This window comes from Staurois parvus, unplaced genomic scaffold (genome assembly GCF_062004578.1).
Source record: "Staurois parvus isolate SC_StPar_1 unplaced genomic scaffold, SC_StPar_1.0 ptg001293l, whole genome shotgun sequence".
NCBI lineage: Eukaryota > Metazoa > Chordata > Amphibia > Anura > Ranidae > Staurois > Staurois parvus.
The window spans coordinates 19081-82282 of NW_028319089.1; the positions used below are offsets into that span (position 1 = coordinate 19081).

Consider the following 63202-nt stretch of genomic DNA (forward strand, 5'->3'; position numbering starts at 1 on the left):
TTAACAATTATGTAAACCAAGGCATTATTTTCAATGGATTTTCATTCGTAAACCGAAAATTACCTTAACCAAGGCGTTGGTACACGGAGGTACGCCTGTATTAGTATTGCAATCCTTTGTATTGGGATACATAGAACCAACATACATCTGAATTGGTAACATAGCACAACATTTGTGTCACATGGGAGATATCTGGCGAGTTACACTGACCTTGCCCAGGGACTTGGGGTGGATTCACACCACAGAAATACAGGCGGGATTAGCGTTCAACAGCTCCATGGATTAGTGGTTAGCACTACTGCCTCACAACGCTAGGGTTGTTGGTTTGAATCTCAACCACGGCAATGAATTTGCATGATCTCCGTGTGACTACCCTAACATACATGTGCTGGTGGCAGCATCTTTGCTTTCTGTCTAAATGATCCCTAGAATGTGAATTAGAATGAGGCCTTGTCTGTTCAATCACCTTTAAAGTTGTACCTTATGTGAATGTCAATCGATGGGATGAGATAAGGGCCTGGGCTAATGATTGATTGGATAATACTGGTTTGCACTCCACCTCCTTTTGGGAAAGTTTGTCAAACCATGAGAAGAGTGAGCGAGAGAGAGAAAAGGATTAAAAAAAAAAAACGGCATGGAGTCCCCCACCACCCCCAAATCCATAGCAGACCCTTATCTGAGCATGCAGATACCGCATGCCTTCAAAGATATATTTCCTTTGTTGAATTGCCTGCTTGGTTCACACTAGATGTGATTTAAAATTGTGCTTTTTGTTAGCAATTTCACTGTTTTTTCTGTAGATTTACCAATGAGTTATTGCGTTTTCAATTGTTTTGCATTGTGATTTTGATTGTAGTCTATATGTGAAATCGCTACAAAATGCTGAAAAAGTTAGACAAGAACTACTTTGAAATTATGCTGCAGCAAATCGCTTACGTTAAGACACTCACATCCACATTCATTAGATCCGATATCAGGTACAATTTCAATTCCCAAATCGCACCTGAAATCGTGCACCCTGGATGCGACTTGGCATGCGATTTGCATGGCATGCGACTTGCAAATCGTATGCCAAGTTGCACCCTATTGTCTGTTATTAGAGCAATCACATGGGTGAGTTTCCGACACTGATTTCTAAAGTAGTACATGACACAAAGTAGTGTCAGATGTCTTGCAAATCGCAAAGAAATCGGCATCTTCACTGTACGTCGCACAATTTCTAAATCGGCTTTGATGTGACTGGGGTGTAAGGCCTTTTTATGTTTAATTTCCTGAGTGTTTTCCGATTTATGGGAAATGCCGCATACTAGCAAAAGTGAATTGACATTTTCAGTATTGCATGCGAGATGTGGTCATGTGACTGCCTTAACTCATGCGATGATCTGGAGTGAATTGTGCCCCTAGGGCCAAGAAATATTGCCAATAGGGTTCCCTTTCACATCCCTGTTCAATGTTCTGTTGTATGCTGCACAGGTACACGTCACTGTGGCTTTCTTTCTGACTCTGATTTGTGGGGCCTGTATACCAAGGGTTAAAGCAGGTGGGAAGAGAATTCATCAGGTGCAAACACTTTCTCTGACCCAATGAATGACAGTGGTGGGTGTGGCCTACCTTATATAAAGAGATGCAGTAGTGGCTGATTTTTTGCCTTGTACAGGCCACTTTATTTTCTGCAAGTCCTTGTCTGTGGTGGTTTGGGGGAGGAAGAGATATTGTGGTGAATTGCACCAGGCCACACTCACGCTGTGTTTTGATGTGGGCTGTAAATGTTTTGCATGTTCTTCCTTCTAAGGTGTGTTTGTGTTATTGTACAATGATTGTGTTTATTATCTTTGTATTGTAATCCTAACACATGTCCATTGCTCTGCTCTTCCAAGTTTGCTTTATTTAGACTGAAATGCAGTTTTCAGACAAACATGATGAGAAATGTATGTGTGGGGGATTTGGGGAGGTGGGAGGTGTTTTTATTTTGGCACGTATGTATTTTTTATATTGATATTTTGATCTGCAGCTTGTTTTGTGGATAAGCCCAAGTGATTTATATTAACTGTTTGTTTCCTGCTGTAACCTGTGAAAGCACAGTTCATTAGAAGTATAATCTTTTAGATTGTATGCTCTTATGAGCAGGACCGTTCTATTTTAGCAACATCAATCCTGCTTTTTTTTTTCCACCAAAATATTGAATGTACCTACTTGTTGTTGCTGTCCAAATAAATGTGGAATGTGTATTTGATCAATAAACATTTGGACTATGTATTTTTTGGGAGGATTATTTCATGTTCTAGTTGAATGTAGCACAGTGGCTAAATGGTTAGCACTTCCACCTGGCAGTAGTAGGGTTGTTAGTTCGAATCCCAACCATGGCACCTCCTGCCTGGAGTTTGCATGTTCTCCCTGTGCCTGTGTGTTTCCTCCGGGTACTCTGGTTTCCTCCCACAGTCTAAAGACATGCTGGTAGGTTAATTGGATCCTGTCAAAATTGGCCCTAGTATATGTATGAATGTAAGTTAGGGCCCTTGGATAGTACGCCCCTTGAGGGTAGGGACTGATGAGTGGTTACCACATATATATGTAAAGCGTTGCGTAAATTGACAGCGCTATATAAGTATTTGGAATAAATGAATATACTAGCACCCATAACACTTATTTTTGCTAGCTATATAATATGCCCAAATCTTCCTTGTTAGAGCGCACATATGCAAGTATGTCCAAACTAACAAACCAAATGCCCCCTATTGCACCACAAGACCATGTTATGTACCAATGAATAGGTCGTGTTCAATGTGCAGCTAGCTATTCTTCTTCTACAATCCTCTTACAGTAATAAATTGGGCCCCCAATCTGTTAACTTTGGGCTTTTATCGGCAAATATACATTCACCAATGTCATATACACAGTATAGCTGCAAGCATACATTCACCAATGTCATATACACAGTATAGCTGCAAACATACATTCACCAATGTCATATACACAGTAGAACTGGAAGCATACATTCACCAATGTCATATACACAGTATAGTGCAAGCATACATTCATCAATGCCAAATCCACAATAGAACTGCAAACATATATTTGCAAATGTCATATACACAATGGAGCCGCATGTAAAATTGCTATGGTGCACAAATAAACGCCAAAACTGCTGTTGGAGGAGGCGCTAGAGCAGCTGTCATACCGGAAATACGTCATGACGTTGGCGGAAGGGCGTTTGCACACACCCGGAAGTGGTAGTGGGGAGTGTTAGTGGATGGGAGTGTAGTTAGGAGAGTTTAGTGATAATTTGCAAGTCTATTTTTTAGTTTTGTGAATCGCTCTTTTGTGGAATTCCAGACCACATCTGGACATGGCGAGATCGCTGTTCTCCACCAAGGAGCTGATCCTCATTTGCTGGGGAAACATTACTAATCATTGTATTTTCAGTTGAAAACATGTCCAATTCCTAGATCCATTGAGGTACATAGCAGAGGTTCAAGGTTCTTCCTAACTATACAGGTGGCAGAGACACAAGCATACAACCAGGGCCACTGTTAGATATCACGGGGCCCCGTACAGCATACCTGACAGCCCCCCACCGCCAGAGAAAATATCCAAATTATATTTATGGTAAAAATACACTAAAAACATTATTAATTGACATCCCAACCATATTCCTGTGAAATCTAAATGATAAAACTGTACTGAGTTCATAAATAAAGCTGTGTGTGTAATTGAGGTCTTGGGGCTCATTCACATGGGTGCTGTGGCCTGTAGAGTGGGAATCAGTGGTTGGTTTTTGTGGCTATCGCTGTTTGCAGGCAACCTATGTTACACTATGGAAATACAGCAGGTCCTAATTTGACAAGCATATGGGTGCAGTGAGCATTCAGGGCCAGTTCCCCACGCCTTCACACCTGTCAGATGACAACCTGTGTTCATACAGCTGCTGTGTCCCCATAGTGTAACAGGTGGCTCCAGCCACATGAACAACCCCCTCATTCATGCTGTACAGGACAGAGAACCTGTGTGAATGGGGCATTTTTTACTTTTTTTCCTAAGCTCATTAATTTCAATGGGCTGCCTAATGTCTGGGAACATGCAAAAATACTGCAGGCATATTATTGTAAAAGTGTGTTGCACCTAACCGCACAGTAGTGTGGTGCCATTTGTTTTGGTGGCTGTGAATGCATCTGTGTTTACTAGACATGTGGAGGTGCAATTAAGTTTTCATCATGGTTCCTGCGCACATCTACAGAGGGCAGCATTTCTTTGCTGTGCTGGACAATGCGTGCTCTTGCATGCGTTTCTGCACCACAAATGGTGTGAACAAGTCCTAAGGGCCAGTTCACACTATAGAAACAGTCTAGATGTGTTCCAGATGCATTTTTGCATGCACTTTTTTGATGCATGTTTAGCATGTTCCAGAGCATTTTGGATGTGTTTTTGATGTGTTCTACTGCCTTTTGGATGCGTTTTTTGTGTGTTCCAGTGCATTTTGGATGCGTTTTTGACGTGTTCCAGTGCATTTTTTTATGCATTCCAGTTATTTTTTCCTCTCTCTTTTTCTAAAATTTAATTAGGGACATGTGCGTTTTAGTGTGTTCTAGGGCGTTTTACCGCGTTCCAGTACAGTTCTATGCATAAACAATGCAGCCTGTTTGACTTTTTTGGCAGCACCTGCAACGCACTGGAACTGCACACGCTTATGTGAACTATGACACTGACAACCATATAACCTTCTTTCTGTGCGTTTTGGATGCAAAAAAAGCAACTGAAACACATGTAATGTGAACTGGCCCTAAAGGTTATTATAGGTCAGGGAACGGGACTGGCCAGGAATTGTGAATTCAATCAGACTAGAGGTGAGATACAATCAGCAATCGTATAATAATGTGAGATCTGAGCTGTAGGTGATAGGAAATGAGACACATTAACAAGATCAGTAAATAGTTAAATAAAAAGAGTGGGGCGGGGATACATAGATTTGCAGATGTAACAGGTGATGAGAGGGTGGGGTGGGGGAGGGGAACAGGTGATGACAGGGGGGGTGGGGGAGGGGGACCGGTGATGACAGGGGGGGTGGGGGAGGAGGTCAAGTTGTATAAGGAGAGAGGTTTAAGGGCTCATTCACACTTGACTTTATTTCTCACTCTTGCCATACGCCCCTATAGCGTTTGTCAGGTGTTTGGGAAGCGTTTTTTACACTCCTCAAATGCTCCCGAAACGCCCTATGTGCGGTTTTGAGGCATTTGATAAGCATTTACCAAGCGTTAAAACTGCACCACAAATGCCTGTAATGAAGGTAAATGGTATTGACGCTCCGAAAATGCCTTGCAACCACTCCGCAAACGTCTGCCAGGCATTTGAGGAGCGGCCCGATAGACTTGAATGGGAGGCTTAAACTCCTCCTGACTCGACAAGAGGCGCAAGTTTTGCCGTGATGCAATGCTAACGCTTCAGTGTGAACAGCACTGTGTGCTGCCATGTGCAGAATTTTCATAGGCGTTTGAGAAGCGTAAAAAACGCTTCCCAAACGCATGTCTGATGCCTGCTGACAAAGCTAGTGTGAACGCAGCCTTAGAGAAAATAAAGTTGTAATGAAATATAAACAGAAGGAAAATGGAAAATTTCAAACTTGTCAGAAAAAAAGGACGCAGGTAAGATTCACTCCCTCTCCACTTTCTAGTCAGTAGCCAAAATCTTAATTAATTGATCTATATTCCTGGCCCTGACAGAACCCTGGAAATTGATCTCCATATTTTGGGCATTCACAAATGTCAAGGAGCTTACAAACTAATGCAATTTTTGCACCGTTATTGGGTTAATTGGTCAGCCATTTAATCGGGGTTTTGGCACATTTTTTTTTCTATTGATAAAGTTGGGAAGAAGAAGAAGAATTCCAGTCTGCTATTATATTTTACATGAAAAGTCTTGTGGTTGCAACAATGTATCTTTGTATCCGAATAAAAACATCTTTATCCGAAATGGATACAATGTTGCAACCACAATACTTTTCATGTAAAATATAATAGCGGAGCTCTCTGCAAGGGACAGAAGTAAAAATGCCGGCCGTAGACGGGACGAAAATCAGACGATTTTTTTGCTGTTGGTGGTAACGTCGGCCGATTGAACGACCAATTTTTTGTTTTTCTAAAAAAATGGCTGTTTTTTTACATATACTATGGCCAATTAACCTAACAGCATGTCTTTGGAGTGTTGGCAGAAACACACCCATGCAGAGAAAGCATGCAAACTGAGATACAGCCATGACTGGGATTAGAACCCATGACCCAAGTGCTGTAAGTTCTGAGCTCTAACCACTAAACCATTGAGGGAGACAGAGTTTGAGCTATAACATAGAATAGTTACATTGTTTAAAAATAATGATAAAGCGAGCGCTGGTCAAATTATATAGACTACTAAAATGGTATTACACAAGATAAATATAAATCTAGGTATAGATATGAAGGTAGCAGCCAGCACTCAGGGTATTGGCAACAGTCCCAGAATAGAAATATGTTACAGTCATAGTGTAGTGCTATAAAGGCATGTTATCAATCAACGCATTTAAAATCCAAAAAGTGCAAATAAGTGCAATAATGTATTTTAGGTACTTTTATAGTGCTGTCAATGTACCCCGTGCTTTACATATATATTGTACATTCACATCCGTCCCTAACCCTAAAGGAGTGTACAATCTAAGGTCCCTAACTCACATTCATACACTAGGGCCAATTTGGACAGGAATCAATACACCTACCAGCATGTCTTTGGACTGTGGGAGGAAATTGAAGTACTCGGAGGAAAGCCACGCAACCACAGGGAGAACATACAAACTCCATGCAAGAGGTGCCATGGTCAGGAATTGAACCCATGACCCATTTACTGCAAGGCAGATGTGCTAACCATTATAAGTCACTGTGCTGCCCATTAATGATGATGTAAATGGTGCTAAAAAAAGTTCATATAATCATTCCTGAATAATGGAATGTCCTTCGTGTGAGAGTACCAACTCAGAGAGTGCCTATGAATGGCACGTGTGGTTTATCCGTGATGAACAGTAGTGCATGAACTCGTGAAAGGTAAACCACCCTTGGGACGTGTGTATTACACTATTAAGTACCTTTCTGGCTCCTGTGTCTGAGCTAATTCCTCCCCTTACCATTTTGGCACCCACCCTGATGGATGGATGGAGCTGGATGACTAACCCATAGCTGCCAGCATACCGCTGCACCCCCAGATGTGTGATGTGTATAACCCATGCGCATTAATACCTTAACATAGAATAGTTACATGATTAAAGAGAAGGAAGCTATATCATTATATTGGGAACTTAGAACTAGACATTCCCAATTATTTGAGATATAAGTGTGAAAATGTTTAACATTTGAAAATAGAATGTATGATCATTTTGGAGAAACAGGAAAAAAAAAAAAAAAAAAAATTATAATATAGGTGTAATTTTTATTCTAAGTATTCTCTTATGCAAACAGGAAAACGCCAAAGGTAGGAAGCCTGCGCTTGTGCGCCATCTAGCGAACATATATAGTATTGCACCTAAAAATGTGCCAGACAGGATTCCACATTTACTAATGGTAAAGTAGATGTTCGTCAATGAGATTGCTAGACGCCTCTTAGAAGACTGACAGGTCTTGATTGATTTAATTGAGTCTGCCTGAATGTTCAGAGTCTGCTGGTAGACTCAAGTCTTAGTAAATCAGGGCCAAAGCATCTACTTCATATATCCAATGGGTTTCTCTCTTTGACACCTCATTCAACAGATCAGTACCCCTCCAATGATAATTAATTTTTTCAATTCCATAAAAGATCAATAAACTGGGATCACTATTATGTTTCAGTTTTGAAGTGCCTCGAAATGCTGTGCTTATCAAAATCTTTTTTAATATTATTAATATGTTCTTCTACTCACCGTTCTTACCACAGATTGGAAGTGACACGGACATTCCAACACATAAACCACACGTGAGGAGTCATAAGAAATCAGAGATTTAATACTGTATTCTTTCTTAGTTCATGCTGATCTAAAATTTCTCCTGACAGTCTAAGTTTCTTAACATTATATATATCTTGTTTAGCCAAATTAGTTAACAAACATGGATGTTTGTTTAAACCCCCTTCCAGTCCGGACACTTCCCCCCCCTTCCAGTCCGGACACTTCCCCCCCCTTCCAGTCCGGACACTTTCCCCCCCTTCCAGTCCGGACACTTTCCCCCCCTTCCAGTCCGGACACTTTCCCCCCCTTCCAGTCCGGACACTTTCCCCCCCTTCCATTCCGGACACTTTCCCCCCCTTCCATTCCAGACACTTTTACCCCCTTCCATTCCAGGGCAATTTTCAGCTTTCAGCGCTATCACACTTTGAATGACAATTGCGCAGTCACTGTACCCATATGAATTTTTTACCTTTTTTTGACAGATAAAGCTTTATTTTGGTGGTATTTATTCACCACTGGGATTTTAATTTTTTTTGCAATGTAAATAAAAATGTCCAAAAATTTTGAAAAAAAAAGGGTTTTTTTAAATAAAATTTTGCAAATAAATAATATTTCATCATAAATCTTGGCCAAAATTTATTCCGTTATCTTTTTAGTAAAAAAAAAAAAAATCCAAATTAGTTTATAACCAAAATTATAATTTTTAAAAAATTTTTTTACATTTTTATTTTATTTTTTATATACGGTCACCCTAGCAGTACAGTGTCACCATGGTGACACTGTACTACTTGTGGGGGGTGATGATTGCTTTTACACCCATGATGTGATTGGTCACAAGCTATTCACATGGTACAAGGCTGTTGTGAATAGCCCTGTACCATGTGACCTCTGTGATCATTCACAGATTTCACACGTAGTAAGCAATGATGTCACAAGTGACATCCTGCTTACTACTTTGCATGTGATCACTGATTGGCAAGCGGGCATCGAGTCAACTGGCCTAATAGGATCATCATGCTGGGTAGAGGCATCAGGCTGAATGCCGGCGTCCGGCCGAGTAGAGGCTTCAGGCCGAGTAGAGGCTTCAGGCCGAGTAGAGGCATCAGGCCGCGTACAGGCATCAGGCCGCGTACAGGCATCAGGCCGCGTACAGGCATCAGGCCGAGTAGAGGCTTCAGGCCGAGTAGAGGCTTCAGGCCGAGTAGAGGCTTCAGGCCGAGTAGAGGCTTCAGGCAGAAGAGAGGGCATCAGGCTGCGTACAGGCATCAGGCCGAGTAGAGGCTTCAGGCCGAGTAGAGGCTTCAGGCCGAGTAGAGGCTTCAGGCCGAAGAGAGGCATCAGGCAGAAGAGAGGCATCAGGCTGCGTACAGGCATCAGGCTGCGTACAGGCATCAGGCTGAGTAGAGGCTTCAGGCTGAGTAGAGGCTTCAGGCTGAGTAGAGGCTTCAGGCTGAGTAGAGGCTTCAGGCTGAGTAGAGGCTTCAGGCTGAGTAGAGGCTTCAGGCTGAACCACGGAAGGCAGGTTCACCGGTTTTGATACTGGCAGGATGGTATTGGTTGGAAAGAATTTTCGCTTTTTTCTGGTTTTAACTACTGGAGCACTGCAAGTAAATGCAGGTCTGCAAACAAATGGAGCAGCTGGAGACAGAGAAGAGCTGGAGGATGGAACAGGAGAGGGAGCAGTTGCTACAGAGGGCTTTTTTACAGGGTTAAAGGCAGGATAGGTGCAGCGAGTGGGAACAGGGTACTGACATGCGGTAGATAGCAGGGCAGGAGGAGCTGTTGGGAATGCAGGAATAGAGCTTTGAGGAGATAGATTAGAAGCAGGACTGGGTCTTTGTAAGCTGACTGAGGCTGGGTGCAACAAGTCTGTCCATGTCTGCAGTATGGATTGAACAAAGCTGAGCTTACACAAAGCCTGTCTGGTCAATGACTGCACTGCGTTTATACAATCTCTTAGTGTCTGTGGTGAACATGCAGAATAACGCTCCAGAAAGTAACCCACATCATCCTCTAATAACCACACCAGGGACTCTACCTGGTCGGCACTAAATGGTGGCAAAAATTCATCCCTGCATTCAGGGGTACCAGATGAAACCAACTCTGCACAAACCTCAATCAATGGCTGCACCTCAGAGAAATCTGTGCCCTGATCTACTAGAACATGAGCGAGCCGTATACATTCTAGCAGTTCATCCCGGGTATACTCCTTCAGAGTCTGATAAGCATACTCCCTGTCATCAAACACTAGCAGATATAAATACACAACCTCATCAAGATCCATCCTTCCCAGCAACAAGCCAAGATGGCTTCCCTGTGCAGCCACTTCTGGTCAGGATTGGCCTTGGTGCAATGTCAGGGCTCCCAGGTGTGACCAGAGGTGTGTGACTGACGCAGGGAAACGCAGACCTCAGATATGTTATAAACAAGATAATTTATTAACACTAACCATACAAACATAAACGCAGTGCAATACTAAACATAATACAGTGCAAACAAACCAACCAACCACCCACAGATAACAGTACATACAAAGCAAGCGTCGTCAGGCAGGCCGGGTCAATATCAATCGGGCAGGTAGGTACAGGGGGAGCAAGCGGAGATGGGTCGGGGTCACAGGCCAGGTTCAGCAGGTAGCTAGCAGCGTAGTACAGAGGGTCAGGCAGAGGGATGGTCAGGGTCACAAGCCAGGGATCAGAACAGGTAGCAAGCAGCGTGGTACAGAGGGTCAGGCAGAGGGATGGTCAGGAGCGAGCCGGGATCAGAGCAGGAGAAGTCAGCAGCGGTTCAGATCAGGCAGGGTCAGCAAAGGAACAGAAACAGGATGCAGGACAGATACAGGGCCCAAGACAAACACAACACCAAGGCAGAGTCTGCAGGTCTGGCCATCCCTTAAATACACCAGTATCATCAGTTCCAGGTGTTAGCTGGCTGAAAGGTTGAGTCTCTGATTGCTGGGAGCACCCGCTGGCCAGCCCTGGTACTGCAGATCAAAAGGCAGGTGAGTCCCACCATTGCTGGCCAGTCCATTCCTGACACTATGTTTATCCTGTGTACATGTACCTCCGGGTCTGGCCGTTTATGAGCAGCTGAACCTTTGTTAGTAAGTTCTTTTTTGATTGCTTATTGACCTTAATAAATGTTATCACACTATTTGAGGCCTTTTTCCACGGGCTCTTTATTTCTGGGGAGCCTGTAATCCAGAAGGTCCTGGTGCTGTGCCTAGCAAGAACACATCTGCAAGTGACATCCCTGGATCCGTGATACAGCTCCTCCTGGAACCGATGACATCTAGTGGTCACCCTATAGATGACACCCTCCTTATCCATTAATACAGTGGCTGGATACAGCTTCCATCTGGACAGATGACATCTAGTGGTCACCCTATAGATGACACCGCCTTGTTCCAGTGATACAGTGGCTGAGTACCAGGGACAGGTCTTAAATGTCCCATGCGCTTTAACATACGCTATCTGGTTAGTGCATTACTTGGCTATTTTCTGATATTCACTATTTCTGGCTCCTCACATGTTGGAGACTGTATGCATATTCAGCACATCTGATGAACTTACGCAGTCATTTTACTGATCCACAATCATATGTGATCTAACATTGTGTAATCATTGTTTTAATTAGCGCTGCACTTTTATGCTTTAGCACTACACAAGCCCGGCTTTCTTAAATGAAGTGTTTTTGGCCGTGTGTAGCAATCCGAGTGTCAGCTAATGGGTAGTAACGCCAAACCACAAAATAACAAAATGTTTTTCACAGCCCAACTTCAGAGTCTATGATGTGTCCAGGACTCCAGCACGGGATTTGTTGTACATCGAAGATCCCGATCAGGTTTGTTCCATAAATATTACAGATTCATTTAATAAAACACTTGTTCCATCTTCTCCATAAACTGGGTGTATCTCCTGAAAATGAACACACGTGTTATTTGCAAAATGTTGCATTTTGGTTCAATAGATTTCAATGTAGATGCTGTAGAAATTTACATAGTGCGTTTTTCGTTTTTGATGCATTTTTTATGCATTTGGTGTTTTTAATCTGCTCAGCAACAAGTTGGTCAAACCCCCCCCCCCCCCCCCCCCCGTGCTGGGAACCACCACGGCCGGAGTCGTAACTGATGGACGGACGGCCATCTTTGAAGCATTCACACCATTCAAATGTCTTACTGCGGCTGAGGGTCTCATCACCGTACTGCGCTTGAAGTCTCGGCAGGATTTAAGCCTTCGTTCACAAGAAAATTCATCACCACACTAACTAACATGCACGCACTAACACTGTTGTCTGCCATCTTGTTTAATGGTCTCTGGTCTTTTTTTTCTAGGATTATAATAACTGTCTTATGAATTTAAAGTGTTACTGAACCCCAGACCCTGCGTTCACTATATACCCTCTACCCGGACCCTGCGTTCGCTATATCCGCTCTCCCCGGACCCTGCGTTCACTGGTTAAAGCTTGTAGGAGGAGTTTTCATTTTGCTCTAGGAGGATGCAGAACCCCTGACCTCTGTGCGGACAGTGCTGATTGGACCTGTGCTGACCACATGCACTCTCAAGAAAAAAAAAATCTCTCTAGAAATACACACCAATCTGAGCATGTGCAGAGTGACTCCATATGATATGTCTTGTCAGTCGTAACTGATGGATGGACGGCCATCTTTGAAGCATTCACACCATTCAAATGTCTTACTGCGGCTGAGGGTCTCATCACCGTACTGCGCTTGAAGTCTCGGCAGGATTTAAGCCTTCGTTCACAAGAAACTTCATCACCACACTAACTAACATGCACCCACTAACACTGTTGTCTGCCATCTTGTTTAATGGTCTCTGGTCTTTTTTTTCTAGGATTATAATAACTGTCTTATGATTTTAAAGTGTTACTGAACCCCGGACCCTGCGTTCATTATATACCCTCTACCCGGACCCTGCGTTCGCTATATCCCCTCTACCCGGACCCCGCAGTCGCTATATCCGCTCTCCCTGGACCCCGCATTCACTATATCCCCTCTACCCGGACCCCGCAGTCGCTATATCCGGTCTCCCCGGACCCCGCATTCACTATATTCGCTGTCCCCGGACCCTGCATTCACTACACCCGCTCTCCCCAAACTCAGCATTCACTATATCCGCTCTCCCCGGACCCCGCATTCACTATATCCGCTCTCCCCGGACCCCGCATTCACTATATCCGGTCTCCCTGGACCCCGCATTCACTATATCCGCTCTCCCCGGACCCCGCATTCACTATATCCGGTCTCCCCGGACCCCGCATTCACTATATCCGCTCTCCCCGGACCCCGCATTCACTATATCCGCTCTCCCCGGACCCCGCATTCACTATATCCGCTCTCCCCGGACCCCGCATTCACTATATCCGCTCTCCCCGGACCCCGCAGTCACTATATCCGGTCTCCCCAGACCCCGCAGTCACTATATCCGCTCTCCCCGAACCCCGCAGTCACTATATCCGGTCTCCCCGGACCCCGCAGTCACTATATCCGGTCTCCCCGGACCCCGCAGTCACTATATCCGGTCTCCCCGAACCCCGCAGTCACTATATCCGGTCTCCCCGAACCCCGCAGTCACTATATCCGGTCTCCCCGAACCCCGCAGTCACTATATCCGCTCTCCCCGGACCCCGCATTCACTATATCCGCTCTCCCCGGACCCCGCATTCACTATATCCGCTCTCCCCGGACCCCGCATTCACTATATCCGCCCTCCCCGGACCCCGAATTCACTATATACGCCCTCCCCGGACCCCGCATTCACTATATACGCCCTCCCCGGACCCCGCATTCACTATATACGCCCTCCCCGGACCCCGCATTCACTATATCTGCTCTCCCCGGACCCCGCATTCACTATATCCGCTCTACCCGGACCCCGCATTCACTATATCCGCTCTCCCTGGACCCTGCATTCACTATATCCGCCCTCCCTAGACCCCGCATTCACTATATCTGGTCTCCCTGGACACTGCATTCCCTATATCTGCTCTCCCCGGACCCCGCATTCACTATATCCGGTCTCCCACAGTACACAGAACATGGAAATGCAATTATTTTAGTAACTATAAACTGCTAAATACCTTTTCTCATCAGGAGTCAGAGCAGTCGTGCAACTTCTATCAATGTCCAGGAAAGCACTGGTTAAAGCTTGTAGGAGGAGTTTTCATTTTGCTCTAGGAGGATGCAGAACACCTGACCTCTGTGCGGACAGTGCTGATTGGACCTGTGCTGACCACATGCACTCTCCCAAGAAAAAAAAAAATCTCTCTAGAAATACACACCAATCTGAGCATGTGCAGAGTGACTCCATATGATATGTCTTATCAGGAGATAAGAGGGAGACACTGGTAGAAGGGGAGGATCTAACAAGACAGGATCAAACAGCGTTTTTACACAATGCACAACCCCTTAAAGTTCCACAGTGAGTATAACAAGCATGCTTTACTGCATCTACAGACTGATTGGACTGTTGTGGGTTCAGTAACACTTTAATCCCATCATGTGGGTTTGGCGCAGTATTGCGTATTTATATTTGTGTATAGTAACCTTTTACTGGAGGCTTTATATCTACCGTTTTGAGCCTGCCGTGATCATTTACTAAATACTGCTGAAAGTTTAGTGAATGGAGACTTTTGTGGCGCTGAACAGAATGCCTCACCAGATCGAATTTATCAGAGTGGATTTCTCATTCTGCTCAACCTTAACAAAACAGCTGCCTTTAACCCCTTCATGATCGGGTCAGAACAAAACTCAACACCCAGACCCAATTTTGCAACTTTGACACGTGTTAGTATAACTGTACATATCATCACGGCTACATAAACTGGCTATACATGAATCGAAACTCAGGCGGTCCAGTACGGCCCGGACGACTTTCAATCCATGTGTGGGGGCAGTGGTTGTACAGAAGTCAATCAACTTCTCTATAGCCACCCTGTCATGTGTTTCATGATTGATCAGTGTTGCCGGGTACAGCCAGCAGCACTGATCATGATATTCTGATGATGGGGAATTCTCCCTGCTGTCAGAATACAAAGGCAAAGCAAGAATGATTCGCCCCTCCACATCAAATTGTGGGTGGAGGAATTGTTTGTTTTTGTAACCACTTCAATACCCCAACACTTTTACCCCCTTCCTGTCCAGGCCAATTTTTAGCTATCAGCGCTCTCACACTTTGAATGACAATCGCGCGGTCATGCAACACTGTACCCCTAAGAAATGGGTTTTTAATGCGTTTTTCTTCATTTATATAAAACATTTGCAAATAGATCATCTTTCTTCATATATTTAGGCCAAAATGTATTCTGCTACATTTGCAGAACATAACCCAAGTCTGCAGGAAAGTTATAGGATCTACAAACTATGGGATATATATCTGAAAATCGATCATTCCTGATGTCCTGACAGACAATCTTGAGGCCCAAAAATGCCAGGACAGTACAAATCCCCCCCAAATGTCAGGACAGTACAAATCCCCCCCAAATGTCAGGACAGTACAAATCCCCCCAAATGTCAGGACGGTAAAAATCCCCCCAAATGTCAGGATGGTACAATTACCCCCCAAATCTCAGGAGAGTACAAATACCCCCAAATGTCAGGATAAATGCACCCCCCCCCTAAATGTCAGGACAGTACAAATACCCCCAAATATCAGGACAGTACAAATCCCCCAAACGTCAGGACAGTACAGATATCCCCCAAATGTCAGGACAGTACCAATACCCCCCAAATGTCAGGACAGTACCAATACCCCCAAATGCCTGAACAGTACAAATCCCCCCAAATGCCTGAACAGTACAAATACCCCGCCAAATGTAAGGACAGTAAATTACCCCGCAAATGACTCCTTTTTAGAAAGTAGACAGTCCGTGGTATTTAGTAAGAAGCATGGTGAGTTTTTTTTAAGTTTTGTTTTCACAATTTTTTCGAAAAAAATTTCTTGAGGCCCAAAAATGCCAACACAGTAAAAAACCCCCAAATATCAGGACAATGCAAATAATAACTGACCCGTGTTCTAATCCATCTTCACTGTCCAAAACAAAACAAAAATGTCTGACTTTCCCACTTGAGTGACTGTAGTTTTAACAGATCCCTGGCAGCTCTCCTTCCTATTGTAAATGAGCAATTCCTGATAGACTGGTCAGCACCCAAGACTCTAAAACTTCAGTATATTTCATAACTCATGAAATAATACCAGCACAGCCAGGACAAGGACATATTTACCCCCCTTAGTTAAGTTGTGGTGTTTTAAGCCCAAACATTCCTATATTAGAGGATATCAGGAAGCACTGGAACACCTTATCCCTCCTGGGTAAAGTAGACATCCGAGACATGCCATATTTATATCCATTTCAAAGCTAATTTCATGCGGGACAATAATATGCAGTTAGCAGACTGTAACCTGTAGGTATTCAGAGATATTGATACCTATAGAAAGCTGTACCTGGGATACAGTCATAAACACAGTCAACTCCCGGGGCCACTCCTCAGCCGCCTAATTGGTCAGATGGTCTCTGTCAACACCCCCTTGATACCAAAGAAAAGTGGACTGCACACAGCGACTCAGAAGCAACTTTCAGGAAATGCTGGGTAATCTTCCTGTAATGTCGGATCTAATTCACATCAATATAGATGAGGATCCAGCTTGTAGGAGACTTCCATTAAAGTCTATGGGCATAAGTTGGATATAAGTCGCCTTTACGTAGTCCAGGAACCTTTTCTAAAGTCGGAGCAACTTCAGTCGTGCTAATTAAGACGGCTCTCATTGACTAACATGGGATTTCACATGTCATGTGACTTGGGGTCTCACAAGTCGGATCCCAAGTCGTGGCAGTGTGAACCCAGCCTAAAGGTTTTACATGAAGAAATAAAAGCTGATCAGTGTAAGCACCTCTATCAGTGGCCAATGGTTTATCTTTTAATCACTATATCTGCAGGACAGCTTGTTCTGTTGAAAAAAAGCAGACTTATTGGCTGGATCATCAGGTGAAAAATAGAAGAAAGAAAGCCTAAAAAAAAGAGAACAAATGCAGCCGTGACATCTAAGAACTGGTAAGCTGCAATATAATAAATGTTTGCTTTTGGGATTAATACCACTTAAGGCTAGGTGAACACCTAGGCGATTTGCACTTGATCCGTTTCTGCGGTGCATTTTGCGTTTTTGCGACGTTTTGCGCTTTTTTTTCTTTTTTCAACTTGTTGCTGGGCAGAATAAAATGCAAAACACATCAAAAAAGCACTACATGCTTTTCTGCAGCATTTACATTCACGTCTGTAGAACCAAAAACGCAATGTTTTGCTTTTAAAAAGTTCCTGAGCCTTTCCAAAAAATGCAACAGGTGAAAACGCAGAGATGTGAACCTGTCCAATAGGAAATCATGTTAAATGGACTGCTGTGCGTTTCTGCAAAACGCTGCGAAAATCTCATAGCTGTGCACCTAGACTTACACGGCTTGAACAAGCAGAACCTTTGTTGGTTTGATGGTCCTGACATGCTGTATAAAGCCCTCCCACCTAAACACTGCATTTGTTTGCTGTCTTGCTGAATAAAATCGCAGGACAAGCAAACTTGGACTATATCTGGGGGTTTCCTGTCTCATGCGTTGGATATACACAGTATAGATTTCACATTCATACAGTACATCTAGAAATGTCTCACATTTTATTCAGGTGCAGGTAATCAGATCTCACCTTTGAACACATTCAGAATGTGATATTTATAGAGGGGCCATTCTAGGGCAGCGTGAGCGACTTCCACAGTCAGGACGGCTCCGTCATCTGTATCTGCGTCTGGAGTTAGAGAAATTCTGCAACCACATTTGTGGCTTCCATCTTCTGCTTCTTTCATCTCCACTTCCATTTCCACCGGTAACGTTGTATCATACGTTGTATTATTGCTCCCACCCGATGGACTGTCTACAGATACCCATGAGTGGATGGGATGTTTTTTCATGTCTTTTCGTCTTTTCAGGTATAAATTTATGTGAATTTCCTTTGTTCTGAATCCGGTTATCTGAAAGGATAGAGTTGTCTCCATATGAGGAAGCCACGTCTCCCCGATGATGTCTGATATAATAGTGTTATCTGTAAAACAAGGAGAAGGAGTAACCATAACGTCACCAAAGGTCAGGATGACACTATGTACTGGTGGAGGTTTCATTATCCCAATGCAGCTTTTATTGCTTTTTCTGCTCACGCCATCAACTCCACGTTTTTCTGGCTGCTTCTGCACAGGTCATTGTACCAAAATAAAAACAGATGAAAGGAATGGAAAGAAGTTGGGCCCAGTGGCATCCCGAGGCAGATGTGGGGAGTGCGGCCCGCACTTTTCTTGGAGCAGGTCCGGTGTCACCCCATATAGGTTGCATGCCGGTGTAGCGGCAAGATGTGTCTCCCATGTAGATATGTCACCCCTGAAGCAACTACGCATGTCCCGGTTTCAGACATAAGAAGCCGATCACCAACTGTAGCACAGAGCTGCCACAGTTAACCCCTTTTAGGCTGCACTGCTGATTGGGGAGCATAATGGATCGTAGAGAGGACAGTTACATGGGGGGGGAGTGACATAGGGAGTACAGACACATGTGGTGAGGACAGTGACATTTGGGGGGGGGGGTGATATGGGGAGGACAGTGACATGGGGGGGATGTTGTAGCAGCAAGATGTGTCTCCCATGTAGATATGTCCCCCCTAAAGCAAACTGGCATGGAAGGGGTTACTTCACCAAAGGTACACGGTTAGATACAGTAGTTCTATCATCGATTGATCGTGCCTGAAACTGGGACATGTGCAGTTGCTTCAGGGGGGACATATCTACATGGGAGACACATCTTGCCACTACACTGGTGATCCCCGCATCCTGCGGGGATTGTTGGCATGCAACCTATACAGGATTGACACCGGACCCACTCCAAGAAAAGGTAAGTTGTAAAGAAAGCCGACGATCCCTGTAGGATGGATTGGATCTGCGGATTGAACATAATGAATTGGAGTCATATCAATCCGCAGATCCAATCTATTCTTCGGGGATCGTCAGAGGAGGGGTCACCAAGTGTTACTGCACCGGGTGACACCAACCCTAGGGACGCCTCTGGTCGGGCTAGTCAGGTTTTAGTGCCGTCTGTGTGCCCATTAAGGAGATCCATCCTAGTGTAGCTCATTCTCTTAGAAACCACTAATTTAACATATTTTTTGGAAACAAAAATGTTTAACCCCTCGCCCTCCTGAGGATTTACCTCCTTTCCTGACCAGGCCATTGTTTGCGATACGGCGCTGTGTTACTTTAATGGACAATTACGCGGTCATACAACACTGCAACCAAATGACATTTGTGTCCTTTTTTTCCCCACAAATGGAGCTTTCTTTCTTTTGGAGGTATTTGATCGCCTGTGCGTTTTTTAATTTTTGTGCTATAAATAAGAAAAGACCAACAATTTTGAAAAAAAAAAAAAAAACTATATTTTTTACTTTTTGCTAATAAAAGTGTCCAGTAATAAAATATTAAAAATCAAATTTCATCATAAATTTCAGCCAAAATGTATTCTGCTCCTTGTCTTTGCTAGAAAAAAAAAATCCCAATATATGTAAATTAATTGGTTTCCGTGAGTTATAGCGTTTACAAATGGCGGTATAGATGCTGGGATTGTTTTTACTAGAAATGGTGGCGATCGACGACTTATAGTGGGACTGCGGTGGGCATTCTGACACTGGAGGGAGCTGACTTGGTGGTGTCAACGACATCCCCACTATGTACCCCTACTCATTTACGGGGGGGGGGGGGGCAGCATCTGGGGGCCCCCTTGTTAAAGAAAAACAATTTTAAAAAAATGAACAGGAATACATTTTTCTGTTTCTACCTGAATGCCTGGTTGGACTTTGAATGGGACAGGCACTGCTGAGGTACGGGGTAGTCTCTGGGACACTGGCATGCAACCTAATTTTTTGTACAGCAAATAACAAAAGAAAGCGCACCAACCTTGTGCATTACCTCAGCGATAAAAGCTCTCCCTTCGAAACACGTCAGACTTTACATAAAGTCTCCCTTTCGGTGGGATTTGCATGCTACTTGGGCTCTTGTGATCCATTCTTGGATATTATATGCTTTTAATTTTGCTACGTTTGTGAGTATACATCTTATTGTAATAAAACCGCTTTTATCGCTGAGGTAATGCGTAAGGTTGGTGCGCTTTTGTTTGTTCTTATTTGCAGTACTGGTCAGGCTTCTCCAGACTTTAAGGGCTCCACAACCTTTAATCCATTGGTGGATGAGTTTATATGGAGGTCGGTCAATCCACCAATCCCTGATCTGGGTCTCTGAGCGCAGGAGATGTCATCTTGGCCCTAATTTTTTGTGGCTGATTTTCTAACACTCCACTACATGCTGGAGAAGTGTTTGGTACATCATCAGTATGTACTTCTCTGCTGGTGCTGGTCTGTTGCAGTTCTGCGGGATGTTCAGTATGCCTGACTCTTAGTAGGGAATCATAGGTGGCCATCGCTGAACTGCTGATTTTGACAATGGTAATGGAATGGTAATGGACAATGGAAAGAAAGGAGAGAAGGAAAGAAAAAGAAAGGAAAGAAAAGAAAAAGAAAGGAAAGGAAAGGAAAGAAAAAGGAAAGAAAGAATAGAACGGACACTTCCTGTAAAAGCTTCACTACTCCAGTAGACTATAACCAGATTCCCAAGGCCATCATGCACCCGATATCATCTCAGACATTCTGAACCCCTGTGGAACAGACCCGTGTATGCAGGGGAGGAGGAAATCCCGCGGTTGCTCATCACAGCACTCGTTCATAACATATCTTCTAAATGCCAACAGGCCAAAATGTCTTAAGATGGCACCTGGGAGCAGAATACTTCTCCTGCCACAGGTGGCTCAGCCCCATCTCCAAGTGGTGATAATACTATACAACCTTTTCAAAAAAATCTCATGGAGTAGCCATATTTATTCGCTCCTTTCTAACTTTGGATGTACAACATTTATATAAAGGATCCGATAGGTAGATTGATAATACTTCAGGGGTTTATGGGTGGCAAACCATTTACCATAGCCGCTGTATACGCCCCTAACGATTCTTAGGCCTCCTCCTTTAAAAAGTATTTTGATACCCTAGACCAGTGCCACTCCCCTCATCTGATTGGTGGTGACTTTAACCTAGTTGCCCATCAGGCTCAGATAGAAGAAGAGTCACTGGGTCATCTAAGGCTTTTCCTAAGTCTTTATCGAGGTCCCGGCGTTCTTTACAATTGATTGATACCTGGTGGGCTCATACTATCAGAGCACGAGACTATACATTCTACTCGCCCCCTCGTGACAACTTTGCCCAATTACAATACATATAGCACACCAATACTCTTGGCCAATTCTCTTCCTCCATTCCTTCTCTTGGTTCGACCATCATATAAATTTTCTACTTTTCACATTGGTCTAACCCAGCAATGGGCAAACTATGGCCCGCGGGCCGTATACGGCCCGGCGGACCTTTTAATCCGGCCCGCGGAGCTAGGCTCCTCTCACAGTCCGCCCCTGTGTCAATTCACTTACCTTTGCTCCACGCGTTCCTCTCGCCGTGTCCCGCGCCGTTCCGGTGTAGCATGAAAATCTGTCTCCTATGAGGATCTGTCCCCCTCGACGTGTCTGCGCATGTGCCGGAGATCGCCGATCGGCTGCTAATGCCTGAAACTGGCACATGCGCAGATACGTCGAGGGGGACAGATCCTCATAGGAGACACGGCGAGAGGAACGCGCGGAGCAAAGGTAAGTGAATTGACACAGGGGGGACTTGGGGACTTAATATGGGGGATGAATTACTATATGGGGGATGAATTACTATATGGGGGATGAATTACTATATGGGGGATGAATTACTATATGAGGGATGAATTACTATGGGGGATGAATTACTATATGGGGGATGAATTACTATGGGGGATGAATTACTATATGGGGGATGAATTACTATATGAGGGATGAATTACTATATGAGGGATGAATTACTATGGGGGATGAATTACTATATGGGGGATGAATTACTATGGGGGATGAATTACTATATGGGGGATGAATTACTATATGGGGGATGAATTACTACATGGGGGATGAATTACTACATGGGGGATGAATTACTACATGGGGGATGAATTACTACAGGGGGGATGAATTACTACAGGGGGGATGAATTACTATATGGGGGATGAATTACTATATGGGGGATGAATTACTATATGGGGGATGAATTACTATATGAGGGATGAATTACTATATGGGGGATGAATTACTATATGGGGGATGAATTACTATGGGGGATGAATTACTATAGGGGGGATGAATTACTATGGGGGATGAATTACTATATGGGGGATGAATTACTATGGAGGATGAATTACTATATGGGGGATGAATTACTATATGGAGGATGAATTACTATAGGGGGGATGAATTACTAAATGGGGGATGAATTACTAAATGGGGGATGAATTACTATATGGGGGATGAATTACTATATGGGGGATTAATTACTACATGGGGGATGAATTACTACATGGGGGATGAATTACTACATGGGGGATGAATTACTACAGGGGGGATGAATTACTACAGGGGGGATGAATTACTATATGGGGGATGAATTACTATATGGGGGATGAATTACTATATGGGGGATGAATTACTATGGGGGATGAATTACTATAGGGGGGATGAATTACTATGGGGGATGAATTACTATATGGGGGATGAATTACTATGGAGGATGAATTACTATATGGGGGATGAATTACTATATGGAGGATGAATTACTATAGGGGGGATGAATTACTAAATGGGGGATGAATTACTAAATGGGGGATGAATTACTATATGGGGGATGAATTACTATATGGGGGATTAATTACTATGCTTACTATGGGGAATATTACTATACTTACTATGGATGACACATACACATAATTCATCTACTCTTGGTCCGGCCCCCGGGTCCAATATATGAACCCATTGCGGCCCTCAAGTCAAAAAGTTTGCCCACCCCTGGTCTAACCCCTACATCACCTGAAGAATTAATGACCCCAATATCACTCAACACATTTCTAAACAAATCAATGATTACTTTACCTTAAGCAATTTAGTTTCTATTTCACTCGCCTCCCTTTGGACGACCTATAAGGCTGGGGGGGGGCCTTGAATTGCTTCTTTCAGAGGTTACAGAAATACAGAAAAGTCTCTTCGCTGGTCTAGGGCTAAATTCCTTCTCCATAGTAACACTGCTTCTACTAGAAAGTTAAAACAATCAAAAAAGAAGTTCTAGACATTTTCACCAATTTTCCCCACACTTTATTATCCATCCCTCATGCCATCTCCTCTTCCTCCTCTTTTGATTGGCCCAACAAGCTGCTTGCTATGGGGTACTTGACAGGGAGGAGCCAGGTGTGCCGGCGGGTGACCTGAGAACCGGACGATCCAGGCTGCTCTGTGCTAAACCACTACATACAGCAGGTAAGTATAACATCTTTTATCACATAACACCACAACAGTACAATCAGTCTCTACAATCCAGGGAGAGCAGATATAGTGAATGCGGGGTCCGGGGAGAGCGGATATAGTGAATGCGGGGTCCGGGGAGAGCAGATATAGTGAATGCAGGGTCCGGGGAGACCAGATATAGTGAATGCGGGGTCCGGGGAGTGCAGATATAGTGAATGCGGGCCCGGGGAGAGCAGATATAGTGAATGCGGGGTCCGGGGAGAGCGGCTATAGTGAATGCGGGGTCCGGGGAGAGCGGATATAGTGAATGAGGGGTCCGGGGAGAGCGGATATAGTGAATGCGGGGTCCGGGGAGAGCGGATATAGTGAATGCGGGGTCCGGGGAGAGCGGATATAGTGAATGCGGGGTCCGGGGAGAGCGGATATAGTGAATGCGGGGTCCGGGGAGAGCGGATATAGTGAATGCGGGGTCCGGGGAGAGCGGATATAGTGAATGCGGGGTCCGGGGAGAGCGGATATAGTGAATGCGGGGTCCGGGGAGAGCGGATATAGTGAATGCGGGGTCCGGGGAGAGCGGATATAGTGAATGCGGGGTCCGGGGAGAGCGGATATAGTGAATGCGGGGTCCGGGGAGAGCGGATATAGTGAATGCGGGGTCCGGGGAGAGCGGATGTAGTTAATGCGGGGTCCGGGGAGAGCGGATGTAGTGAATGCGGGGTCCGGGGAGAGCGGATATAGTGAATGCGGGGTCCGGGGAGAGCGGATATAGTGAATGCAGGAAATAATTATAAACAGAGGTCCTCCTGCGCTCCACAGAATACCTAACTCAAAAGCCAGCTGCTATCACCTATTCCCTATACCACAGGACATGTGCAAATAACCAAAAAAATTATGAAGCGCTCAGCTAATAATGTACATAACATAAATCAATAATATATATTATATTTTATAAACTATACATCCAAACAAGATTAAATCATGTAAATAATAAACGCACTCAATCCCCTATAAAATGATAATGAATAAATAGCGTGACATCAACAATATGCACAATGAACTAGTGCTCTGATAAGGTACCTAAATACTAAAATTTATATAAATGTACCAAACCAAACTCCTGATATGCCACCTAGTGGCTAACCAGATGAGTGAAAATGATTAAGTGATAAAACTCAGGTGTAACGAAATATATAAAAAATAAATCAAAAACCTCACCTTCTAAATTTGACCCATAAGGGCCACAGAGCTTTAAATTATAAGGATCTCAATCTGGCTCCAATGCCTCCTCTGATTCCACCGATTCCACTAAGGTCCCCCTCAGGGTAATGGATTCCTCTCAGACCACTCTTCTTGCAATATGGACTCAGATATACAGGGCATGTGTCTTAAAACAAAAAACAAACCTCCATAGTGCAACACCGTTTTAATTCACTTCACAAACGCCAAGAAATGAACACTCACATGTTATCCAGTACACAGGCAGGGTTTCCCATGTGATATGGGTGTACTAAGGGATAAGGTGTACCAAAATGGCGTCCCAAAACGGAAACCGGAAGTACGTCACCACTCGAAACCGGAAATGTGTCTACGCGTTACACCACGGTCACGTGGCTTCTTCAGGATGGCTCATTGGGTGACAAGACCCCCTCTTTATACTATCATGCTGATTAATCAAGGGGCATGTATTCCACCTCCATTTTCTTAAAGCCCAGTGCAAATGTGGCGGCCATATTTAGACTCCGCTTCCCCTACTGTCCCAATATATTAAAACTATAACTTATATACTGTACTAGTATACAAAGCTATATCCACCCTATACCATAAAACATATGTACTTTATTAAATTATATTAGATCATAAATACTTAATAACGTTCATGGGTGGCCATATCCCACCATGTTGTAACTTTTTTCTCCATGAGGTGGCCCAATTTTCTAAATAGGGCATCAAGATCACCACTATTACTACTTACATCCTTATTGAATACATCTTCCAAATTAATAGTTCTATTTTCTAAGAAGACGTGTGGAATTGGCCATGTATAAAAGATTTATAGATGACGTGTTCATCATATGGAAAGGGGATGAGTTGAAATTAATAAATTTTTTGAATCAACTAAATGTTAATAATAAAAATATTAAGTTTACATGGAAATTTAGTCAACAATCCATTAAATTTTTAGATTTGAATATTACAGTGGAAGGGACAATTAGCACAAAAACGCACTTTAAAGATAGAATAGAAGATAGGATAGAAATGGATACATCCCGGTGGAGAGTTGTCACTTTCCACCGTGGTTGTATAACATCCCCAAGGGTCAATTTATCAGGCTGAGAAGGAATTGCACATCCAAAGAGGATTATGATATCCAGGCTAAAGTATTGGAAGAAAGATTTTTATCCAAAGGGTATTCAGCATCAGATCTCGAGAAGAATAGATTAGAGGTGGCTAATTTGACTAGAGATACACTCCTTGAAAATAAAGTTATGAATGAGGAAAGGGACATGGCTCATCAATTAGCGGTTATCTTAAGATTTTAATTTGCAATATAAGGAGATACAAAATATTTATAGGAAACATTTGCCGATATTAAAGATGGATCCCATATTAGGTAATATACTACCAGAGCAGCCTAAATTTATATATAGAAGAGCTCCCACTCTGAGAAGTAAAGTAGTGAGGAATGTGTTAGATCCACATAAGGATAATAGGAAGAATACCCTGTTTGATTTTACAGGTTTCTTGCCATGTAGAAAATGTTGTGTCTGTAAGGCCACAAGAGGACAGAGTCAGAAAAGGAACTCATTTGTGTCCATGAGTAACGGAAAATCATTTGATATTAGAGATTTCATCACTTGCAAAACAGAAGGAGTTGTCTATATTCCAGAATGCAATTGCGGCCTGCAATATGTAGGGCGTACTAAAAGACCCTTGTGGATCAGATTAAGAGAACATGTTAAAAACATTAGAAAAGGTAACCCTAAACACAGTGTATCCAAACACTTTGCCAGTCATCATGGGAAAGATCCCTCTGGATTGAAATTCTGGGGATAGAACGGTATAGGAAACACTGGAGAGGTAGCCACAAGGTGAGGACAATAAGTCAGGCTGAGTCGAGATGGATTTTCCTTATACAAATGCCGACACCAAGAGGTCTAAACATAGAGTTTGACCTCAACTGTTTTATAAGTGATTTTTAACACTGCTTGGTTGTTAAGGTTTTAGTAACATTTATGTGATTTTATTATGTTTTTGATAGGTTTTATAAATAAATAAAAATTATTTTATATTTATGATCTTATTTATGGAAACATGTGGTATGGGTGATACATAGGGAGTTATAGAATTAGAATTATAATGATTATATATAGTGTTAAAATGTTCTATTTTATTATTACAATATTTATTAGAATTAATTTTTGGTACATATCTTGAGAGTAGCATGTCAATGGTTTTAGTAGTCCCATCTCTGGGGGGATTTATTCATTCATTTTTTATTTCATTTATTTCTATATGGGAAGGATAGTGCAATAGTATTTAATAGGTGCAAGTAATTAGATTAAGTATTTATGATCTAATATAATTTAATAAAGTACATATGTTTTATGGTATAGGGTGGATATAGCTTTGTATACTAGTATATAAGTTATAGTTTTAATATAAGATATAAGTTATAGTTTTAATATATTGGGACAGTAGGGGAAGCGGAGTCTAAATATGGCCGCCACATTTGCACTGGGCTTTAAGAAAATGGAGGTAGAATACACGCCCCTTGATTAATCAGCATGATAGTATAAAGAGGAGGTCTTGTCACCCAATGAGCCATCCTGAAGAAGCCACGTGACCGTGGTGTAACGCGTAGACACATTTCCGGTTTCGAGTGGTGACGTACTTCCGGTTTCCGTTTTCGGACGCCATTTTGGTAAACCTTATCCCTTAGTACACCCATATCACATGGGAAACCGTGCCTGTGTACTGGATAACATGTGAGTGTCCATTTCTTGGCGTTTGTGAAGTGAATTAAAACGGTGTTGCACTATGGAGGTTTGTTTTTTGTTTTAAGACACATGCCCTGTATATCTGAGTCCATATTGCAAAAAGAGTGGTCTGAGAGGAATCCATTACCCTGAGGGGGACCTTTGATTCCACCGATTCCACTAAGGAGGCATTGGAGCCAGGTTGAGATCCTTATAATTTAAAGCTCTGTGGCCCTTATGGGTCAAATTTAGAAGGTGAGGAGGCACTTTAGCTAGTCCAGGGGAGTCACATCAGAGTGTCACCGTGAGCACGTTTGCAGCATGGAATGAAGTCTTGAAGCACTATGTATTGAACACCATATATTATTTGCACAGTTTTGATATCACATTATTTTGGACTGTTTTTGATTTATTTTTTATATATTTCGTTACACCTGAGTTTTATCACTTAATCGTTTTCACTCATCTGGTTAGCCACTAGGTGGCATATCAGGAGTTTGGTTTGGTACATTTATACAAATTTTAGTATTTAGGTACCTTATCAGAGCACTAGTTCATTGTGCATATTGTTGATGTCACACTATTTATTCATTATCATTTTATAGGGGATTGAGTGCGTTTATTTACATGATTTAATCTTGTTTGGATTTGTAGTTTATAAAATATAATATATATTATTGATTTATGTTATGTACATTATTAGCTGAGCGCTTCATCATTATTTTGGTTAGTGAATGCGGGGTCTAGGGAGAGCGGATATAGTGAATGCGGGGTCCGGGGAGAGCGGATATAGTGAATGCGGGGTCCGGGGAGAGCGGATATAGTGAATGCGGGGTCCTGGGAGAGCGGATATAGTGAATGCGGGGTCCGGGGAGACCGGATATAGTGAATGCGGGGTCCAGGGAGAGCGGATATAGTGAATGCGGGGTCCGGGGAGAGCGGACATAGTGAATGCGGGGTCCTGGGAGAGCGGATATAGTGAATGCGGGGTCCTGGGAGAGCGGATATAGTGAATGCGGGGTCCTGGGAGAGCGGATATAGTGAATGCGGGGTCCGGGGAGACCGGATATAGTGAATGCGGGGTCCGGGGAGAGCGGATATAGTGAATGCGGGGTCCGGGGAGAGCGGATATAGTGAATGCGGGGTCCTGGGAGAGCGGATATAGTGAATGCGGGGTCCTGGGAGAGCGGATATAGTGAATGCGGGGTCCGGGGAGAGCGGATATAGTGAATGCGGGGTCCGGGGAGAGCGGATATAGTGAATGCGGGGTCCGGGGAGAGCGGATATAGTGAATGCGGGGTCCGGGGAGAGCGGATATAGTGAATGCGGGGTCCGGGGAGAGCGGATATAGTGAATGCGGGGCCCGGGGAGAGCGGATATAGTGAATGCGGGGCCCGGGGAGAGCGGATATAGTGAATGCGGGGACCGGGGAGAGCGGATATAGTGAATGCGGGGCCCGGGGAGAGCGGATATAGTGAATGCGGGGCCCGGGGAGAGCGGATATAGTGAATGCGGGGCCCGGGGAGAGCGGATATAGTGAATGCGGGGTCCGGGGAGAGCGGATATAGTGAATGCGGGGTCCGGGGAGAGCGGATATAGTGAATGCGGGGTCCTGGGAGAGCGGATATAGTGAATGCGGGGTCCGGGGAGAGCGGATATAGTGAATGCGGGGTCCGGGGAGAGCGGATATAGTGAATGCGGGGTCCTGGGAGAGCGGATATAGTGAATGCGGGGTCCGGGGAGAGCGGATATAGTGAATGCGGGGTCCTGGGAGAGCAGATATAGTGAATGCGGGGTCCGGGGAGAGCACATATAGTGAATGCGGGGTCCTGGGAGAGCGGATATAGTGAATGCGGGGTCCGGGGAGAACACATATAGTGATTGCGGAGTCCTGGGAGAGCGGATATAGTGAATGCGGGGTCCAGGGAGAGCGAATATAGTGAATGCGGGGTCCGGGGAGAGCGGATATAGTGAATGCGGGGTCCGGGGAGAGCGGATATAGTGAATGCAGGGTCCTGGGAGAGCAGATATAGTGAATGCAGGGTCCGGGGAGACCAGATATAGTGAATGCAGGGGCCGGGGAGAGCGGATATAGTGAATGCGGGGTCCGGGGAGAGCGGATATAGTGAATGCGGGGTCCTGGGAGAGCAGATATAGTGAATGCAGGGGCCGGGGAGAGCGGATATAGTGAATGCGGAGTCCGGGGAGAGCGGATATAGTGAATGCAGGGTCTGTGGAGAGCGGATAGTGAACGCGGGGCCCGGGGAGAGTGGATATAGAGCATGCGGAGTCCGGGGAGAGCGGATATAGTGAATGCGGGGTCCGGGGAGAGCGGATATAGTGAATGCGGGGTCCGGGGAGAGCGGATATAGTGAATGCGGGGTCCGGGGAGAGCGGATATAGTGAATGCGGGGTCCGGGGAGAGCGGATATAGTGAATGCGGGGTCCTGGGAGAGCGGATATAGTGAATGCGGGGTCTGGGGAAAGCAGATGTAGTGAATGCAGGGTCCAGGGAGAGCGGATATAGTGAATGCGGGGTCCGGGAAGAGCAGATATAGTGAATGCGGGGTCGGTGGAGAACAGATAGTGAACGTGGGGCCCGGGGAGAGCGGATATAGTGAATGCAGGGTCCGTGGAGAGCGGATATAGTGAATGCAGGGTCCGTGGAGAGCGGATATAGTGAATGCAGGGTCCGTGGAGAGCGGATAGTGAACGCGGGGCCCGGGGAGAGTGGATATAGAGCATGCGGAGTCCGGGGAGAGCGGATATAGTGAATGCACTTTAAGTATAAAACCCTTTTTCAGTACCTACAGCATAACCACTACTTACCTTCTTCTGTATTGTACACATTCAGAGTCCTGCATGCAGAGATGGGCTGTTTTAGGGAAGCGTGTTCCACCTCTACACCAAGCACGGCGCCTTCATCTATATCTGCACTCGGGGTGATAGTAATGAAGCAGAGATACTCGTACATTCCTATACAGGATTTTGTCATCTTAACAGGTAACACTGTTTGGTGTTCAGCATCTCCTTCCAGAAGCAGAGCAATAGAATTATTGGATGTTGTCTGTTTTGTAGGTTCCCAGGAGGCAATAAGCTGTTTTTTTATGGCATTACGTCTTTTCAGAAATACATTTATCTGGATTTCTTTTTGTCCGAAATATGTTATCTGGCAAGTTAGAGTTGTTTTCTTCATATGAGTCATATGACGATTCCCTGAGATCTCAGATATAGTAAGAACATCTATAAAACAACGAGAAGAAGTCAAATACATTTCTAGTTCATTTTACTCTATATGCCTTTGAATGTATTAACCCCTCGCCTACCGGGCACTTATACCCCCTTCCTGTCCAGGCCAGTTTTCAGCTTTCAGCGCTGTCACACTTTGAATGACAATTGCTCGTTCATGCAACACTGTACCCATATGAAATTTTTATCCTTTTTTTGAGACAGATAGAGCTTTCTTTTGGTGGTATTTAATCACCTCGGGGATTTTGACAAGTTTTTGTTATAAAATTTTTTAAACAAGTAATTTTTCTCCTTCACTGATGTGCGCTAGTGAGGGTGCAGTGATGGACACTGATAGGCTGCACTGATGAGGAGGCACTAGTAGGTGCCAATGATGGGCACTGACAGGCATCACTGATGGGCACTGAAAGGCAGCTCATTTGGGCACTGATATGTGGCATTGATGAGGCACTGATGGGCACTGGCAGGTGGCATGGATGAGCACTGACAGGTGGCACTTCTGGGGCCACACTGATCATCAGTGCCCTGATGAGTGCCCATGTCCCCTCCAAGATTACCGGCTCTCCTCTCATGAGGAGAGAAATGCCGATAACCGGCATTTCCCTCTTTACATGTGATCAGCTGTGATTGGAAATAGCTGATCACATGACTGAGCCGACATCTTCGGCTCTGTTGATTGGTTTTCCGCAGTTTCCGAGGGACACAGCACACCGCCGATTGCCGCGTGCTTCCGGAGCCGCACATGCGCGGTTAGAGTGGGAGGACGTCATATGACATCCTCCCAGAACGAGAGAACCACCTTGCGCCCGTCATTACCTTATATGGCGGGCGGGCGGCGGTTAAAGGGCATCTTGATGGATAATTTGCTCATCATTTCCCTTATAGTACAAATGTCAACCAAGACATACAAAGATGTACACACATGAAAAACTCTGTACATTTCAGCGCTCAGAGGTCTACCAAAGATGACCACAAATGATGTATGATATACAATGGATCATGGATTTGCCAGGAATGTGTAGTGGATGCTGCCCTCCTCAACAAGGGAAGATTTGTGAAAACTACAAAAAAGAAAAATCAGGAGGGCACAAAATGCCTACTGCATTATGAACGATTTATTGTTCACAAAACATAGATGCCAAATGGATACTCACAGAAGTGGAAAGTAAAATCACCAAAAAAATACAAGATGCCACAGCAAGGGGAATCACATTTGGCCATGTTATATAAACACAGTGTAGCGCTAATAAATGATATTCACATAAATCAAAGTGATAATATAACGTGATATAATCTTCACAAAATCAACTAGTGAACAAAAAATTATAATAGTGAAAAAAAAATAGATATAAAAAAATAGATACCATATAGTGAAAACACACTCAATCCCCCTTAATCCACAATTGAGGGATCCAATATTTATATACCTTAGTGCAAAACGTGAACCCCCTGCATGGGGACATAAATGATGCACACAGTGATAAGTGTCACACACCACACTTGACACAATACAAATTAATATATATAATAATAAACCCCCAAATTGAAATATAATATAGTCCAAAATATTTAAACACGTGCTCCATATGTAATTTCGTGCAAGTGATGATATGTGTAGGTGGTCACAGCAATAGTGTCAATCCTTCAGTGGCCAAAATGCCTCCTCACCTCCTTGCATTGACCACAAGGGCCAGCTTACTTTTAGGATCACACCGATCCTTACAGGTAATAATTCCTCACAGGATCCCCCTCAATGGTAGTATATGCTCCTTTCCTTTCAAAGGTCTCCACCACATAACCATCAGCAAAACCACCCTCACATAAAGGATCTTTCAAGGTCTCCTCCAGATAGATAATCGGCAAAACATATAAAGGATCATAATGAGACAAAACAGATCCTCCATCGTGTAATCATGTTATGATTACTGTATAAAATACACAGAGAAAATGCCCACTCACATTTCATCCAGCAAATAACAGCTTTCTACCTCATGCTATGGGTGTATTGCATGGGTAGTAAAATGGTGTTCCAATATGGTGCCCGTGTCGGAAATGACGTCACCATGCACCGGAAGTTCCTCCCCACGTACCGATGCGTTACGTCACGCTAGTCACTTGACTTCATCAGGGTATACGCCCATGGTGACAGGAAGTTCTTTTATAGGTGACTAGCTACCAATAAAGAACCAGAGGCGGACCTCCGGCGGCCACTATACCGGAGCCCACTCAATCTATACATACTAATGCTGCAGTGATACCTAATAAGATCCGGACAAACTTCCAAACAAAAGGGGATACATAAAATAATTGAACCTAACGGATGTACATATAAAAAGAGGTAAATAACAATAATAACATACTGTGCCAAGGGGCCATTTTCCTGAAGCCCTCTGATACCTAGATACATTTATACATTGGTACAGCAATAATGATATACATAAACTTAACCATTAGCCGCCCGGCCAATGGCCGTTTGGCGGCTTCAAAAGTGTCCCTGCATGCCGGGTGCACGCCATTTGGCGTGCTCCCGCACATGCACAGTTTGCGCTAATGCAGAGCGGCGCAGCAGCGCGATCTGTCACCGGCCGTGCACCTCGGACACGGCCGATGACAGATCTGAGTACCGGCTCCCGTTGCTGGTACCATGTGACCTGCTGTGACCAATCACAGCAGGTCACATGACAGTTGTATACAATGGATGGCTTCATTCATGCCATCCATTGTATACTACTGCCTAGCTGTGAATGGTCACAGCTAATCACATGCACATGTCATGTGATTAGCTGTGACCAAATCACAGCTAAGCACAAAAAAAAAAAAAGAAAAAAAGCTGAATGAATCGATGTCATTCCGGTAAATGCTTGCTTATAGCAAAGTAATTCTTTGCTATAAGCAAATTGTGTAAATAAAAAAAAAAAAAAAATACTGACCACTTCCCCAAAGTAGTGCAATGTTACTATGGTAACATTGTACTACTTTGGTCATAGTAAAATATGAAAAAAAAATCTTAAAAAAAATTTAAAAAAATGTAATAAAAAATTAAATATAATAAAAAAAAAAAAAAAAAAAAAAATATATATATATATATTTTTTTTTTTTCATACTGTCACCAGTCAGTGTCCCTGTTCACCGCCATGCCAGTTATATGATGACGCTGTACTGCACTGGTGACAGTATGTAAAAAAAAAAAAAAATAGTGAAATTTTTTTTAATTTTTTCATTTTCCGAAAAATTATGACAAAAAAATACAACTTCAAAAAAACTCGCCATGCCTCTTATGAAGTACGTCGGACTGTCTACTCTGCAAAAAGGGGTCATTTGGGGGATATCTGTACTGTCCTGACATTTGGGGGATATCTGTACTGTCCTGACATTTGGGGGATATCTGTACTGTTCTGACATTTGGGGGATATCTGTACTGTTCTGACATTCTTGGACCTCAAGAAATTAGATTGGCTGTCAGTACTTCAGGATTGATCAATTTTCAGATATATACCATAGTTTGTGAACTTTCCTAAAAACTAAATAATACATCCTAATTTGGGTTATTTTCACCAAAGACATGTAGCAGAATACATCTCGGCCTAAATTTATGAAGAACAATTATTTATTTGTAAACTTTTATAACAGAAACAAAGAAAAATGTGTTTTTTTTTCAAAATTTTTGGTCTTTTTTTGTTAATTTAGCAAAAAATAAAAACCCCAGCGGTGATTAAATACCACCAAAATAAAGCTCTAGTTGTGTGAAGAAAATTATAAAATTTTAGTTTGGGTACAATGTTGAATGACCGCGCAATTGTCATTCAAAATGTGAGAGCGCTGAAACCTGAAAAATGGCCTGGGCAGGAAGGGGGAAAATTGCACGGTATTGGAACGGTTAAATATAACCACTATAAAAGTATATGGGGCCCAACATTTGGCCATGCACCCCAGCTAGGCTGGCAAGCTGACGTGTTTCGGAGTATACTCCTCAGAGCTATGCTGGCCAACATCATGTTGGTGATGCTTCAGCTTGACAGTCCAGCTGGATTGCATGGATACATGTGATTCCCCTTGCTGTGGTATCTTGTGGTTTTTATGCTATTTTACTTTGTACTTCTGTTAGTATCCATTTGACATATATGATTTGTGAACAATAAATTGTTGATAATGCACTAGGCATTGCACCCTCCTGATTGTTCTTTTTGTAGTTTTCACACTAGAAAAAAAAAAAAAAAGAAGTGACTTTTTGAAGGTGCTCCCTTTCTGGATATATACTGCTAAAAACACACACTATGTTGCCAAAAGTGTTGTCACCACCCTCCCAATATTTGGATTCAGGTGTTTCAATCCCTTCCATGGACACAGGTGGATACAATCAAGCCCCTAGGCATGCAGACTGCTTCTACAAACATTGGTGAAAGAATGGGTCGCTCTCCACGCCAAGCGTGGTCCCGTGATAGGTGGCCACCTGGGCAATAAGTCCATCTGTGACATTTCCTGGCTACTAAATATTCCACGCTCAACTGTTAGTGGGATTATAAGAAAGTGGAAGCAACCGAGAACCACCAAGTGGTAGGCCACGTCACATGACAGAGCAGGGTCAGCGCATGCTAAAGCGCACAGAAGTCGCCAACTGTCTGCAGAGTCAATCGCTAAAGACCTCCAAACTTGGTGAGGCCTTCAGATGAGCACAACTGTCACGTACCTGATGGGAGACTGAAATGACGGGGTCGGCCTCACTTGTGTCACTAGCCCTGACCCTGCTGGAGTTGGAACAGAGGGAGTCTAGGACCCAGGGGAACAAGAGTGCCAGAAGTTGTTGTTTGCAGATGAAAACCTTGGAAGGCTGATGATCCTCTGATTTTGGCACAGTAATAGTAGGCACCACAGGTTTTGCAGTTTGCCAGGCGTGCACTAGAGCAAGGCAGGTAGTGAGGACAGGAGTCAGGAACAATGTCATGGAATAGCCAGGGTAATCAACAGTCGGGCAACACGGTACAGAATCAGAAGGAAAAGCCAAGGTCAGGAGCAGAGCCGAAGTCAGGAACCAGTATCAGGAGAGCAATCAAAGTCAGGTGAGGAACAAGCCGGGTCAGCAACAAAGGAATAACACAGGAACAAGCAGGACATGGGGGAGCTGAAGACCAGTGAGAACTGAACATGAGCAGAGGCACTCCTTAAATAGGCCGTCTGGTGCCAATCTTCGCCGTGCGTGTGCACGTGCGTGATCACGCATTCCTGTGCGCATGCGCACAACCAGCAATTCTTCTGCGGGAATTCCTATGCGTATGTGCATTTCCAATCGCGATACTTATTGCCGGAAATCCCTTACAACAGTGCATAGAGAGGTTCATGGAATGGGTTTCCATGGCCAAGCAGCTACATCCAAGCCTTACATCACCAAGTGCAATGCAAAGCGTCGGATGCCGTGGTGTAAAGCATACCGTCACTGGACTCTAGAGTAGTGGAGACGTGTTCTCTGGAGTGAACAATCACACTTCTCTGTCTGGCAATATGATGGACATGCCTGGGTTTTGCGGTTTACAGGAGAACGGTACTTGCCTGATTGCATTGTGCCAAGTGTAACGTTTGGTGAAAGGGGGGCTATGGTGTGGGATTGTTTTTCAGGGGCTGGGCTTGGTCCCTTAATTCCAGTGAAGGCGTCAGCATACCAAGACATTTTGGACAATTTCATGCTTCCAACTTTATGGGAAGAGTTTGGGGATGGCCCCTTCCTGTTCTAACATGACACCGCGCCAGTGCATAAAGCAAGTTCCATAAAAACATCAGTGCCTGACCTCACAAATGTGCTTCTGGAAGAATGGTTCAACCTTCCCATAGACACCCTCCTAAACCTTGTGGACGGCCTTTCCAGAAGAGTTGAAGCTGTTATAGCTGCAAAGGGCGGGGCCAACTCAATATTGACTTGATCGGTCCACCCGTGTGAAAGGAGCCAAAAGCAAGGATAAAAGAATACATAATTAAAGTCCAAGAGTTGTTAGAGTAGTAACATTTTTGAAACATCTCCCATGGCCAACCCATGTATACTATAACTGCTTGCTGACTGCATTTCATGGATGTACGGCAGCAAAGCGGTCTTCCTGGATCATGTACCTAGTATGTGATCTGTGCTTCTGGGTAGGGGGTGTATGCTTGCGCCCGCCACCGTGACTGTGCTGTGGCTATGGACGCCAGGTGATCGCCTTGTGTCAAAGAGGCAATTACTGACTTTCTGCACTCCGTGCAAAATTTTGGAATTTGAAGGAATTTGTTGAGGGATTTTAGGACCAGGATAGGGCCCCCCTTTGGGTTTTGGTACCATGAACAGGTCAAAAACATCTTCAAAGACTCAGTAGGCAATATTTATTATACACAATAGGTCAGTGTATTACATGCTCAAGTAATTTACTTTATGTTGCCTGTACAAAACACACTATGGAAAAGGGTGAGAGAACACAGGAGATTCATTGAAGAGGGTTCCACCAAGCATAGTGTGTCTCAGCACTTCTCGCTTAAACGTAATAAGAATTTTAGCGAACTACAAGTTTTTGTTATAGAGGCCATGCCCAGCCACCTCACAGATAAAGAAAAGTTTCTAAAGTTGTGTAAACAAGAAACATACTGGATACACAAACTGAACACTTACACCCTGGATGGACTTAATGAGGACATTGACATATACACAGTAGATTAAGCAGAAAGGTCGTTGTAGGTGTGGCCTTGTGGCTGTCCATTGGCTTATGCATGTGTTTATATAATTGACATACATAATTCTATATTCACACACACACATATCTAAGTTGTTTCCCCATCTGGTTATACTTTTAAGAGTACTTTTTATTAATTTTTATTCAGTTCCTCAGAAGAATGATTACACAATTACTGGGTGTTTTCACCTCCCTTGTATGTGATCCAGGTCACCGCATTATTTTCATATTTATATGTATTTATGGTGTTCATTTTCATTCTTTTAATTTTTTGTACTTTTTTTTATATTTACATTTTTAATTGTGTTGTAATTGTCTCTCTTTATATATCAGATGTTTCTCTTTTTTCAATATGTATTCTAATGGAGCTTTCACTGTATACATGCGAGAGTCTATTTATTGATGTATCGGAAAGTGGTGTTTTTAGTTCTGAGCATATGGTTTATAATAAATTTTCTGCTTTTATCTCATGTCCCCATCATATTTTCTGTCCCCATCATGACAACATTTATCCCAGGCTTAAAGTGGAGCACCACAAAAAAAAGGGGAAGTTCCGCTTTAAAGACTGGTCCCCCGCTCCCCATTAAGGGTTTGCTCCTTTGGGGAGCGGGTAACTGAAATCACCTAGGCGATCACAATTCTGCTGTGATCGCCTAGGTGATCAGAAGCGGAAGTTGTCCTCCCCCTCCCCGTTGTCTTCTAGGACACGTGATAGGTCCCAGAAGACTACAGGACCATTCAGAACGAACAGCATCACTCATGCATGCGCAGTGGTCACCTGGCTGTGAAGCTGCAAGGTGTCACAGACGGGTGCCCACACTGAAGATACTGGCGCTGTGAACACAGGACAGCCGGTGAGACGGGCTACAAGGAGGACACCACAGGATCAAGGGACAGGTGAGCGGCTGTTTTTTTAAAAGTCAGCAGATGCAGTTTTTGTAGCTGCTGACTTATTTTTTTACAGTTTGATTGGAGCTCTGCTTTAATGATCTGTTTTTAATAATCACAATTTTATACAATGCATCTCACATGACTGACAGGCTACTTAGGGGTCAACTGAGTTAGGGCAGTGAAGCAAGGTTCCACCTGTGCCCTCCTTATATTTGCATGCGCACCTTCAATGCTGTTTTTTTTGGTCTCCTGGCTTGACAAAGAGGCAGAGCCTCCAAACGTTGCTACAGAGACCGATATTGTTTGCCTCCTTCCAGCGCGATGCCCAGCTTCCTGGATTCTGATGGTTTGATGTTCCTTCCTGTGACAGTTTACTGTAATGTAATTTCCAGTCTGGTTGACAACTCTTCCTGGTTTGGAATACACACACTATTCACTATTGGCATTTTTTCCTCCCGGCTGATCCATCCATCCTCTCATCCTTTATTCACTTGGGGGCAACAGGCAACAAAGATGGTACCTCACTTCTCGAGCAGTGAGTCAGATGTGAGGCGTGGATTTTTTACACCTTCTGTCTCAATCATTTTATTTAGGTTGAAAATAAAAAACAAGTGATAGAAAATAGAATGTAGATATGCATTACAGAACATTGAGCGTAAAGGTTGCAGATAGCAACACCAGTTGCTGGGATGTTGACAACAAGGCCTTAAACATGATCCACATACTGTAGGTGAAAGAGCGGGTAAGATAAAAAAAATTCTACTCTAATCTCCACTAAAGAGGACGCTAAAATCCTATGCATGAAGGGTATCCATCTTGGTCAGCAGTCCTGCAGGGTCATTACACCGTATCTCTCTCTATACAAAAAGGTATCACTTGTGGTGAACAAGTGGATTAATATGACTCGGGGTAGGTGTCCTGACAACAGTGACCAACCTGCATTACAAGGAGGAAACCTGTAGATAAGATAGACAGGGGTTCCAGACCTTATGGAATAAGGCTTGTTTATCCCAGAAGACACTCAATCTTTTCATTCAGCATGATCCAGGTTAGCTTACGCTTCCTCAAGGCCAGGTCAATCACCGGACTTTTCCAGGCTGTCGCTATAGTTGTTATGACTGCTAAGAATATGAAAGCTTGCACGTATCTTAGGATATCATCCACTGGGCATTCAACATTTCTAGTAAAGCATCTTTGGGAATGTTGACTGAATGTATGTTTCCACCTGGCCGCAACCTCAAAAGCAGGAGGAGGAGGATACATTTTGGTGAGGCATTCCAGTACCAGGCACCATTTGGTGTACACTTTGTAGCCCTCCTCAAAACAATGCTACTTGTTACACCTTCTGGATGTGGCACACCATATACACTATATTGGCAAAAGTTTTGAGACGCCTGCCCACACCCGCACATGAAATTTAATGGCATCAAAAACTTAGTCCATAGGGTTTAATATTGAGTTGGCCCGCCCTTTGTAGCTATAACAGCTTCAGCTCATCTGGGAAGGCCATCTACAAGGCTTAGGAGGGTGTCTATGGGAAGGTTTGACCATTTTTCCAGAATCACATTTGTGAGGTCAGACACTGATGTCAGACGAGAAGGCCTGGCTCGCAGTCTCCTCTCTAATTCATCCCAAAGGTGTTCTATGGGGTTGAGGTCAGGACTCTGTGCAGGCCAGTAAAGTTCTTCCACCCCAAACTCGCTCATCCATGTCTTTATGGACCTTGCTTTGTGTGTGATGATCGCGGCGTCAGACCCCTGACCTTCTCACCAAACTCGTGACCGAAGGACTAGCCAATCCAAAACTGCGATGTCACGTGCGTAAAAATGCCCCGCCCAGCTGCACCCTGCACAATGATTTTCCAGCTCACTGGACCACAAATCGATGTACCAGCAGCCTGAGCGCGATTGTTACTGGGTCAGGTTAATTACGCAATTAACCCTTCACCCATATCAGCAATAACACTATGATGGTTAGATAATCTTCTGTACGCCACTGTCACTGCAGACAGGTTATACAGAGGGTTAAACACACACAGCGTTCTTCAGCGGCATGTATTCGTAAATTGCATTAAGGAGCTTTAGAAACAGTTCAACACTTTCAGAAAGAAAGATTTATTACTAAAAAGTTCAAAAGGGTGCAATAAAAATATGGCCCCCACAAAAATCTATAAAGAGGTGCAACTCAATAAAATAATAAATAATTCTCATTTGCTTCAAAAATCGCACACTTATATAGGGGAGTTTGTGGTTGAATTTTGTAATAAGGATGTCGGCAAACATATCGGAAACCTCCCACAATTTCTGCAATAGTTTATATATGATACAGTTGTGTCCAAAATTATTCAACCCCCAATGCTGTAAAGGGGTTTAGGGACTATAGTGTACATTTGGAATTGTATTCAGAATCAAATCCTACAAGGACGTTGTAACTACCCAAATGCAACTAAAATGACATCAATTGTTTATGTAATACAGTAGTAAATGGTTCTTATGTGGTTTCTTCATTGCCACAATTATTCAACCCCTTAAAGACTACCACTCTGAAGAACAGAGGTTCATACAGGTGCTTTCCATCAGGTATTGAAAACACCTGTGGATGTCACCGAGCAGCAATCAAGCATAATAAGCACCAATTAGGCAGCTTTAAAATGACTGTGATACTCAGCTCCTTCTAGACATTTACTGGTGTGGTTACAAACATGGTGAAGGCAAGAGAATGGTCCAGGAAGACAAGAGAAGAGGTGATTTCTCTTCACAGGAAGGGCAATGGCTATAAGAAGATTGCAAAGATGTTAAACATACCAAGAGACACCTTAGGAAGCATCATTCGCAAATTCAAGGCAAAGGGCACTGTTGAAACGCTACCTGGTCGTGGCAGAAAGAAGATGCTGACTTCGACTGCTGTGCGCTACCTGAAGCGTAGAGTGGAGAGAAGTCCCCGTGTGACTGCTGAGGAACTGAGAAAAGATTTGTCAGATGTGGGTACAGAAGTTTCAGCCCAGACAATAAGACGCACACTGCGTAATGAAGGCCTCCGTGCCAGAACTCCCAGGCGTACCCCCTTGCTGTCTCCAAAGAATAAGAAGAGTCGACTGCAGTATGCCAAAAGCCATGTGGACAAACCACAAAAGTTGTGGGATAGTGTTCTGTGGACTGATGAAACAAAATTAGAACTGTTTGGGCCCATGGATCAACGCTATGTTTGGAGGAGGAAGAACAAGGCCTATGATGAAAAGAACACCTTGCCTACTGTGAAGCATGGTGGAGGGTCAATCATGCTTTGGGGCTGTTTTGCTTCTGCAGGTACAGGGAAGCTTCAGCGTGTGCAAGGTACCATGAATTCTCTTCAGTACCAGGAGATATTGGATGGAAACGTGATGCAGTCCGTCACACACCTGAGGCTTGGGAGACGTTGGACCTTTCAACAGGACAATGATCCCAAGCATACCTCCAAGTCCACTAGAGCATGGTTGCAGAGGAAAGGCTGGAACATTTTGGAGTGGCCATCGCAGTCACCAGACTTAAATCCGATTGAGAACCTCTGGTGGGACTTAAAGAAAGCAGTTGCAGTGCGCAAGCCTAAGAATGTGACTGAACTGGAGGCCTTTGCCCATGAAGAATGGGCGAAGATACCCGTAGATCGCTGCAAGACACTTGTGTCAAGCTATGCTTCACGTTTAAAAGCTGTTATAACTGTAAAAGGATGCTGTACTAAGTACTAAGATTGAATGTCACTTGGGGGTTGAATAAAACTGATAATGCTGTGAGCACAGAAAAGACATTTGTGGTTATTTCATTATAACTGTTATGTTATATTTGTCTGACCTACAAGTGCCTCTTTAATGTAAATGTAAGCAAGATGACTGAATGATCAAAAGCAATGTCAAACTGGCCAAAACACTCAATTTCAGTGGGGGTTGAATAATTTTGGACACAACTGTATATACAGAAGATGGTAAATGTTTTGTTTTCTTCGGATGGCTGGATCCCCATTAATCTAATAAATCTCTCCCTATTGATACCCTTACATTCAATATTGCTTGTATAAACTTTCAGACACTTACCTGTTTTGAAATCTCTCCAGAAAAGTATCCAATATGTAGGCAACATTAATAAAACTAAAATAATTAGAACAGAAATTATCACCTTTGGTGCGCCTACAAAAGAAAAGCAGAAGAGATGTAATATTAGTCACTCCCCAACATACTGACTATAATAAACCTATTGCTGCAATCACACAGCATTTATTTTACTTTAAGGTGACTTACACACTGAGGAGTTTTTGAAGCACTTTTGCGTTACAAAAAAAAAAAAAAAATCGCCTGAAAAAGCTCAAGAAAAATGCGTGTGTGTGTATGTATGTCTGTGTGTGTTTTTACGCTGGGCGTTGTGCTTCCGCTGCGGTGTAAATACTCCTGCTTGCAGTATCTTTGGGGCATGGTGAGCAAAAATCAATCAGTCTCAAAAGAAATGAACAAAATAATCTGTGACGTCACTAAACATCCGCCCCCTACATGACTTTTGACTTCCTGCAAAAGGCTCCTCTGGTCCACCAACATTCTGGTGTTACACCTAATTCTACTACCTGGGGCTACACGAGAGGCCTGTTGGCTGATGCATGGCTTACATTGTATACCAGATTGTGGACATATCTGGACTTTCACAAACTTACCACTAAAATTCCTCAGGAAGTGTAATGATAAACCAGATGAGACCAATACTGTGATGGATGATACCATAAAGATTACCCCCAAAACAACTTTCATCCTTGGACCCGATACTATAAAAGAAAAGCAAAATAAGTGTAATTGTATTTCTGAATGTCTGGAAAACAATCCCAACAACATTTCTGCTTTTTCCGACTATAAACTGATGTCTACGATGTTTCCTTCACTTTAACAGCTCCGCATCTTAACCTCCCCAAATGTGAGGATTGGATTGTACAACTCTCTATATTCTCCTCAACCAAGAGGTTGTTGGTTTTTTTTTTCACTTTCTTCCCCAGGATGCTTCCTAACTGGTGATGAATGAACTGGTCTGGGTGCAGAATGAAAACATTTGTTTTGTGTGGATTTGTTAACTTACTAATTTTGTTTTGTTGCATTTGTAGGGAATTTGTTTCAAATTTGTTTTCGACCAAATTCAAGTCAATCCAAATTCATTGTGAAGAGAAGCTGGTCCTATTCAAAATCAAATTTCAGAGGATCCTTTCCCTTTCCTTTCTCTGGAAAGATGATGGATCTAAAGCTAGATCCTATTATTTTATATTCAGGTGTGCAGAACCACCTGGCCACCTATGATTGGTTGCTGGTATGAGCCTAGGGGGAATGGAAAACTTCTCTGGATTTCTCCTTCCAGTGCAACAAACTGCTCTTCTGACCATCTTGGTTTGCGAAAATCATTTTGTTCCTCACATTTAGGTACTGAAAATGTGATCACTTTCACTTTGTGACTATAATAAGCATACATTATTCCTCATGATAATTTGTGACGTCATCAATGTCTCTTATATTTGTTTGTTGAAAGCAATCCGTCTGATACAGTGGGGCAAAAAAGTATTTAGTCAGCCACCAATTGTGCAAGTTCTCCCACTTACAAAGATGAGAGAGGCCTGTAATTGGCATCATAGGGAGACCTCAACTATGAGAGACAAAATGAGAAAACAAACCCAGACAATCACATTGGCTGATTTGGAAAGAATTTATTTGCAAATTATTGTGGAAAATAAGTATTTGGTCACCTACAAACAAGCAAGATTTCTGGCTCTCACAGACCTGTACCTTCTTCTTTAAGAGGCTCCTCTGTCCTGCACTCATTACCTGTATCAATGGCACCTATTTGAACTTGTTATCAGTATAAAAGACACCTGTCCACAACCTCAAACAGTCACACTCCAAACTCCACTATGGTGAAGACCAAAGAGCTGTTGAAGGACACCAGAAACAAAATTGTAGACCTGCACCAGGCTGGGAAGACTGAATCTGCAATAGGCAAACAGCTTGGTGTGAACAAATCAACTGTGGGAGCAATAATTAGAAAATGGAAGACATACAAAACAACTGATCATCTCCCTCGATCTGGGGCTCCACGCAAGATCTCACCCCGTGGGGGCAAAATGATCACAAGAACGGTGAGCAAAAATCCCAGGACCACACGGGGGGGACCTAGTGAATGACCTGCAGAGAGCTGGGACCAACGTAACAAAGGCTACCATCAGTAGCACACTACGCCGCCAGGGACTCAGATCCTGCAGTGCCAGACGTGTCCCCCTGCTTAAGCCAGTACATGTCCGGGGCCCGTCTGAAGTTTGCTAGAGAGCAATTGGATGATCCAGAAGAGGATTGGGAGAATGTCATATGGTCAGATGAAACCAAAATAGAACTGTTTGGTAGAAACACAACTCGTCGTGTTTGGATGAGAGAGAATGCTGAGTTGCATCCAAAGAACACCATACCTACTGTGAAGTATGGGGGTGGCAACATCATGCTTTGGGGCTGTTTCTCCGAAAACGGACCAGGACGACTGATCCATGTAGAGGACAGAATGAATGGGGCCATGTATCGTGAGATTTTGAGTGCAAACCTCCTTCCTCAGCAAGGGCATTGAAGATGAAACGTGGCTGGGTCTTCCAACATGACAATGATCCCAAACATACCGCTCGGGTAACGAAGGAGTGGCTTCGTAAGAACTATCACCAACTATTGGTGATTTCCTTTAAAAACTGTGTGCATTGGTGTTAAAATATAGTCATCTTTCGAAAATTCGAATTTTGAAAAGAATAGTATAGAGTAGAAAGAATATAGCCATCTTTTGAAATTTGAATAGAATACAGCGGTCTTCCGAAATACACATTTTAACCGGTTCCCGCCCGGCCTATGGCCGAATGGCGGCTGGAAAAAACCCTCACCGCTTCGGGTGGACGCCATATGGCGTCCTTTCGGGCATGCGCAGTTCGCATGCCCGCAGAGCCGCGATCTGTCACCGGCCGTGTACCTCGGACACGGCCGATGACAGATCTGAGTACCGGCCCCATTGCCAGTACCATGTGACCTGCTGTGACCAATCACAGAAGGTCACATGAGAGTTGTATACAATGGATGGCTTCATTCATGCCACCCATTGTATACTAGTGTGTCTAGCTGTGAATGGTCACAGCGATCACATGCACAAGCTGGGCCAATCACAGCTCAGCTGTGTCATGTGATTAGCCGTGGCCAAATTACAGCTAAACACAAAAAAAAAAAAACCCTGAATGAATCGATGTCATTCAGGGAAATGCTTGCTTATAGCAAAGTAATTCTTTGCTATAAGCAAATTGTGTAAAAAAAAAAATACTGATCACTTCCCCAAAGTAGTACAATGTTACTATGGTAACATTGTACTACTTTGGTCATAGTGAAATATGAAAAAAAAAATCTTTAAAAAAAAAGAAAAATTAAAAAATAACATTTTTTTTTTTTTAAATTATATATATTTTTTTTCCATACTGTCACCAGTCAGTGTTCCTGATCTGATCACCGCCATGCCAGTTATATGATGACGCTGTACTGCACTGGTGACAATATGTAAAAAAAAAGAGAAAATAATTTATTAATTTTTTAATTTTTCGAAAAATGCCAAAAAATATACAAACTTCAAAAAACTTGCCATTCCTCTTATGAAATACATCGGACTGTTTACTTTGCAAAAAGGGGTAATTTGGGGGATATCTGTACTGTCCTGACATTTGGGGGATATCTGTACTGTTCTGACATTTGGGGGATATCTGTACTGTCCTGACATTTGGGGGATATCTGTCCTGTTCTGACATTTGGGGGATATCTGTACCGTCCTGACATTTGGGGGATATCTGTCCTGTCCTGACATTTGGGGGATATCTGTACCGTCCTGACATTTGGGGGATATCTGTACTGTCCTGACATTTGGGGGATATCTGTACCGTCCTGACATTTGGGGGATATCTGTACTGTTCTGACATTCTTGGACCTCAAGAAATTAGATTGTCCGTCAGTACTTCAGGATTGATCAATATTCAGATATATCCCATAGTTTGTGAACTCTATAACTTTCCTACAAACTAAAAAATACATCCTAATTTGGGTTATTTTCACCAAAGACATGTAGCAGAATACATCTCGGCCTAAATTTATGAAGAACAATTATTTATTTGCAAACTTTTATAACAGAAAAATGTGTTTTTTTTTTCAAAACTTTTGGTCTTTTTTTGTTAATTTAGCAAAAGATAAAAAAAACCCAGTGTTGATTAAAATACCACCAAAAGAAAGCTCTAGTTGTGTGAATAAAATGATAAAATTTTAGTTTGGGTACAATGTTGTATGACCGCGCAATTGTCATTCAAACTGAGAGCGCTGAAACCTGAAAAATGGCCTGGGAAGGAAGGGGGTAAAAGTGCCCTGTATGGAAGTGCTTAAAAAAGAATAGACTAGAAAAAAATATAATAAATCAGAATAAAATAGAAACAAATAGAATAGAAAATTAAGGAATACAAAAGAAAATAAGACTAGAATAGAAAATAAAAGAAAATGATAGAAAAGAATAGAATAGTATAGAAAAGAGAGAATATAGCCATCTTTTGAAATCTGAATTTCAAATAGATTAAAATACAATAGAATATAACTGTCTTCTGAAATTCACATTTCAAAAAGAATAGAATATAAAAGAATAGAATAAAGCAGACTAAAATAGAAACAAACAGAATAAAAAATAAAAGAATAGAAAATAAAGGAAATTATAGAAAAGAATAGAATAGTAGAGAAAAAGTGAGAATATTGCCATCTTTTGAAATTTGAATTTCGAATAGAAGAAAATAGAATATAGCTGTCTTCTGAAACTAAATTCACATTTCAAAAAGAATAGAATAAAACAATAAACCAGAAACAAATAGAATAGAATCAATATAGCCATTTTCCAAAATTCCAATTTTTGCTTTTGATTCAAATTATTTTCCAATTAATTTCAAATTTGACTCAATTCGAATCCATTGTAAAAAAAATGTAATCTGGTCAAAAACAAATAAACAAAACTAAATGAAATGAATTTCGTTACAAATGTAACAAAACAAATTTAGTGACCTAAAATAGAATTTGAAACTAAATGAATGTTTTTGTTCTGCACGTCTAATCTGAGGTTATATAACAGTTCTAATGACATATACACTCCTTGCGGCATTTATTTACTTCCAGATAAAAGAGCAAAAACTTACTTTTATTAAAAAAGATCCTCAAACAGTATATTACACATGAGATAATGAATGCAACTGAAGGAAGAGAATTACGGATCGCTGGATTCTGTCCTATAAAAGAAAAAAACACAACAGATATTATCTCAGTCCTGCATGTCTGGAGAACCCAACACTTCTATATATACTGACTGTACATTTATCATTGCAGGTGAAGCATTTATATTACTGAATTAGAATAGGTAGAATAGGACGCTACTAGTGTTCAAGGTATCCGCTCACTAAATATACACTATACTGCCTGAAGTATTGGCCCCGCCCTCCCAATCATTGGATTCAGGTGCTCCAATCCCCTCCCAATCATTGGATTCAGGTGTTCCAATCCCCTCCCAATCATGTGATTCAGGTGTTCCAATCCCCTCCATGGACACAGGTGTATACAATCAAGCCCCTAGGCATGCAGACTGCTTCTACAAACATTGGTGAAAGAATGGGTAGCTCTCAGGAGCTCAGTGACTCCAAGCGTGGTCCCGTGATAGGTGGCCACCTGGGCAATAAGTCCATCCGTGACATTTCCTGACGACTAAATTTTCCACACTCAACTGTGAGCCCCGGTCACATATATGTGGCCGTGCAGGCCATGTTTTGCGTGGGCACAAGAGCCCATTCATTTAAATGGACTCCCGTGCCCAGTGACATGCAGGGAAGAAGTCCCTGCACTTCTTCCGAAAACGCAGCCCGCGCGTGAACCTCGGTTTCCAGTAGGTTGCTTTTTCCAGTGCGGTCGGCGTACCAATAGAACTAATGGCACCTGCCTGCGGCACCACCTGCACAGATATGAATCTAGCCTTAGTGGGATTATAACAAAGTGGATGCAACTGGGAAAAACAGCCACTCAGCCACCAAGTGGTAGGCCACGTCACGACAGGGCGGGGTCAGCGCATGCTGAAGCGCACAGTGCGCAGAAGTCACCAACTGTCTGCAGAGTCAATAGCTAAAGACCTCCAAACTTGGTGTGGCCTTCAGATGAGCCCAACAACAGAGCGTAGAGAGCTTCATGGAATGGGTTTCCATGGCCGAGCAGCTGCATCCAAGCCTTACATCACCAAGTGCAATGCAAAGCGTCGGACGCCGTGGTGTAAAGCACTCCGCCACTGGACTCTAGAGCAGTGGAGATGTGTTCTCTGGAGTGACCAATCACACTTCTCTGTCTGGCAATCCGATGGAGTCGTCTGGGTTATGGTGGTTGCCAGGAGAATGGTATTTGCCTGACTGCACTGTGCCAAGTGTAACAACAAATTGGTGGAGGGGGGATTATGGTGTGGGGTTGTTTTTCAGGGGTGGGGCTTTGCCCCCTAGTTCCAGTGAAGGGAACTCTTAAGGTGACATTTTGGACAATTTCATGCCCCCAACTTTGTGGGAAGAGTTTGGGGATGGTCCCTTCCTGTTCCAACATGACTGCCCACCAGCGCACAAAGCAAGGTCCATAAAGACATGGAGGAGCCAGTTTGGGGTGGAGGAACTTGACTGTCCTGCACAGAGTCCTGACCTCAACCCCATAGAACACCTTTGGGATGAATTAGAGCGGAGACTGCGAGCCAGGCCTCCTCCCCCGACATCAGTGCCTGACCTGACAAATGTGCTTCTGGAAGAATGGTCCAACCTTCCCATAGACACCCTCCTAAACCTTGTGGACGGCCTTCCCAGATGAGCTGAAGCTGTTATAGCTGCAAAGGGCAGGGCCAACTCAATATTGAACCCTATGGACTAAGACTGGGGGGCCATTAAAGTTCATGTGCGTGGAAAGGCAGGCAGCCCAATACTTTTTGCAATATAGTGTAGGTGGTCCCAGTAACCAAACACTACTTATCAACAAAGAGAGGTTTTTGTGAACTAGATGTCCACCAGAAAGCGGTTACATTAAGGTACCAATGTGGTGAACCATACGTGAATATTTTATAAAACTGCATTTATTGGATTACAATATTAAATATATGTGCATATAGAGTTCAAAAAATGAATCTAAAAACAATAAACCAAAGCCAATATCCATCACCTCTCCCCAGACAATGTTGTCTGTCCTTAAAATGAAATGAAACATGACGTCACGGTATGGCCATATAGATAAGAGTATAGGAGACCAGACAACGGCTTACACAGGTCCTCTGTCCGGTCACTACTCAGAGTATTATTGGCTAGTCCACCTTTTTTGGATAGTCAAAGATGGGCGTGGTGCAAAGTATTTAGGGAATGGTAGACAGTCCTGTGGCTGTGTGAATGCAGCTTGCACCAGGTGGATGCCCTGCTGTGAAGAGTCCTCAACTGTAATGAATTTGTTCTCCAGAAAGCTCATTTGTTGTTACAAGTCCCACGACTTCTATCACTGGATTCATTGTACAGTCTTATGGTGGGAGACTGAAGAGACATCTAGTGGTAGGCAGTTCAGAACAGGTGAAGTTCTCAGCGAGGCAGTAACGGCAGTAGTTCATAAGCAGAGAAGATGGTAGTCGGTACACAGAGTTCAGCACAAGCTTCCAGCTTCATAGAGCAGTAAGATCAAGTTGAGCAGCTGCATATATATGAATAGGTGTGATTACTCACCGCCAGGCCGTGCGACGTCTACTATGATTTGGCTCACCCTCTCTACATCAGGTATGTCATCCTCCGTGATCATTGCTGTACTGTGTTCATTGCCGTCCCAACTCGTTTGTCTCCTTTTCCTCCACCTGGCATTTCACATATTGTTCACATCTGAGCCGCTATTCATGTCTTAACTCTTCCGAGTTTGTATTGTTTCTCCCATCATGGTTTCGGGCTATCTCTATGGAATCATGGCCATCCGCGATGTCACTGACATGTGACATCAACGCGTTACACTGATAGGCGTATCTCAATCAGCTTCATCAGGACCAGCATTTATTTTACCTTTACAAGCTGAACTCACAACATGATCCAATCCTACAATTCTTCATAACCCCAAAATATTGCACATTTATTTATTTTAGCAGCTAGGGATGAGCTTCTGGGTGGGATGAGTTCAACCCAAAACCAGCCTGTGTGCAGTTTTCGTAATGGGCGAATATAATAGCCAGACATGACCTGTTGGCACTCCTGAAGACATTAATTTAGGTGTGGTATCACTACTGCCACTGAATGACAGCTTTCTGATGGGTTGTGTCAGAGAATGCGTAGATCTATGTGCAGGCGCAGAACCCGTTAGCCCTGCTCATGGCCAATTAGCGAATGCCTGTTATTTGCCAACCTGGACCGCCTGACCTTGCCTTACTCTGCTCCTGCACCTGAACCGGCTTCTCCTTGCCAGTATCCTGCTCCTGCACTTCTGCCACTGTGCCATCCACCAGCTGCTCCTACATTCCTGACGCACGTCAACATCCATCCACAGAAGTCCTACCAGGCACTCGTGCACCTCTGTGCTCCCTGTTACTCTGCCAGGGCCCCTGTGCCAGAGCTGCAAGGGAAGCCTTCCTCTGCACTTCAGGTTCTACCACCAGGTACCTTACAGGTTGTTTCACATTGTAAACACGATGGCAGAAGTCCTGCATGTTGTCATTGATCAAAAGTTGCCATGACCATATTTGGTGAGTGACATCACCCAGCATCCACATCGGTTTGTTGACATTTAGCAGGCTACCATTGTGGTGGGGCAGCATTGTCATTGTGGTGGGTTGTCACTCAATTATTGTGATTGATGCTGGATCTACATCATGAGATGGCAGGACTGTTGTTGGATTTACATCAGGAGACATTCAGTACATACTTTTTTTTACAGGACTTTTCTACTGAGCATTTTTTTTTATCTGCATTGTAATTTTTATTTTGAATGAGTAACAAGGTACTCTGTACCCCTTACTCATTCATGTAGAGGGTAGGGTCAGAAATATAATGCTACCACCTCCCTCTCACTCCCCCTCTCTGTTGGGGTCCCTCAAGGCTCTGTCCTCGGGCCCCTTCTCTTCTCCATCTACACCTCCTCCCTTGGCCAACTCATACACTCTCACGACTTCAACTACCACCTCTATGCCAACAACACACAAATCTATCTCTCAACCCCCCACCTCACCCCCTCTGTCTCCGCCCGAATCACACACCTACTGAGCGACATATCAGACTGGATGTCGCTCCACTTCCTTAAACTGAACCTCTTCAAAACAGAGTTTCTTGTCTTCCCCCCAGCCCGGACCCCACCCCCCATTGACTTCTCTATCACATCGAACAACGCTACCATCAAACCCGCCCTGCAGGCCAGAGTACTTGATGTCATTCTGGACTCCAACCTATCCTTCCAGCCCCAAGTCCAATCTTTAACAAACTCGTGCCGACTCCACCTCCGCAACATCGCCAAAATACGCACGTTCCTAACCCCAGAAACCACTAAACAGCTCATCCACTCCCTCATCATATCACGACTCGACTACTGCAACTCCCTCCTCACTGGCCTGCCTCGCCGCTGGCTATCCCCGCTTCAGTCCATCCTGAATACGGCTGCCAGACTTATTCACCTTTCCAACCGCTCCATCTCCGCCACCCCCCTCTGCCAATCCCTCCACTGGCTTCCATTCAGTGTCCTCCACCCCCCTCTGCCAATCCCTCCACTGGCCTCCACTCAGTGTCCTCCACCCCCCTCTGCCAATCCCTCCACTGGCTTCCGATTGCTCAACGGATCAAATTCAAAATCCTAACACTGACGTACAAAGCCGTCCACCATACTGCCCCGAACTACATCACTGACCCAATATCCAAGTACCACCCAACATGCACACTCCGCTCCTCACAAGACCTCCTTCTCTCTAGTTCCCTGGTCTCCTCCTCCCATGCCCGCCTCCAGGACTTCTCCAGGGTGTCACCCATCCTCTGGAACTCCCTGCCCCAACCCATCAGATTATCACCTACTCTCCTCTCCTTTAGGCGCACCCTGAAAACCCATCTCTTCAGGGAAGCCTACCCCACCACCTGCTAACTTGATCGACCTCCTCCACTCTTCCTACCACTCCATCCCCCACAGCTATCTCCTCCTGTACCACCATCCCCTCCCTCCTAGATTGTAAGCTCGAAAGAGCAGGGCCCTCGATCCCCTCATGTTTTGCATTGTATTGGTATTGTTCTGTCACATGTTCTGTCCCCCTTTGTAATGTACAGCGCTGAGCGAACTATCGGCGCTTTATAAATACTGTATAATAATAATAATAATAATAATATATGTGGCCCCCCCCCCATTTTCTTTTTCTTTTTAAGTGCCTCCCAACACACTCCGTCATCCACTGGGCCAAGGATGTGAGGATGAGTCACTTGTCCCAGGGCTAAACTAATTTGTGCCCTAGGCAAGACCAGCTACTTGCACCCTCTCCCCCCACACACTCAAAAAAACAAAAAAAAAAAAACACTTCAGTTCTGTAGTTCTACTTTACCCCTCCTAGCACAATCCCCTCCAAATTACCTTTACCAGCACAAATTTCTCCTCCCCGCCTAGCACAATTCCCCCAATCCCCTCTTTTAGCACAAATTTCCCCACTTTCATAAATCCCCTCTCTTAACGCAATCCCCCCCAAACCCCACTACTAGTACAAATCCCCTCCCCTTCAATCCCACCTTCTATCACAAATTTCCCCTCCTAACACAATCCCCCCCGAACCCCCCCTCCTAGCACAATTTCTCCCAATACCACCCCCACCCCCTTCCTAGCACAATCCCCCCTTTTAGTATAAATCCCCCCCCCAGCACAAATTCCCCCCAAATCTCCCGTCCTATCACAAATCAACCCACCTACACATACATTCCCCCACCCCCAATCCCATTTCCTAAAACAAATCCCCCCAATCCCCCCTCCCAGCACCAATCCTCTTCCTTGAATCCCCCACCAAGGACAAATTCCCCCATATCCCTCCTCTAGCAAAACCCCTCCAAGTTACCCTTCCCAGCATTAAATTCTCCCACCTTAACCAACACCCCCCTTCTCCTTTTAACACTTAGCAGCCAGGCACAGTGCCCATGGAAAGACCAGCCTGGGGGGACCACAACTAAAATCCGGGGGGGGGGGGGGTAGCCTGTCCCAGCAACCCCCTAGATCCAGCCATGGCAGTGAGTATGGATACCAGCAGCCTTGGCTGCTTCCCTAGGAGGTTGTGTGCCCTAGGTGGCTGCCTAGTTTGCTTAGTGGTAGCTCCGGCTCTGCTTGTTGTCCCCATCAACCTAGAGGCAATCTGTCTTGTAGGGGAGGAGGCAATATTGCCAGATATGGTTCAGGAGGAGGGAGGGGGCATATGCACACTGCCAGTCCCCTCCATTGCTGGCCAGTGTGGGGGAAAAGGTTAATCTCTTATTCCTGTCTAAAAGCTACTTTTAATAATTAATGTCAGCACTTAATTTCTCCCTCACAGATAGAGAACTTTGGTCCAATCAATACTGAATGTTTTATTCTAGCCACTGTTTATTCACATTTCTAGTGGGTCATGACAACCTAGTCCCATAATTGTTAATATCACGCTATTTACAAATACTGAACTTTGGATTCCTGCACACCACAGCATTTTTACATAACAACAACTATTAGAATGAGATCATATAATGGAATATTTCTAGCTAATGATGTTCTGATTGGTTGAATTAATATTGGTTGTAATAATCTGATTGGATGGAGGGACATCCTCCCTTAACTGTCTGTATTTAATTCCTTCTCACCCTACCATTAAATGAGCACATTAAGAGCCTCAGTTTCCTGGTTTTCATTGTGTGCTCCCAGAATTCTGAAGGGTCTCCCAGATCATCCGAGGGGAAAAATTAACCCCTTCCTAACCGCCAGCCTGGATAAGGGTCTGATATAAGGTCTGTGTGGAGTACTCCTCAAAATTCATGCCAGATACTTAAACAGGGGATAAAGGTTTTAAGCATTAATAAAGTGCCGCTCTTCACCTATGATTTAAACCAAATCAAGCAACATAAACGTCTCTTAATATGTGTCCATGTGCTGATAGTCCTATATAGTTGTATATCTTCTCAGATGCTTAAATTCCAAATGACTTCTTGGAACACCTCGTGCTTCTATACACTGCAAACCATAAGTGTGTCTGTACACCTTCACCGGATCTGCTCTCACCGGCAACTTGTAAAGTAACTCCAATATGATACTTCGAACACGGATCCTCCAACCGCTTGTGTGTAGCCAGCTGTCTTACGAACGTTGTGACATCAAAGCTCCTCTCCTACGCTAACTTTCTCTGTTGTCCATGAGCCTCCCAATACAGCCGTACTTAGGGATTCTTCCCCTGATAGCAGAATCCTCCTCGTTCCTCTTCCACTTCCCTCGTAGGACAGGAGAGTGTGATACAGCTGGCTGCACAGTAGTGGTTGGAGGAACCGTACCATTCGGAGTATCATATTGGAGTTACTTTACAAGACGCACTTTAATACAACACACGTGAGTGGAAAACTGGATATTGTTTATCAATAAATGTCTTATAAGGATAAAGCACTGTTTTGATCATGTGTTTTAGGTGCATATTTGATGGAGGAGGAGAGCTAACAGAGAGGAGGAGATTTATGCCCATTGGACACAAGACATCAGTCCATATAAGGGGCACATGCCATTTATGACCTCCCCTAGTGGTTTGGTCATATATATCAGGTGAGAGCGCATCCGGTAAAGGTGTACAGACACGCCTATTGGTTAGCAGTGTATAGAAGCACGGGGTGTTCCAAGAAGTCATTTGGAATTTAAGCATCTGAGAAGATATACTATATTGCCCAAAGTATTGGGCCGCCGGCCATTTCACGCACATGAATTTTAAAGGCATCCCAGTCTTAGTCTGTAGGGTTCAATATTGAGTTGGCCCCGCCCTTTGCAGCTATAACAGCTTCAACTCTTCTGGGAAGGCCGTCCACAAGGTTTAGGAGGGTGTCTACGGGAAGGTTGGACCATTCTTCCAGAATCACATTTGTCAGATCAGGCACTGATGTCGGGGGAGGAGGCCTGACTCGCAGTCTCCGCTCTAATTCATCCCAAAGGTGTTCTCTGGGGTTGAGGTCAGGACTCTGTGCAGGCCAGTAAAGTTCTTCCACCCCAAACTCGCTCATCTATGTTTTTATGGATCAGTGGTGGTGTGCTTTACACTACTGCATCCAACAAAAAGAATAGAAAATAAAGAAAGAGTATAGACTAGAATAGAGAATAATAGAATGGAAAAAATTAGAATAGAGTATAGCCATCTTCTGAAATTCAAATTTGAAAAAGAATAGACTATAGTTGTCTTCCAAAATCCGAATTTAAAAAAATAGAATAGAATAAACTAGAACAGAATATAGCTGTATTTCAAATTTCATAAAGAATATAATCGTATAGAATAGAACTAAATAAAATAGAAAATAAAAGAATAGAAAGAAAAAAATATACCATAGAATAGGAAAAAAAATAGCAATCTTCTGAAATTTGAATTTTGAATAGAACCAGCTATTCTTCACAATGAATTTGGATCGATTAAATATTTTCAATTATGAATTTTATTCCAATTTAATTCAGTTCGAATCCTTTGGGAAAAATTGGTTGAAAGCGAATAAACGAAACAAATTTCGTTATGAATGCAACAAAATGAAATGGTGTATCACATTGTATTGTTATTGTACTGTTGCATTTTCTGTCCCCCTTTGTAATGTACAGCGCTGAGCGAACTATTGACGCTTTATAAATACTGTATAATAATAATAACTTAACAAATTGATCCGAAACTAAACAAAACTAATGATTTTGTTCTGTACATGTCTAGACTTCGGTGGGAGTGCCTGAAAATGATTTTTTAAAAATATAAAATAACCTTCTCCTCCTCCTAGTAACTAGCTTTCCAATGGCTGAAAAAAAATGCCCAAGCCTGAATACATCTGAAAAAAAAAAAAAAACCATACAGGGTAAAAAAAAAAAAAAAACACTCCAAAACTGCTTGTAAACACTTTTCCTGGGGAGTGAATGCAGCCCAAGTATTTTGTATTTTGGAAACATCACACTGAGAAATCTCTGGATCTAATCTGAAAGATCTGGGATTTGCGGAAGGCAGTCGGAGCCGAATTCTGCTGATATCCTATTCTAAGGCTACTTACTTGGCATGGTAAAGCTGAGAATAATTTCCTCCTCCAGGGATCTGTGGCTGACAATACAGAATAATACATCTCCGGGTTCAGCGTCTGTAGTCGGCTCCACAGTCAGCACACTGGTCTCATTAAATGTCCCATCGCTGTTCCTGAATAGCGCACACACATCTCTTTCCAAAGATGAGTTCCTGTTACTTTTACTGGATTTAACCCATCGGATCTTCACAGCTTCTGGGTAAAAATTGCTGACTTCACAACGGACAGATCCCGTGATTCCATCTTCAATCTGTTGATCATAGCTCAGCCTCGTCTGCGGTTTAACTGTACAAGGAAAGACACAATTATTCATTATTTCTATACTAAAGGCTACTTGCGCATATTTTTTCTGGAGGAGGAAAACAAGCCCGAACGTTGCCCACTGACCACAGTGGCTCTATGATAGAGGTCCGGCGACAGTAGTGCGCACAGGGAAGGTGCAAGACTTAGTCAGCAAGCTCACCAGCTGTGTGAATTGGAGCATTATCGTCTTGGTAAATGTTGCGGTCTTCGGGAAACAATGTCTGCACCACGGGGTGTACATGGTTTGCTAACATTAGTACCTAGTTGCTGGCAGTGACTCTACTGTTCAAGGTGATGATGGGGCCTGCAGAACACCAAGATATGGCTGCTCAAACCATGTTTGCGCTGACACCATGCTTTACCCAGGGGCGTATTTACCACAAGGCAAACAAGGCATTTGCCTTGGGTGGCATTTTTCAGGGGGGCATTGACGTTCTTCAGGGGGGCAGCGCACCCCACTTTGCTTCCTGTGTGTCCCTGTCCAGCTCCTCCCACCTCCTACTCTGCTGATAGAATGAGGAGGTGTAGAATGAAGGAGGTGGTCAGGGATGTCTATACCCCTGATGAAGGAGGAGGTCAGGGATGTCTATTTCCCTGATGAAGGAGGAGGTCGGGGATGTCTATATCAGCGGTGGTCAGGAATGTCTATACCCCTGCTGAAGGAGATGGTCAGGGATGTCTATATCCCTGATGAAGGAGGTGGTTGAGAATGTCTTTCAGTAGTGGTCGGGGATGTCTATATCCCTGATGAAGGAGGTGGTTGAGAATGTCTTTCAGTAGTGGTCGGGGATGTCTATATCCCTGATGAAGGAGGTGGTCGGGAATGTCTATATCAGTGGTGGTCAGGGATTTTTATATCCCTGAACACAGATCAAGCATCTCAGGAAGAACTGATGACAGTGTTGTCTTCCACATCAGATCTTCAAAATGAGTCCAGTATGGCGCCCTGATATCAAACAATACACAATGTGTAAACAAATGTAATTAAATAATGTAAAAAAGGTAATAAAAAACACATGTGCAGACAAATTCTGAGCTGTGCACACCTTTATCCTCAGGAAGATCAGCCCGGATCATACACACACACACACACACTGCTGTGCTCTCACCTGGAGGAGAAGATCCACCTCCATCATACAGCTCATTGCTCAGTGACTGCCAATGACAGATACCCGCCCGGGCCACCATCCCACCACGATCAGCTGTGTGGGATGCACGAGATAGCTGCCAGATACCTCTTCACTATCCAGCACACAGACAACCTATCATCAATCAGCTCTTGCTGATTACACAGAGGTGTCAATGACCATTGGAAGGGTGGGACATCAATCTGGAGCTTCAGGTGGTATGTCCACATCCACGCCACGTGCTGGTCCCAAATTAAATCTCGGTGGGGAGGGAGAGCCGGGAAAGGCACAGCTGCATAGCTTTTGCTTTACAGCCCGGTGATCGACAGGCCACGCACCGGGCAGCCCCAGGCTACCAGGCAAATGGCCGGTGTGCCCTATGGCCAGTCCAGGCCTGAATGTCCCCATGTGAAGGTTTCCACTCAGCCCAGCCCCTCCCTCCATCCTCCGCACCAATAGCAGAAGAAGGGAGAGAGGCTGGATCTGCTCTGCCTCCCCCAGTTCCCGCCCACACTCCAGTCCGTACAGCTTCAGAGGAGGTGTGGGTGGGAAACTGAACACAGTAGCTGACAGCTCTGATGCATTTGAATGAGCATGTGAGTCCAATCTACCTTCCTTCCACCCCTCCCTCCCTTCCAACCACCCACCTCCTTTCCTTCCTTCCACCAGCTCCTCCCTAACCCCATTCCACTAACCCCTCATTTCCTCCCTCCCTCCTACCCCTCCCTTCCTTCCACCCACCCAGTCCTTCCTTCCACCCCTCCTACCCTCTTTCCTTCCTTCCATCCACCCCTCCTTTCCTTCCATCCACCCTCCCTTCCTTGCTTCCTTCCACCCACCCCTTCCTCCCTTCCACCCACACCTTCCTTCCACCCTCCCTTCCATCCACCCCTTTGTTCATACCTTCCACCCTCCCTCCCTTCCTTCCACCTATCCCCCTTTCTTCCACCCACCCCTCCTTCCACCCACCCCTTCCTTCTACCTATTCCTTCCTTCCACCCCTCCCTCCCTCTCTTCCTTCCCCCCCTCCCTCCCTCTCTTCCACCCACCCCTCCTTTCCTCCCTTCCACCCACCCCTCCTTTCCTCCCTTCCACCCACCCCTCCTTCCACCCACCCCTCCCCCTTCCTTCCACCCATCCCTTCCCTTCCTCCCATCCCTTCCCTTCCTTTCACCCATCCACCCCTTCCTTCCACCCACCCCTTCCTTCTACCTATTCCTTCCTTCCACCCCTCCCTCCCTCTCTTCCTTCCCCCCCTCCCTCCCTCTCTTCCACCCACCCCTCCTTTCCCCCCTTCCACCCACCCCTCCTTTCCTCCCTTCCACCCACCCCTCCTTTCCTTCCTTCCATCCACCCCTCCTTTCCTTCCTTCCTTCCACCCCTCCTTTCCTTCCTTCCTTCCACCCCTCCTTTCCATACACCCCTCCTTTCCTGAGAGGTCGTTTAACCTTCAGAACAATGAATGTATTGACACGTAAACATGATGACACCTAGATTCAGAGAGGAGTAAACATCTGGGCAAGCTGGAATTGTTTGCAAAGCCAGTTTTGTGATTAAGGACAACATGCTCGTTATTCAATTTACTTCATATTAGGGATGGGCTATATGTTCGTGTCGAACTTAAGTTCGACTTGAATATTGGCAGTATGTGTGTTCACAGAAAACACGAACATATGGGGCATTCGGTGGGATGTCCGTGCCCCACAATGCAATGCGGTCTGGCGGCAAATTGTGGTTGGCCAAAGCATTGCACCTGACCACAGGTCAGCCTTGTGCAGCGTTATGTGTTATGGGGGCAGCCTTGTGCATTGTGAATATCAGTCTTGTGCAGTGTTATATAAACAAAGAAATAATAAAACAGTTTATAGTGCACCAAAGCAACAAAAATCCCATCCTACACAGAAAAATAAAGTGATATAAATCCCCCTAAAAAATCCCCATAATGTCCAAAAGGCCACAAATGAGAGGCAGATGCTCACAGGCAGCTAAGAAAGGGCAAGCAGCCTCTGTGTCCACAGTGAAAAGTGATGGTCGTGGACATGGTGTATCCTCTGCAGGCAGGGCGCGCTTGTCCTTTTTTTTTTCCAATGCTGGCCGTATCTATTATTGAGCCACAACATGCAGAAGAGGTGGTGAAGTGGATAACTAAGCCATCCTCATCCTCATCCTCTGTCACCCAGACTCATACTATTTTGTCTTCCACCACAGCTGCTAAAGCGGCCTATTCCATAGGCTCCTTGTCCACCAGAGCTGCTCCTTTCGTAGCCCCACCATCATGCACGGAGGAGTCACCAGAATTATTTGATCGTTTAAGTTACATGCTGCTGGAGGATGCGCAGCAATTTGAATGCTCCGATGTTGGTTCCCAGGTTGAGGAAAGGAGTGACATGAGCCTAGAGAGAGGGGGTGCCAGTGAGGAAAAAGAAATTGCCAGTCATGTTCTCCCAGCTGCAGCACACTGCCAGGTTGACTCCAGTGATGAGGAAGACGGTGATGTTGAGTTCAGTGACTATACTTGGAAACCTGAGAGAACAGAGGAGGAAAGTAAGGAGGAGGCAGACTTCCAATGAGGCAGGATGTCCTCCAGGGGCAGGCGTAAGGGCAGCCAACCGATGACATCACACAACAGCGCTCCACAGGTGTAGGGTGCTGCTGATTTCCGGCAGACTTCCAAAAGTTCTCTGGTGTGGCCTTTCTTCAACACATGTGCAGCAGACTGCAGCATTGCTGTTTGCAGTCTGTCTGAAACAAATTAAGCGTGGCCAAAACACCAGCCACTTGGGCACCACATGCTTGACAAGACATAGGACGAGCTGCCATGCAGCCCATTGGCAACAGCACCTGAAAGACTCATATCCGAAAAAAGTGCATTCTTCTTGCTCCTCATCTGGCATCTCTACTCTATGTCAGGTCTTCTCAACAGCCTCCACTGAGAGGAGTGATGGTACAGCAGTGAGTGCCACATGTCCTGGAAACCCATCTGATTGCAGTACACCACCTATTGATTTCAGCAGGCAAATTTCGCTACCCCAGTTGCTGAGCCGTAAAAAAATAATAATAAATAAATAAAATAATATTGTCCCACCGATCCACATGCTCTGTGCCTAAATGCTAGCCTGGCCAAATTGCTAGTGTCACAACTGCTGCCTTTCCATCTGGTGGATTCTGTCCCTTTTCATGAATTTGCAGAATGTGCTGTACCACAGTGGCAGGTTCGGAAAAGACAATTCTTTTCACGTAAGGCCATTCCAGCTCTGTACCATCATGTGGAAGGCAATCTTTTGGCCTCGTTGGACAGGGTGGTCAGCAGCAAGGACCATATTACTGCTGACATGTGGTCCAGCAGGCACGGTCAGGGACATTACATATCCTTTACGGCGCACTGGGTAACTCTGCTAGCAGCTGGGAAGGATGCAGGACAAGGTTCAGTGCTGGAGCTTGTTCCACCACCAGGCCTCCAAAAAGCTGGTGGTGATTCTGCCACATCTGTTTGCTCCACCCCGTCCTCTTCCTCTATGGCCTCTTCTGCTAAATTGTCGTCTGAACCAGCAGTGCCCTGTAAGTCTTCAAGGGGCTACGCAAGTAGTCAGGCTAAAAGATGCTTCAGCTTGTCTGTCTGCAGGGGAAGGCTCAGAGATGACGCCACGGCAGCTTGATCCAGGATTGGTTGTATGCCACCATGGCACAAGCCTTCTCTCCCCCCTCACACTGGGACACTTGACACATAGTCCATGCTTGGCAGAGATCCTGATTTTGGTGGTGCAGCGTTTCTTGAACAGCTACCCAGGCTATCAAGATCTTCTGAAAAAGGCCAGAAAAGTCTGTGGCCATTTCCAGTGGTCATACACGGCCAGTGTTCAGCTGGACGAAATTCACAGCAAATTCAACCTGCCCACCAAGCAACTTATTTGTGACTCAGTAGAACTCAACTTGCAATGTGGCAGCACATGCAGCTGAGGGCCATCAATGAGCACCTGTCTGAATATGGCACAAGGACACACCAGTGGCTGCTAATAAAGAATGCATACACTGTCACCAATTGAGGAGGCCACAAAGATGGTGAGCCACGACACTACATGTATCAGTGACACTATCCCTCTAGTCTTCCTGCTGGAGCACACGCTGCATAGAATCATGGATAGGGCACTTGAGGCAGAACAGCGGGAGGAAGAGGAGGATTTCCTGTCCTCTCAAGGCCCCCTTTATGCAGAAACCACAGAATACATGGTAGGAGGAAGGGGAGGAGGAGGAGGAGGATTGTAGCAGTATGGAACTAGAGGATCACATAAAGCAATCTTCAAGGGGCGGTTTTCAGTCTCCAGAAACCCAGCCAGGAGTAGTACGTGGCTGTGAGGAGGTAGTTCCTGACAATTTCATCCTCAGTGACCCGGAAGGACCAGAATTTCCTGCCTCCTCAAATTTATGGTGCATGGGCTCTCTGATCTGCAAAGCCTGCATAAGGACCAGAGGATTTCGTGTTATCAAGGAGAGGGATCAATACTGTTTGGCAACCCTTCTTGATTTCACGTTACAAGAGCTTATCCAGTCTTCACAGAGGGAGCAGAGGATGAAACATCTTGAGGACCCCTTAAAACAAATTGTGTAATACCTTTCCAGACAATGGGAGGTTAACATTTCCTGGACAACGTGTTTCTGAGGCTTTGTTCTGTCAAAGGAAGAGCGGTGGAGAAGGCGGCTGGCTGACTGATGCCTTTAAACCAGTGGTTCTTAACCTTTTTGGAGGTACTGAACCCCACCAGTTTCATATGCGCATTCACCGAACCCTTCTTAATTGGAAAAATAAAATATGATTTTTAAAATTCAAAACATAGGTATATATTTATACATAGGTGCACAAAATGAACAAAACCATTAAGAACAAAGAACAAAACCATTAAAACATGATTTTCACACAAAAACAAAATAATGAATATTTACCGCAAATCAGTGTGACTTCTGCTGTTGTCTTTCAGAGGCCAGTTCAGAAATGCGCGGCATTACCTTGGCAAGTGCCACTCTCATGTCATTTTTGCAACAAAGTCTGTTCCTTTTCTTCGTCTTTATGTCCAGCATCCTCGAAAAGGATTGCTCGCAAAGATACGGTATGTTGTAACAAATGGTATGAAAATTCATCCCCCATATAGTAATTCATCCCCCATATAGTAATTCATCCCCATATAGTAATTCATCCCCCCTATAGTA

General features: G+C 44.2%; 1 protein-coding gene across 1 annotated transcript; it reads right to left on the minus strand.

The window, feature by feature from the left end:
• Positions 1-11545: 11545 nt before the first annotated feature.
• Positions 11546-58608, minus strand: LOC149437408 (uncharacterized). Its single transcript, XM_089660949.1, has 7 exons — positions 56544-58608; positions 47466-47555; positions 42915-43022; positions 42307-42399; positions 30241-30654; positions 17643-18035; positions 11546-11850 (listed from the first exon to the last, which is right to left on the minus strand). Exons 1-7 carry the CDS (start codon positions 56881-56883, stop codon positions 11801-11803), a joined length of 1488 nt encoding a protein of 495 aa, XP_089517075.1. The 5' UTR covers positions 56884-58608; the 3' UTR covers positions 11546-11800.
• Between the last annotated feature and the right edge of the window lie 4594 nt (positions 58609-63202).

Excerpts from the sequence above, each read along its gene's own strand:
- LOC149437408 (XM_089660949.1), bottom strand. The coding sequence starts at position 56,883 with ATGAATAATTGTGTCTTTCCTTGTACAGTTAAACCGCAGACGAGGCTG. Across the intron at positions 18,036-30,240 it reads TGTGTACAATACAGAAGAAG|ATAACACTATTATATCAGAC; the intron begins GTAAGTAGTGGT and ends CTTGTTTTACAG. Across the intron at positions 11,851-17,642 it reads CATTCTGAATGTGTTCAAAG|GAGATACACCCAGTTTATGG; the intron begins GTGAGATCTGAT and ends GTTCATTTTCAG.